General features: G+C 31.5%; 1 protein-coding gene across 1 annotated transcript; it reads right to left on the bottom strand.

The window, feature by feature from the left end:
* Positions 1-4,640: 4,640 nt before the first annotated feature.
* LOC145318360 (ATP-sensitive inward rectifier potassium channel 1-like) lies at positions 4,641-58,692 on the bottom strand. The gene is made up of 15 exons (XM_080159660.1): positions 58,519-58,692; positions 48,770-48,901; positions 39,244-39,315; positions 38,937-38,985; positions 38,000-38,086; positions 24,231-24,289; positions 18,761-18,867; positions 17,562-17,662; positions 13,424-13,482; positions 12,533-12,639; positions 11,565-11,686; positions 8,240-8,300; positions 7,613-7,710; positions 7,003-7,138; positions 4,641-5,401 (listed from the first exon to the last, which is right to left on the bottom strand). Exons 1-15 carry the CDS (start codon positions 58,529-58,531, stop codon positions 5,297-5,299), a joined length of 1,308 nt encoding a protein of 435 aa, XP_080015786.1. The 5' UTR covers positions 58,532-58,692; the 3' UTR covers positions 4,641-5,296.
* Between the last annotated feature and the right edge of the window lie 13,397 nt (positions 58,693-72,089).

Here is a 72,089-nt window from a genome sequence, read left to right on the forward strand (position 1 = left end):
AAACGGTGGAATTCTTAGCTATTATTCTTGCTATTAGAAAAACATGTACATTTCTTAATACAACTTTTAGGTGTTCCTCATTCAAATTTTAGAAAAAACAAGGATGACAACATCCATAAAAGCGAAGCACTGAAACGGTAGGACAAACGGACACTAACACTTGTATAGTGTCAGAACTGCTTCGCTTATAATACTGTACTTTGTTGTCCCAGAAATCAGTATACCAAAAATCAGATCATTCGAATTATTAGATGGCATAAAAATTTGTTGTTAAAAAAGTAAAAAAATCAACATGTTTAAAATGGACTTACGGACATTCTGGTAATGATTATAGAGTTGCTACGCTTTCTAAATCGTACCTAACTACTACAGGAATCACCATGCAAAGTTTGAAACCAATAAGACAATTCTAACATGCCTAAATTAGCGAAAAAAGCTATCCGTTACGAACGGACGGACGGACCGACCCTAATTATGTAAAAGCTTCGCTTTTAAAAATATTACTACTATTTATTTTCAGGGAGTAAGGGAGGGGACAATGGGCAGTTAATTCAATTTTATAGTTGTGACCCTTTAAAAGGACTCTCCACAGAAAAATCAACTTTAGATTTTTGAAAATCTAACCTGAAATTATTATTCTCTGTTCAATTTTAGGCATTTTTTGTTTTTGTGGCATCGCGATCGAAGCCCTTTGAAATTTTTCACCTCCTTTAAGTGAATCCTCCCGCCATTTAATTTGTGCTTCTTTAGTGATTTTTAGCTTCTATTTTTGCCGCCGTTGCCGCATTCATCGCCCTTCTCCGCCGCTACTCCGCTGTACGTCGCTTTTTAATACATGCTCCCCTCTCCCTTGTTCAGAAATTAAATGGAGGCTGGGAATGTTGTGTATAGCTACGTACGCAATGTATAGCGGAGTAGCGGCGGAGAAGGGCGATGAATGCGGCAACTGCGACAAAAGATGGTTATATTTGGCGGAGGCGAACACAAAATGGAGGCGGCAGGATTGTCCAGTCAAGGAAGAGGATAAATCGTAGAGCGGCCGGTTGCAATGGAGCAAATGTTCTTTAGCGGCGAACACATATTGAGTGGAGGAAAGTGTAGTATATATTGTTATAGCGGCAGTACAAATAGGCGGCGGACAAAATTTTCAAAGGGCTTCGATCGCGATGCCACAAAAACAAAAAATGCCTAAAATTGAACAGAGAATAATAGTTTCAGGTTAGATTTTCAAAAATCCAAAGTTGATTTTTCTGTGGAGAGTCCTTTTAAGGTTGAAAACCCAGATATTTCCAGATAAAACAAGTATTTGCAATATAGCAACCTTTAGTGGAAATTTTTGACTTTTTGAATTGTTTTTAATTCGAAATGCACCATCCTTAAACTGATGCTTTACTACAAGCCATTGATTCTAGAGATCAAAACCCATGTTTACAATTCATTTCCATAATTATTATTATTTAAACTTCGGAAAATTAAGGAAACTGACCATTTTACTTTTACAACTTCTTTTACCCAAATTTTTTTATTGTATTTATTAAAAAGCTTAGACATGAAAAAGCCTTTAAATAATTATATTACAAAACTTACTAAAACAATTATCTTCCTACAGAACTTTTAACTCAAGTTATTTCATTTAACGAAATAAAAATGAGATACCTTGCGTCAAAATTTCATACTACATAAATAAAATAGTTGAGAACATATGTACATCTTAATTTTAAAGATCTTAAGGTTTAAGTAACATATCTTAGGATAACTGGTAGCTGCGCTCCTAGCATCCAGGACAGAAAAATAAAATAACACCATCTTGGGATTTTAATGATAAACAAACCTTGAACAACTCAGGACTTCGTGAATTTTCCCTAAAATTTTGAAATTAATCGGATCATTAATTACAGAAATATTAAGCTATAGACAAAAATCTTTTGCCTTTACATTAAATCAATAAGAAACATCTAACATCTAACATGTCTAAAGTAACGAAAAGAGCTAACCGTTACGGACGTACAAATGTGCGGGACCTAATTATAGGAAGGCTTTGCTCATAATAACTAATAATCTTAATATAATTTCTTTCTACAACGCACTAATCGGAATGAATTAACATTAAACAAGAATTAGATATAAAAAATGTAATGATTCAATTTACAAAATAATTTTCAAAATCAAAATATTCTGTCTGCTTGTTATTGTTTATCTTTTTGTTGACGCGCTAGTTTGCCGCGAGATTATGCATGATTTTGCGTGACGTCATTCATAATTGGTCCCCAAGATTGGTTAGAAACTGCTAAATTCTTGCATGTTCCCTTTAAGCCAGTCCCCAAAGTCTAAGACTCCTAAAAATTGAATATTCGATCCATTGTCCCCTCCCTTACTCCCTGATTTATTTTATAATAAAATATGACCTACAAAATTTTTTATTGATAGCAGTTTAACCTTAGCAAAATGATCGATATTCAATTATTTTTATTTGTTAATGTTAAATTCAAAGTATGTTAATAGCTTCATAAAAATTAAAATTCAACAAGGATGACAACATCCATAAAAGCTAAGCTCTAAAGCGGTAGGACAAAAGAAAAATAACGCTTGTGGAGTATCCGAACTGAATAATCAGAATAAAAATACTTACATTTTTGGGACTGGATTATAGAGATGCTTCGCTTTTAACATTGTACTTTATTATCCTAGGGATCAGTATTCACAAAATCAGAGCAATCGAATAATTCAATTATATAAAAATTTGTTGTAAAAATGAACGTAGGGACATTCTAGTAACGATTATAGATCGTACCTAAATACTACAGGAACCACCATGCAAAGTTTGGAATCGGTAGGACAATTATAACCAGTTTAAATTAACAAAAAGAGCTAACCGTCCGTGACGTGCGGACGGACGCATGGACCGACCCTAATTATAGAAAAACTTCGCTTTAAAAAATTCAAATAAGCGATTAAATTTTTTTATAGCTAAACTTAAAAAAAATAACAATTTTTTTTCTAAAATAGATATTAAATAGTTTTATTTTTTAAACAGCTTTAAGCAAGTAAAGCCTTAAAGAGTATTTTATATCTGTCTTTGATCTCTGAGATGTTGGTGTGACTGCCCAATCATCAATTATTCAAACCCCCCTCTTCAAAACTTTGGCTACAAGGAGTTTTCTTGGAAAAATTTATTTTATTCAGAGTGAACCACCTCCCATATCCAACCTCTCTGGTTAGGTAATGCTGGATGATAAGCAGCAATAGGTAAGTCAATACTACTTTAAATTGGAGATTTCGTACGTTAGTATCAATATTCGGAATGACATTGCTAATTTAGGCCTCGTTTATCATCTGTATGTCGGTAACAGTCCCTTAAAATAGGTCCTCTCTCACATGAAGATTTGTTTTCATTTCCTTCTTTTCAAAAGCGAAGGTTTCTATAATTAGGGTTGGTCCGTCCGTCCGTCCGTCCGTACGTCACAGACAGATAGCTCTTTTCGTTTATTTACATAGGATAAAATTGTCCTATCGATTCCAAACTTTGCATGGTTTATTGATTCCTGTAGTAGTTGGGTACGATTTAGAAAGCGTAGCAACTCTATAACCATTTCCAGAACATGTTGATTTTTAACTTTTAACAACAAATAATTATGTAATAAAATTATCCGATTAATCTGATTTTGAAATACTGATTCCTAACAAAGTATAATGTAATAAGTGGAGCATCTCTATAATCAAGTCCTCAAAATGTAAGTATGTCCTTAAACAATATCCTGTATTTACGTAGTTTTACAACAAATTTACTTACAATTTGTTTCTACTTTTGTACATATTCTGATTATTCATTCTGATACACTTCAAGTATTAATGTTCGTTTGTCTTACCGTTTCAGAGCGCTTCGCCTTTGTCCTTGTGTTTACCTTGTCTTTGCTTTTTCAACTATTGCTCGCATAAGTACTTATTTCAATAGGAAGAGAAACGGTTTTTAAAAGTGCTTCGTGCACTCGTGTAAAGGGATTTAACAGTTTACTTAAGGAATAAGATTAAATGAATACATTGATTAAATACAAACAATTATTTTTATGACAAATGAATCTCACAAAAAGCATAACAAATTTTCCAAACTTGTTTTAACACCGGTTTTGTATTGAATAAGATTCAAAAACATTTTTTGTGCCTTTAATTTTAAAAATATTTTACAAATCTTATATATGCAACTTTTTAGTTCCACCAGCCCTACTTAAAGTTATATAAGATGATTTATATGATTACCCTCTCATTGGAATCTAGAACTTTATACCTCTAAATTCAAGATATTTACTTTTCAGCCCACAGACGCACTGAATACAGCACATAAAGATCGGGTTTATCATTAAAGTTTTATTACACACTATGTAGTAAAATGTAAAATTCAATCAAACAATGATACATGAACGACTAATAAACAAGGATGACAACATCCAAAAATGCAAATCAGACGATGGGAAAACGTTTATAGAGTCAAAACTTAGTTAGCAGTATATTAATTCTTATCAAAAAATAATATCAAAATATTGTACCCTGTTGTCCTATAAATCAATCTAATAGGATGATTTAGAGGACTGACGTAGGTACAGAAAGACCCTAGCTTGAGGAAAAGCTTCGCCTTTTATCATGTATTTTGAGCTTCATTCAAATTTTATTATAATATAACGGAGGATTGAAAACAAACATACATGAATGATTATTTATAAATTTAAAAGTCAAAAAAATAATGAAGATTTTATTATCAATTACATATTTTAATGTAAAATATAAGTACATATTCTTTAGATTTTAATATCATTAAAAAAACTTACTATCTAAATTTTTGGCTTTACAATGCATTGTCTATCATAAAAAAATCTTTTGTTAAATTTTTTTGAGAAATGTTGAATTATTATCAAATATAATTTTTTATTGTGTTTTGATACAAATATTAACCATTTTGTATTATTTATTTTTATATTTTTTCCAAACAAAAAATATTAAAATTTTTAAAAATTTATAGAGAACTGTTGAATTATTATCAAATACGTTTTGTTTTGTGTTTTGATACAAATATTAGCCATTTTTTATGTGTTTATGTCCAAACAAAAAATATTTAAAAATTTAAAATTAATATAGCGTTTGATTATATTGGTCTAGCTGTTTGAAAGTTTTAGGGTACAGTCTTTAAATTTTTTTTCATTTGTGCAGCTTTTTAAGCTCCAATATTCAGTTCGTAAAAAGGGAGTTAGAATTCAGAGAGAAAGGGGAAAATAACAATAGAAAATCCCTCACTTCCTCAATTATTTTATTGAGCTCTTCTGTTTTCTTCATCTATTTGTTTAGCTGAAAGTCTAGGGGTGCAGTCTGTAATTGTTGTGTCTATCTTACTGTGATCAATCAGGTAGACACCCTGTAATATATTTATAGATTATTAGATAGAACAACAAAATATGAAATAGTTGTGTCTATTTTACTATGAATAGTTAGGTAAAAAAAACCTTTACTTTCAAAATAAAGGTGGGTGTGGCATTTTTTCTCTCTTAATGTTCAACACTGCTACCTCTACCCAATTTACTCTGACCTAACCTAAAGCTCCACAAGGCCCTAGGGAAACCGTCGAAAATTGCAGCACTAGCTGCGCTAACTTAAAATGTGCGGCTACCGAGTCCTAATTTACATAAAAGATTTATAGAAAATACAAAATAGATACGTCTGTTTAGCTATTCTATACATCAATACCACTAACTGCAACAAGCATGTCAATTAATACAGTGTTTTTTTTTATGAGAACTTTTTTTAAAGCAATTTTACCCTACTTATAGTTATCAGAATTTAATGATTAACGGCTTATTTTCTTTGTTTTTTATAACCATTTATAGGACATCAAAAAAATTCCGTTTTTAATCAAAAAAAGTACAATAAAATCAAAAATTCAAAACTTAGGTGTCAACATCTGAAAAAGGTTTTAGCGCATTTTTCTAAAGCTCAAATCTTCTACCCTTTGCAAGAAAAAAATTGGATTTTCAGAAATTAAAAGTTTTTTGCAAAGGGTAGAAGATTTAAGAATGAGAAAAATTTTAGATGTTGACACCAAGGTTTTGAATTTTTGATTTTACTGTACTTTTTTAATAAAAACTGAAATATTTTTTTGATGTTCTATAAATGGTTATAAAAATCGAAGAAAATAAGCCATTAATCATTAAATTCTGATAACTAAAAGTAGGGTAAAATTGCTTTAAAAAAAACACACTGTAGTAATACAAGTAACAAAAATAATGAATACAAAGTAGCGCAGCTTTAAAATATATAACAAATCATTAAGGACACAGTCGTGCTCTCCCTAAAAGTGCCTGTCACAAACTGAACATCCTACATTAGTTTTAAAATAAATCAAATATTTATTATTTTTTCCTATGCCTAACACCTGCGCGGGGCTCCAACTTTGTGGGGCCTTTACCTGAGGTGTAGACAATTGTATTCATTGGAGAAAGAAAAAAAATAGAGTACTCTGAATTATTTAATAGTAGTTTACTTTTTAGTGAAGCTGTTCTAATTATAATTAATAATGTTTTTTATATAGTTTTTAATATATAAAACTCAATTATTCCATTTGAGAACCACCTAAAATCTTTTAAACAAGGTAATTGCTGAGAGGGGGGTTTTGTTTTCTTCAAAAACTCTATTACTACTAAAGATGGTCGTACTTGTACTATGTTTTTACCTAAAGGATTTCCTTATTAACAAATCTGTTTTCCTAACAACAACAGACACAATTAATTATTTTTTTGTATAATTGGGTCTATGCATCTTTTATGAATAATAATGAAAAAATAAATACACTGATTTAATTACACATTATAATTGTGTTATTTGTTTAAGCATTTTTGTCAGTTTGGATAAAAACAAGACCGATATTGGTCATTCCACGCCTAGAAAGCTTAAATTATGTATATTCTTATATGTCTTAAGTATTTACCTACTAAACCTTTTTGATTTAATGACAATACCCACCTCTTTATTAGCATATGAAACACAATTAGTAAAACTGTGTCCCCAAAGTATTTCTTGAGGAATGTAGGACGTTCTAACTTGTGTTGTATTACCAGAGGGCTCCACCACACCCTCTAGGGTTACAAGGATCTCAAATCTGAAATAATCAAAATTATTATTTTAGGTTAGGTTAGGTTATATTGGGTTAGGTGATTGCCCCACAGGGTTAGGAAATTGGCCCCGCAGTGTTAGAGCCTCCCGCAGGGGCTAGAAATAGGAGAAAAGCTACTGTGAAAAATACGAAGAATCGCCCCATAAGGAGCGATGTTACGAAAGGGACTAAACAAACTTTGGAGAAAAAAAACTTTTGATTTTGGGTCTTACAAAATAAGCTTCAGTTCTGGCTCTTCATAGCTGGACTGAATTTGAATTTTAGTTTTGTGAACATTGTATCAAATAATAGCTATTTTTATAAAAGTCAATAATAAATAAATGGATCATGGAAGGAAAACCCTCATAAACCACTACCCAAAAACTTCAAAAAACAAACAAATACACAACATTTTACATTCGTAATAAAAATGGGGTAGATCATCTTTCATAGATCTTTCCCACTCAAATATCTTCTTACTTGCTTGTAATCAACTCTGCTGGTGTTAATTCATATAGAGGACTTGTTTCATCTATACAATGGGATACCAGAAGTGGCAGAAACATGTGTCCAAAATCCTACAATATTAAGTTCCAAACATACAATTACAATGAGATTTCTTCATAAGATTATTAAAATGTGATAAAGAAATGATGATAAAAAATATCTGACTCCTTAAACAAATACCCTCTACCTAACCTAATTATAAATTTCTTACTTTTGTATATAATCTATTTTGTTTTAGAAATAATAATATAGAAATAGTTAAAAATATTTTTCGGAAACTTCAAAGTGAAGGAGATCTATATCGGTTTCGAAGTTACTTCAATTGCCTGCAGACAGCCTGGCATCCTGTTACTTTATATATGGAGACGATTTCCATAACCCGTTAATTTTTAATGCTTTTCAATAAACTTTTTGCGGCTTCTGTGTTGAGTTGTTTTCCTTGCAAATATTCAAACCCACTGGGTTGCTACTTACTTGTACAAACCTAACAAATTCGAATCAAAATTTTTAGCTGCTTGTTATCAAAAAATGAATTTGTACTCATTTATAAATTAGTCCATGCTATAAGAACAAAAATAATCCATCCAATATAATTATTACCGTTGGTTCTTGCTCTTCTTCACTCAGTTGAGTACTCAAAGACATCTCAGTAGGAAAATTTCTAAATTTAGATAATTTTTTAACGCTATGTTAAGTCAAAAAGACAATGATAATAATTAAATGATGAATGTATTTTTCAAAAGAGGTTTTTAAATTTTTTTACTGTTTTGTTTTAAAAAGAGGGTCCTAAGGGTGTATAAGGTTCCCTACTCTCCATCTCTAATCAGCTTGTTCATTTGCCAAGTTATTAGAGTGAAAGGAAGTTATACACTTTTTTGAATTTTTAAATGGCAAACATTTGGTGAAAAAATCTAGGTTAATCCAGATACCTTTTTAAAGGTGTCAAAAAAATACATATTTTTTATGGCTTGTTTGCTCAAATCACAAAATGACTTTGATATTAAGCTTATTGAGCCATTGGCGGTGAACGCCTAAAAAAGTTTGTTAATTATTTGTGATGTTTTTTTATTGATTACTTTATTTTAATTGTTTATATTTTTTTATTAGTTTATACTTTCCTAAACCTTTGTTTTAAATTATTAAAGTTTGTAATAGTAAAACTGGCGCACAAAGTTTGAACAATGTAGGAAATGATGGAATAAAAACTCTTGCAACTCCACAAATCTGGAACGAAAAGTTTGAAACAAGGTACGCTTGCTGCCAAGAAGTCGCAATTATCTGCGGCCTGGTAGCTTTTAACATGCTACTTGCTAGGTTGACATAGTAGATTATATTTGCCATATGCGATTAACAAGTGTTAATGGTATTTGCCGAGCAGAGTATAGCTTTTTCACAATTAGAATTATGGCCCAGCATTACAGAACGACAAACAGGCAGATACAAAATCATATAGAGTTTTCTCTACACTCAAATCATACTACTAATTTTTGAAAAATAAGAAACGCTCTTTCATGGCAGCTGAAAATCATTTTGTATGCGGACACAAAGCCCTGCATTGAAGTATTCATTTTGTGACTTTGCTTATCGCAACATGCATTTACTCTATCTAGCCAGAGATCTTAAAGGACAATCTTTAATTTTATTTTATCTATAATCTATTTCATTCATTCAACTTACAAGTATTATTAATTGTGGTCTACAATTGTACAACAAAAACAAAATTCTAAGTGTGTACTTTTATATGTTTTTTTTTTGTTTCAAATTTAAGGATTTTTTTACATAATAGTCCTAAAATTGCGTAAAGAGTTTGATAAAATCCACTTAAAATCTACTGTAATTTTATTACAAATAAAAGTTTATTTTGAATTGTCCACTATATAAAGTGTATGTATGCACATAGACTTTAACATTTACAGCATCAAAGATACTCTATAAATTTTTGTCTTTTTAAGTTTTTCTGTAATGTTAGAATTGGCCTAATAATTCTCTTTCCTTCCCTTCCGCAAAATTAATTTCTTTTTAATTCCTTCCCAATCCCTTTAATTATTTTTCCTTTTACTTTATTATCCCTTTACTGTCCTTCTACTTAAAAACCATATAAAATTTTTCTCTACCCATTTTTTCCATTTCTTTTATTAAATTTTTTCCTTTTCTTTTCGCTGTCCTTTCTGTTGTTTTCTTTTCATTTTTTGTCTTTCTGTTTTCTCTTTTTTTCACCTTATCTTGATTTTTTAATTGTTAATTTAACAGCTTCGCTAGAATAGGATGAAATGTTCCTTGTTAATTTACATAACATTCTTACATAAGATATGCTTCTAACAAACATAAATTAGATGAATATTTTTTATTAGATGTAAATAAGATTAGCTTTCATGAAACTGATACCTTTTTAAAATGAAAAAAGATTATTATTATTCTTTCATGAACAGACATACAAACCATATAGAACGTATAATAAAAACTTTTTTTCTGACACGTATAAGTGATAAAAAGTCGAAAATACTAAGATAACTGCGAAGATACGAAAACATTTTATTTAGACAGACATATATCCTACTACTTTATAGAGACAGAGAACTATTTGTACATATTATACAAGGGTAAACATACAGACAAACATATTGAAGATCAATGTTTTGGAGATCTCTAGTTCCATGCAAATGACAAGATTTTTTTTAATTTTCAGATTTTAATTTAATAAAGCAACAATAAAATAATCAGACAAACCCAAACATCAATCCATAAGATAATATAAATTAGATTTATGTGCACACATAATGGAAAAATGCTGAGAAAAGGATGCACAAATCACTCACATGTGTAGAGTATTACGGGCCTCATTGGACCAACACACAGCTTTAGCTTTTGTTTAGCTTCGCTCTAACAAAGTACATTACATTACTTGTGTTTAATATGTTACACTAAACAATGCACTTATGAAATGCACAAAAACTTATGTAAAACTTTTTAATTATTAGAAAAACAGTTTTGATTACATTTTCCTGATATAAAATTCTAATGTTAAATTTAATTAAACATAAAAATTTAAGCATTTTTTTAAACTACAGGATCAAATGTTTGTCTACCATTAAGGTCTGATTTATAAAAGTATAAATGTTATTTCCTTTTTTATTATAATACTATATCCTTCTTTTACTTATAATATAAAATGTAATAATATCAATACCTTTTCTACCTTATTATACCCATAAAATTGATCTCAATCGACCATGGCACATTTATAGATTTCATATTAAAACTTTTCCATTTTTTTGACGTTCTACAACACTTTCTTCAGTAGTCCTTTATACTTTGGAACTATCATAGTATGATAAGTAATACTTACTGATTAATATTTGTTGGATTAAAACCTGTTAGTTTTGTAAATTTTCATTTTGAACTCAGTGGAAAGCTGTCTATAATACGATGCGATAATTCTAATATTCTTCAAGTTATGAAATTTTCTCATCATAATTTGTTTCGTACTTTCAATTTTAGATTAAAATCAATCGTTGCAAAGTTTTTAGACATTTATATTCAAAATTAACTAATCAAGATGTAATCAAAAATATTTAAAACGAATAAGTGAATGCGTGTTTGGGTAGAAGTATAATTTACAGTCAAATTTTCCCCTCAACCTTGCTAAAATAAGAGAATAGTTATTTATCGCATCGTATTATAGAAAGCTTTTTAACAGATAGTAAAATAAAAATTATGAGATTGATTATAGTTTGGTTAGCCACGAGGGGCCAAAGGCCCATGTAAACAAAACTTGAATTAATTTTATGATTTTCATTTTATTATTAGTAGAAAATTTCTATAATATAATACAATACATGATTTTTCAGGTTGGCTCAGAACTGGTTCTTATTCAGCGGATATTGATATGTTTCTAAGCATCCAAAATTTCACAACATTTACTAACCTCAGAGTAACACCTTCCTTTGTAGTGATATTATTCAACAAAATTGCACGGAAATGTGCCTCCAAAATTTGAGAGTTTCGAATGTTGGCGATTCTGAACATCAACCTCAGTTTTCCATTGACCTACACAAATACAGGGATATCATATGGAAGAAATCGTATCATAAACAGCTTTCCGCGGATATAGAATATAATTAATTATAAGATTAAAACCAGTTTTTTTAGCCCCGAGGTGCCGAAGGCACGGGCAAAGAAAACTGGTTTTAATCTTATGATTGTAAATTTTTATTCGTAGAAAGCTGGATACAGTACGATGCTAGACATAGTTTTTTCGTATGGATGAGAACCGGTTCCTATCCACCGGATTCGTATGAATACGAGAAAACAAATTATCAATATTCATCTCCTCTGTGAAATCATTTCTAGTAACATTTACATTATGTCAATAATATGTCAGCAATTATCACTTTTATCTATAAGCCATATTGTGGAGAAAATAAATCAAATGTTAATGGCTGAAACTACTGCAATGTCAAATTGTCGACATGAATCATAGAAATTGAGAATTTATGATCAAACTGTTAATATAGGCAAGTTTTGTTATTATTTTTTTTCAAACTAGGAATGTTGAAATTAAGAAATACAAATATTTCTAGCCAATTAATCCCATGAAATCTTAAGTCAAAACTTAAATTAAATATAAGTATAAATAATTCTTTAATGGTACTTACTATTTCTGGATGTCGCAACTGTACATGGTAATAAATTGCACTTGTAGGGTAATGCTTTTATCAATAAGTTACTATTATTTTTACGCGTCTCAATGAACTAGTTAGGTTAATATGATATTTAAAGCCTTTGATTTGAGTCGAATTTCAAAGCTATTGTTTTCTTCACAAATAGAAAACGCCTTAAAATGTTTGCAGACTTTTTTTTAGATATGCTTTGACAAGTTTTAATATTCTTTACCTGAGAAATAACTGCATTAGAAGAGAAGCTGATGGTCTTTGCTCTCTTTTTAGGACGGGCTAGCTTAGCAAATACAATTCCGGCTATGCAGGCTTGTATCAAAACTCCTAGGAATAAAATTGAATTCTTAGGACAAGCTAGTTTCATCTCTACAAGCTTGGATTTAAACACATAGGAAAAAATAATTTAGGAATGGATTACTCCAGTATTTCAAGACTTCAAAACAGTCTACAAAAACAAGGATGACAACATCCATATGTAGCGAAGCTCAGAAATTATTAAACAACATCTGGAAAAAATGATCTATAGAGTATGTCATATATGTAGAATATTGACTTAATTAATCCCTAAAATTTTCAGCCGTTTTTCTTAAACAGGAGTCAAATAAAAATCACACAATCTTGAAAAACTAGGAATCGATCTAGCAACCAACCAATAGGAATATCTTAATTAAACTTGATGGAAATATGTAGACTGTAAACTTATTCAATCTCTGAAAATTTCAGCCGTCTATTTTGAATAAGTTTTGAAAAAATCAAGAAAAACCTAAAATCTAGGAATTGATCTTGCACCCCAATTGATAAACAAATCTTAATGAAAATTAGTAAAAATATGTATAATGTGAATTTATTTAATCACTAAAAATTTCAGTTGTCTGTCTTGAAAAGATAACGAGAAAATTACAAAAATGTAAAAATATAGTAATCGATCTAGCACCCCAATTAACAGACAGTTGGACAAAACAATGTATATTTATAGGAATCTGCACTAAAAATTTCAGCTGTCTATCTTTTATAGGAGCTGAGAAAATCACGTTTCCCCCAATTTATTAGTTACGGACAGACGGACATTTGGAATTATAGAGTAGCTCTACTAATAATTATACATTACCTACGATGGATTGAATACACTGCAAGATGATTGTATCTGCACATTTATGACTGCTGCCTCTAAAATACGTAATTTAAATTAATAACTAAAATTGTAGGCTGAAAATCATTACTTTTCTATAAATCTCGAAAGAACTTGAACGAAGCTTGATTAGACGTACATATAAAAGCATACATTAAAACTAAAACCAGAATACATGCAAATATGTGACTTACAATTTTGATTTTCACACAAACAACTTAACATAACTTAAATAACTTCTTTAATTTTTATAACTTTTACTACCTATTATTGACCTTTTAATGTAATGCTAACAATGGAATATAGGCTATCAAATATTTTTATGTCAATCTTTTAAACAGAAGTAAATTTTCATATTCTTCATAAATTTAAGATTTTTGCAAATTCTCAGATTAAGGAAATTCTAAATTAAAAAAGCTTCAATGCATGAGAAATGAAATCATAAAAGAACATAAAGACTAGTTATAAGTTGGGCTAAGTTTAGTTATAATCTAATTGAATCTTGGACACATTTCATACAACTTTCAATGTGACTACACTTCCGTAAGTTAAGGACACTTGTAAAAAGCAAAATCATTGTTACATTGGCAAACTAAACGTAAAGGCTTCTGTTGAAAAAGGCTTATATTTTCAGATAATTTAATTTGGGACACCTACCCTAACCGAACGATGGTGATGCTTTTTTATATAACCAAAGTAGTTAAATCCCTCCAACCAAAACCAAAAGAAATGAAACAAATACAACTTTAACAAAAGGTTTTGACTTTATAACTTAAATTTCCTCAATTGTTTCTGGGTCTAAAAAGCTGTGCTTCCTAAATCTTATATTTTTCCATTTTCAAAGGCATCAGATGGTATTATTGATAATATATAAAAATGGACTAAAAGGATAAAACACTAAAGTTTGTTCTTAATGGGGAGACTTTTGTGATTATCTTTATTGTTTCAGAGATGAGAACATGGAGAACTACAAAAGTCAGGCCTTGCAAGGGCGTGCTCCGAAGAGTTAAATAAATATATAAAACTAGCGGCCGCGCCCTTAGCATCTAAGTGCCTCTTTATTAATGAAGGGCAGACAAATAACTAAATTAACTTTTCCGAGCGACTAAAATCTTAAAATAAAATAGCCATAAACCCCCACAGGACCCATGAAAAGTTTTATAATTAAGATTAAGATCTTAATCTTAAGCTAGGGACATAAAAAAAACCTTACTACCTTATAATAAAGGATTATAAAAAATAGAAAAATTGTCATATGAACTAAAATGGCGTGTACTACCTCTTTAATCCCCAAATCTACTTGCTCCCTGCATTTACAAAGAACAAAAGAGCATTTCATATCTTTGGGAGAGTCATGTTATGGATATTGTTCTGTTTAATTCATCTTTGGATTTAATTAGTTATGCAATATAATCCTTCTAGCGGTTAAGCCCCTAGAGGACTCTACACTTGAGAGAATTGGGGGGAAGGGTCAACCCTTCACATAAAAATTAGTTTTAAAATTAAGCATAAAAAATAATTCTTGGGGGGTTATTATTTTCATATTTATAATTGTAAGGAGTGTAGCTACTCGATTAGCTTAAATTAACATTATTCAATTGTTGATTCAAAATTTTATCCGGATTCCTTTCAATTCTGTTTAATTAAAAGATACTTGTTAAGCTTTTATATTAGGGCGGGGACAATAGACTGAAAAATGTTAATTAGTTCATATGATAACTGAATCTTGATTAAGGGAAGAATAGGTTGCGCTAAAAATCGGTAAAGGTTGTGAGTTTTAAGTTAAAAACAGTAGTAGAACGATAAAAACTTCTGTTAACTTTAAAAATTTGTTTTGTCTATAATTCTTTTCAATAATAAATAAACATTTTTATTTATATTTAGTTCATATGATAACTGAATCTTGATTAAGGGAGGAGTAGGTTGCGCTAAAAATCGGTAAAGGTTGTGAGTTTTAAGTTAAAAACAGTAGTAGAACGATAAAAACTTATGTTAACTTAAAAAATTTGTTTTGTCTATAATTCTTTTCAATAATAAATAGACATATTTAGTGAATCGTTAATACTCACACTTTTATGGAATTTAAACGCAACCTATTCCTCCTTTTGTAGTGTACTAAGTAACAGTGCTTAAACTTTTACCCAAATTATTATAAATCTACACAAATGGTAGTTTTGTTTACAAAATCAATTTTTTGTCTTCTTATTTCTATATATTTTTGAAACTTAGATGCACCATCCAAAACTTTCGATGGCAAATTCAGAACTCTAATCATTTAAAATATAATATAGCTATCTTATTAACTGTTGCGAATTGATTTGCAGATATCATTCACTTCATTAATGTATTCACTTCTCATGTGAAATATGCTGATCTTGTTTGGGCATAAACTATTCGCTTTTTACAATCAAACACCTCTATAAAGTCAAACTGTACATATTAATACAAATATAATTTAAAATAACAAAATTTCCTGATTATTTTAAATTATATTTTTTACAGTTTGTTGAGGTTAAAGAAAACCTCTTAAGGAATACACTCTTTATGTGTGCTTTTCACATTAGCTTTATATATCCAACAAAGAAAAAGTAAAAAAGGATATAAAGTTAATATTTAGAGTGTTCCAGAATTTAAAGATTAAAAATATATAAACTCCAAATCTATCTTGTTCCCCCTCAAAAAATAAAAAATAAAAATATGTGATATCTTACTTTATAATGCTTTAGTTGTTTTTTTATTGTACTTTTAGTTAAACGATTTATATTCAAACATTTATTGGTTTAGATTTAAACTATATATTCTTAAGGCGAGATGAAAAAAAACGAAGCATATAATATAACTAAAAAGAGGTGTTAAATTCGCCAAAATTAACAGCTTCAATTAAATCGATTGCTTTGTATATTACATATATCAAGCATTTACGCAGTGAAATTGATGTAAAGGCCTATATTCAATTCTTTACACAGAAAAATATAGAACTTTGCAAAAAGAAATATATTTAAAACAAATTTTAAAAAATGATTAATGAATTATACTTTTTTGAAAATATATTTCAAATTTTTCTATGAGAAAAAAGCCATATGAAGATTGATAAAATTTTTTTTCTTCTTAAATTATAAATGAAAAGACAATCATATAATATGTTATTTCAGATTGCAAAGGGTTTAAACAACCTGAATTGTGCATGAACAATTTAAATTTGCTGTGCACACCCCTGTAAAGATGAAGGTTACACTTTTTCTAAGATAAGTTTAGGATATCATCAGAACTTCTAAAGTTTTGCATTAAAATAACATTTTTTCAAAGTGAAACACAAATAACTTTTTCTACCCACCCACCCTGCGTTTTGTTCAAAAGCAACTAGCTGTAACCAATAAATTCTCAAAATTACTTTTTAAAAAATTTGGGAGTTAATAACAAAGTATAAACCATGATATTTTTGAAGAAAATGTTATCCTTTTAAAATACGTATTATATTTGGCTTAGTTATATGTTATTGAAATGCCGTACCATTAAATGCTTTTCTTGACCTTACTTAGAATAACCTAACCTTACAAAAGCAACCATTTTAATAGTGTGGGGTCCTTAGGGAGGTAGGTTGAGTTTGCATTACATGTAAATCAGGGAATTTTTCAAGTTTTGCATTTAGGTATGTTTCACAACTTAGCTTAGGCAAAACATCATATTTATTATATAAGATATGTTTTATATTTATCCAAGTTAATTGGTTTGCAAGTTAAATTATATTTATAATACAAAACTTAATTTACACATTAGAAAATAGATAAATTTAAAAGCAAAAACAAAAGTAAGCCAGTAACACCAAAATTTAAAATTTTGATTTAGCTCATTTACATTTCTTTAATAAAGCTTTTTATACGGCCTATAAAAGATATCGTCATACTGGCATACCATTGGTCAATTAAAATGTATACTGGCCTGTCATTTGTAATTCAATCTGTGTATTTGCCTATCATTTGTCATTTGTGTTATATGACGTCATTTTTAAAGAGCATTATCCTTTTCTGAATCATGTTTCCCTTGTTTTCACCAAGGGGACTATTCATTATTATCACTTTAATAATGAAATGCTATAAAATCTACAGGTCAAATATACCTAAGGCCATAACCAATGGTATGTTGAGTTTCCACTGAGTATAGGAATGTTGAGCTGAAGTCATAAATATTGTAAACACAAGGCGTCCAATTACTCCCCTCCTAAAATATTAGAAGTATGCATTATTTTTGAATAATTAATATTTAAGTATTGCACACATTATTTTTAAACTTCATCTGATATAATCTATGATTTTTTTATGATTTTTAAGGAGAAATTTTCCACATACCTTGTGCGACAACTAAATTGTACAATTACGAACAAGATTCCAAAGGTTAATCATCTCTAGGTATATTCCAGAACATATAATTTTTGCTAGAATCCAACGCAGATAAGCTTATCTGTGTCTATAAAAGATTCATATCCCCTATAGGTCCTTTAGGTCCCTTTGTACCCAGAAAATTAAGAGTCAGGTTCCTACACATACAACCTGCTTGTGCAGAATCTTCTCTAGATATTCGAAATTCCAGAAAATATGAGAGACATACGAACATATGAAGAGTGCCAGATTCAAGCACAAATAAACTTTCTTTGTAAATCTTAGGTGCCTCATCTTCAGGTATCTATATGTCCAGAGAATATAGTAAAGTGCCAGATCCCAGCACAGATGAACTTATCCATACCTGTGTGAAGTATGTCAGCTAGCTACAAGTCTTTCTTTGTAAAAAAACCTAAAGTACCAATTACAGGGGAGGTAAGGTTACCTGTGCCTCTAGAAGGGGTGCATCTCCTACAGGTCTCCGTGAGCCCAGAACATAAAGTGCCAGATTACAGGAGAGATAATCTTACCTTTGCCCCTGGAAGGTGTATCTTCTCTAGGTCTCCATGTGCACAGAATATAAAATACCAGATTCCAGGTGAGGTAATCTTACCTTTGCTCTGAAAGATCCATCCCTTCCAGGTCTCTGTGAGTCCAGTGCCAGATTCCAGGAGACGTAAGCTTACTATATCTGTGCCTCTGGAAGGTGCATCTTCTCCAGGTCTTCTTGGGCCCAGAACATAAAGTACCAGATTTCAGAAGAGGTAATCTTACCTGTGACTCTGGAAAATGCATCTCCTCCAGGTCTCCGTAAGCCCAGAACATAAAGTGCCAGATTCCGGGAGAGATAATCTTACCTGTGCCTCTGGAAGGTGCATTTCGTCCAGGTCTCCTTGAGTCCAGAGCATAAAATACCAGATACCAGGAGAGATAATCTTACCTGTGCCTCTGGAAGGTGCATCTCCTCAAGGTCTCCGTGAGCCCAGAACATAAAGTGCCAGATTCCAGCAAAGATCAGCCAGGATATTAGGAAACTTGAACTAAAACCTAAATAAATAACTTTAAACAACAATTGAAATATTTTTTAAACATTAAATAACGGTTAAAATATTTCTATTTAAATCAATATTTTGTGGGTTATTTCTGTTCTGTTGATAATTCCTAATAGGATATGTAATGTGGGGTAGTGAGGTTAATGAACTAAATTAATATGTACAGTTGAGATTAATCGATCCCTGGTATAATCAAAATCTAAGTCCTCCATTATCATGGACTGGTTTTCAAACTTTGAGATAAACATTTTCTATAATAAACCACGTCAGTATCCTTGACTTTCTTTCAGTTTAACGCAGTTTGGTACCCTATGTTCAGAAATAGTCTTTCTATAACGTTTACGGTGTTTTACTTATTTTTGATGTTTGTTCTAAAGTGCTCTCAATTTAAAAAAAGAATTATTTTTATATAATTACTAATAGTGGAAGTTAAAGTCGTCATAAAGTATATATCTCTACCTCCTCATAATAAGAAAAGATTTTGATGTAAGTAATGAAGAAGATATTAGATAAAACTTAATTATTATTGGGAAAAATCATCCTTGTTTCACAATACAATATGTGCACAAAATCTTCCCCTCCCCCTCCACACAGAAAGTTATATAAATATAGTGACAGTTATACAAGATATTTGATAATGATGACCATTGGTGATATTTGCAATACAAGCAAGAATAAAGGAATATGTATTTTGACAGAGAATCGAATCGTTACTGAAGAGGCAATACACAACGTGTGACCAACCATTTGATTGTTCTGCCTTTGTCCAAAAGTGCCAGTGTTGTATTCATTTTGTTTTGGATACATACCTTGTTTTCTGAATGAAACAAACAATAATGACCTTTATAACTATGCATAAAAAAATTGAGTTTAGAACTTGGTATCCTCAGCTGCACTCAGCTTCGCAGCAAATATAAGCCACCCATAAGCCTTAGTAGCTGACAACCTCATACATTCGAGAAAAAGCTACCAAATAAGCCATATTCGCACTCATAAACTTTTGGTCTAAATCAGTCATAAACCAAACATACTAAATAATGTTGTTTTATCCATACATTACAATAATATTAGTTACCAAACACAAGATTTACTATCAGATCATTTCTTTCTACCTATAAAATATCTATATTATTTCTAGCTATCAGAGTACCATTGCAAGTAGACCATTTTTTATAATCAATCTTTTTTTCTTTCTGATGAGATCAAATGTTTACCGGCAGTGTACGCTATTTATAAAGTAGGATATTCAAAATATAATTACCAGGAACATTTCTTTAGATTAAGGCACAAAATACTACACTTTCATTTCAAATCATTTTCTAGGGAGGTGTGTCTAACTAGCATAAGATGATTACCTACATTTTAAACTTTGATATTTTCTGTATATATTTGATGTAAGAAATTTTATCTCTCCATCATACTAGTGTACAGTAGGGAATTCAAAACTATTTCTAGTAATAAGAGTGAAATGATATTATTCCAAACCATAAACAAAATTGTGACATTGTGGATATTCAGGGTATTAAAAAACCAATTGGTTTACCTTTTTTTAATATAAACCATACAGTTTTGGTCCAAAACTAATAAAAAAATAATATAATTCATGCCCAAGCAATGACAATGAGAAAACAATATTGAATTTTGAATCTACTCACCCTTCCAGAGCACTAGAGCTTATGACCTAGCTGAAAGTGAATATTTTTTTTACAAATTAAGACAAATTTGTCTTTTTTAAAAAGAACAAACCGTCTTAAGTAATTGGAATCTTGTAGATAGACCCCATAATGTTTGGAGTTTCTGATGTGGCTTATCTCATGGTGGTTCAAATTGTGTTTTTTTAACACCCTTTAGAGCAGTTTGACTTTGAAATCACGTTTGACTAGCTCTCGTTTATGTGATCCAGGGATATAAAGAAAACGTTTTTATAAAACGTCTACTCTTCTTATAATATTCAAAGGGCCCCATATGTCTTACTTCAAATAAACTCTTTTAGCACCAACTTAAGCTATGTTAAATCATTAAAATGAGATAATTCGCTTTAGAATCTATTATAATTCTAACATCCCCACTGATGATAGGTCAAATCAAAGATATTTATGTCCCTTTGGGAACAATAAATGTTTCTTTTCTTACAGCAGAATTCTAATATTTGCTAAGACTAGATTTTATTTTGCAGATAAAATAACTTTTTAAGGGATACAGGGATAGTAATTAAAAATAATTTTCTATCATTGCCAAGCACAATTAGGTCCTTCAGCAAAGAAGATGAAATTAAAAGGTTTAGATAAAAGTCATGCTTAAAACTTTTATTTTGCATATTAAAGATCAGGGATAAGGGATGGGAAACGTAGGAAAATATTATTTCAGGCCTATTTCAAGCCTAGGCCTAATAAACCAGTTTTGGGATGGCGCAGTAGTTCGTTATAAATGCTAATGAAAAAGCTGTGTGTGTGTGTGTAGATAAAGTATAGAATCAAATTCAGGTATCTAGTTTAAAGTAGAAAACATAACTTTTTATAAACCTATATATTAATGGCTTTTGTTAAAATGAAGTTTTTTCTCTCCCAAAATTTTTTTATCTTTACTTTAGTAATTTGAACTGTCAGAAAGCTATCATTGGGTTTCCCTCAGACAGATTTTAGTTTGTATTATTTGCATTTTTATTAATGAGTAAAAATTTTATTTGAAAATGTCATTGCTAATTAAAATTCAAAATAAATAAATTAATATGCACTTGGGTAACATTCTATCAAGTTCTTTGGATACTATTATGTAATGATGATAGATTTGTACTGTGTTGTATTGTACAAATATTAGGGTTAAGGTGTTGTATCAATTCTGTATTAAATTTTTAAAATTCAAAATACAACATCTAATTTATGAACTACCAAATGAAAATTCGTAGATACCTTCTTTCCAAAAAATAATCCCTTTATTTATGATTTTTCTATATGGCCCTTTTTTAATGTTTAACTCTAAGCAGATTTAATAATTAAGCTAATGTGATCTAACACCATTTATATTTATTTTTTAGTAGCAGACAAATCATTATTTTTTCTAGAATTGTCTGCTTCTAAAATTTCCGCCAATTGGTGATTGGTTGATACAAAACAGGCCGATTCTTATTGGTTTAGAGCGATAGCTACTTGGGAGCGTCCGCCAGTTTGATAGGAATTTGTAAAAGTTGCAATATCCTTGTAGAATCTAGGCCGGGACCTAATTAATGGCCAGGTTTCCTATCCCTTATCCCTGCTTAAAGATTCGTGGTTTTTAGTAGCGAAGCTACTCTATAATTTGAAATGTCCGTCTGTCCGTATGTCCGTATGTCCGTAAGTCCGTATGTCCGTATGTCCGTCTTAGTTTGGGGGAAACGTGATTTTCTCGGCTCCTATAAATGATAAAAAGCTGAAATTTTTTGACAACATTCCCATTATTAAAGAGCACAATAAACTATAAAACATCAATGGTAGTAGGACCGCTTTTTAGCAGGTTTTAGGCTATTTTTGTATTTTTCACATTTTTCTCCATATCTTTGGTGTTTATGGTCCGATTTCCAAAATTTTTTCAGTTATAGTATCAAAATAAAATTTCCTGTCGTTTTAAGAAAACAACTATGACGGTCAGACTGCCTTTAAGCAGGTTTTAGGCTATTTTTGTATTTTTTACATTTTTCTCCGTAACTTTGGTATTTACGGCCCAATTTCTAAAGTTTTTTAGTTATAGATATCAAAATTAAATTTCCTGTCGTTTCAAGAAAACATCAATGGCGGTCACACTGCCTTTTTGCAGGTTTTTGGCTATTTTTATATTTTTCACATTTTTCCTCATATCTTTGGTGTTTATGGTCCGTTTTTTTTATTTTTGTAGTTAAAAATATCAAAATTAAATTTCCCGTTATTTTGAGCATCCAGTATGTAATTTACTTTGACCGTTTGTCTGTTAGTCAAATTAAAAACAAATGTTGAAAAGGTTTCGTGATTTTTTCCTAATATACATGCTTTTGACAACTAATATCTAAATTCTTATTTAATTGTTTGTGCTTCGCTACTTATGGATGTTGTCATCCTTGTTTAATGATGAATAAATCTTTCATTAATCTCCTACAAATTCTATGTAATCTGTTTACTGTGGTGTAAATAATCTTTTGTGTATGTATCTATCCCTGTATCTCTGGGTGTATATATTTGATGAAAAGATAATATAATAATATTAAAAGAATTATAAAAAGATTATCTTTTTAGTAAATATTACAATATTAAAGGGTATATAAAAATATAGTCAATAATCAAAATTATATCAAAACTTACATTGTAAATAAAAGTTGTTATAGGTTGTTATATAGATGTATAATTTGTAAATGCTGCTTAGGATCTCAAAAATGGTTATTAACAGGTTAATACAAAACTTTAAACAAAAATAGGTAATTATGGAGAGATTAAATCTGCCTTTTTAATTAAAAAAAATGGGACGGTTAATGACAGACTGACCGACACAGAGGATTTGAAGCGTAGCTACTGTAAAAAAATCAGAACCTTACGAGATAAGACAATTTGATGAACATCCCTAACAATGAAAATAAAAATTTTATCCTCTGTAAATTAAAATCAGCAATTGAAAAGTTTGGAACCAATTGTTCACATTACTTAAATGTTTTAAACCAACTAATAAGATTAAAACAAGGTTAAAAGACTTTGGAACAGTCCTTCAGTCCAGTATCCTATCCCTCCTTGTAATAATTAAAATTGGGGGAGGGTTGTTTTATCTTTCATTGTCCTTTCCTATGAATCCCAATATGTTTTACCTGAATACTGACACTGCACCATGGAAAGTATGAATATGTTTCACACACACATGCATGCACAATTTTTTAGAATTTGTTTTCTTTGCAAAATGAAATTTTACGACGAATTTCTTGTGTACTTTTCCTTCCTGGATGAGTACGTAACAAGAAGGATTTTGTCCGGTGAAAGCGCAGCAAAGTAATCCGTGTTAAGAAAAGTTAAATAACATAAATTTTTCTTGATTTTGTATTTCACTTTGGGTATTATTTTCAGCAAAGTTTTGGTTTTATAAGAAGGAGCGCTATGCTAACAAAGAAAAATTGATAGGTTTATTCTTGGGTGTATTGTCTGATTTCTACATTTATACGAAATAAAAAATAACGAAACCGTTTAATTATTACTAATATATGAATACATACACGATGTAATAATAGCATTGAAGGGTTTGAATCACAAGAACTTCATTTGTGCATGGCAATACATTTTTATATAGATTCATAAATTGTGCCTTTGGCAGCTGGTAAATAATCAAAGAAAAGACATATTGAGTAGCTACGCTTACAAAAATGTAAATTACCTAGAAAGATATATCTCCATTTCAAATCTACACAGGTTGTGAAAATATCATCAAGAAATCTAAAAAAAAACACTTGATAATTTTAATTATATTATCATATTTCATTTGAGCAGTACTTTGTAGACCACAGTTCAGAACATGCGACACCGCATTTAAAAATTGGTAAAAATATGGCATGGCTGAGTCATTAGATTTTAAACGGCTGCTACTAATTGGTTTACTAGCGCCTGCTAGGTTGGCTGCAGATTGACCAAAATTTATTAATTCAAATAGGGCTAAACTCATTTTAGTCGACAAATCTTTATTTATAGTGGCAGTACATAAAACATTTTGCCATCAACTTACTCGCGAGGCACATATACCTTTTTTATTTGACTAATTACATTTTTTCATGTATCTTATAACTCTGGTTATAAATCTATTTATCCTATCCTGAAATTTTGTTTAAATCTAAAACAAACTATCTAAAATGTAAATGTCTCTATCTAAAATGTTAAAATGATGCTAAATTACTTTACATATATGTAAATGTAAATTCTTTGATTTGTAAATTCTTTGTATTCAAAGTTCAACTAAATGTATCTAATTGTTGGGACACAATGATACAAATTGGACAAAAAGAAAAAAAATGACAGTTTTAAAAATGGAGATTATATTTTTTAACCAGATATATCAAATAGGTGAAGCGATTGATCAATTTAAGAAAAGAAACAATTAAATGCTCTGGGGAGCTTATTTTTAAATGATACATATGATGACTGTGCTGATACTAGTTTTGCTGACACACTTTGCTTAATCAAAATAAAAAAAAGTGTACATGATATTTATTTATCTATTGGTATATTAAAGTAATATATATAGAGTGATAAATATCTGTGTAACCCTTTCCCTTTTTCAAGGGCCTTGTACCCTCTTTGGGTTGGGTCTTTGGTATCAGCTGAATCTTTCAAAAATGTAAATACAGCCGGGTGCTGGCAAAAGAACATAAAGCAAATTGTAAACTAATGTGAACTCAAGGATGCCCAAGCTTTTTACTTTGAATGAAGGGTTCCATACGTTCAAGGGGGTAATCTAACATATTTTTAAAAAACTTTTGGGGTTTAAAATAAGAGGTTACAAAGTCTAAAGGGGTAAACACCCCTTTACATTTTTACTTGGACATCTATGTATGAGCTATAATGATTTCTGCATTTTTATCTAGTTAAATTCGTTTTGCATTGTCTAAATACTTTTCATTTGTTAACAAATATTTTGAAAAATATCTATCGATCTCATAAAGCTGACATAAAATAACCCAATTACTTAAAATAAGGACATAGTTAATTTGCCATCACCTCGAGGAGAGCCTAACCCTTTATGGAAAAAAAATTGAAAACAATGTAAATTCAGGCAAAAAATAAATCTGGGAACATCTGCAATATATTAGTTTAATATTTGTTGTTAGATGTCACTAAAAACTTGATAATTATGATTTGCAAGAAAGTATTCACATCATTAGGAAATATGTCTTGTTAATCACAAATAACTAGGTTTAAAAATGCAGTAGTGTAAATCGGAAAAGATTATTATGAACATAATTTTATAGTCAGAAGTCTAGTTGTGAGAAATTGTTAGGGCCAGTTTTAAAAACTTAACATAAGTTTAGACAGAAATGACAATTTTTCATGAAAATTGTCTCTTTCTTTTTCCCAAAGCAAAAGAAAGCATTAAACAGCTGGATATAGAAAGCAAAATTGGGTATAGTCCTTTCCATGACATCGCTCCATATGGGGCGATGATTTTCTATAGCTCCTTCAAGGAGCTATAGCATAGCCTCTTATCATATGGAGCGATGTGATAGCCCCTTTTAAGGAGCGTTCATATCGCCTCTTATGATAAGAGGCTATGCTATAGCTCCTTCATGGCCTCTTAATAGCTCCTTTGAAGGGGCGTTCATATCGCCTCTTATGATAAGAGGCTATGCTATAGCCCCATGATGGCTCCTTTATAGCCTCTCCATCGCCCCTCCGTAGTCCCTTACCTTAATTTATATAACAACCCACTTGATGGCCCCTACATCGCTCCTCCATCGCCCCTTCTCCAAATTTATATTACATTGTACTTTGATGGCCCCTACATCGCTCCTACATCGCCCCTTCATCGCTCCTACATCGCTCCTTCATCGCTCCTTCTCCAAATTTATATTAAATTGTACTGTGATGGCCCCTACATCGCTCCTACATCGCTCCTTCTCCAAATTAATATTAAATTGTACTGTGATGGCCCCTACATCGCTCCTACATCGCTCCTTCATCGCTCCTACATCGCCCCTTCATCGCTCCTTCTCCAAATTTATATTAAATTGCAACTTGATGGCCCCTACATCGCTGCTACATCGCTCCTTCATCGCTCCTACATCGCCCCTCCATCGCTCCTACATCGCTCCTTCTCCAAATTTATATTAAATTGTACTGTGATGGCCCCTACATCGCTCCTACATCGCTCCTTCATCGCTCCTACATCGCCCCTTCATCGCTCCTTCTCCAAATTTATATTAAATTGTACTGTGATGGCCCCTACATCGCTCCTACATCGCTCCTTCTCCAAATTAATATTAAATTGTACTGTGATGGCCCCTACATCGCTCCTACATCGCTCCTTCATCGCTCCTACATCTCCCCTTCATCGCTCCTTCTCCAAATTTATATTAAATTGCAACTTGATGGCCCCTACATCGCTGCTACATCGCTCCTTCATCGCTCCTACATCGCCCCTCCATCGCTCCTACATCGCTCCTTCTCCAAATTTATATTAAATTGTACTGTGATGGCCCCTACATCGCTCCTACATCGCTCCTTCATCGCTCCTACATCGCCCCTTCATCGCTCCTTCTCCAAATTTATATTACATTGTACTTTGATGGCCCCTACATCGCCCCTCCATCGCTCCTACATCGCCCCTCCATCGCTCCTTCATCGCTCCTTCTCCAAATTTATATTACATTGTACTTTGATGGTCCCTACATCGCCCCTCCATCGCTCCTACATCGCCCCTCCATCGCTCCTACATCGCTCCTTCATCGCTCCTTTTCCAAATTTATATTAAATTGTACTGTGATGGCCCCTACATCGCTCCTACATCGCTCCTTCATCGCTCCTACATCGCCCCTTCATCGCTCCTTCTCCAAATTTATATTACATTGCAACTTGATGGCCCCTACATCGCTCCTACATCGCTCCTCCATCGCTCCTTCATCGCTCCTACATCGCCCCTTCATCGCTCCTTCTCCAAATTTATATTACATTGCAACTTGATGGCCCCTACAGCGCTCCTCCATCGCCCCTTAATAGCCCCTTACCTTAATTTATATAACAAAGCTCCTATATGGCCTCTCTATCGCCCCTTAATAGCCACTTAATTTAATTATATAACATTGCCCCTACATAGCCTCTCCATCGCCCCTTAATAGCCCCTTACCTAAATTTATATAACAAAGCTCCTATATAGCCTCTCCATCGCCCCTTAATAGCCCCTTACCTTAATTATGTAACATAGCCCCTACATAGCCTCTCAATCGCCCCTTAATAGCCTCTTACCTTAATTTATATAACATAGCCCCTATATAGCCTCTCCATCGCCCCTTAATAGCCCCTTACCCTAATCTATATAACATAGCTCCTGCAAAGCCTCTCCATCGCCCCTTAATAGCCCCTTACCTTAATCTATATAACAAAGCTCCTACATAGCCTCTCCATCGCCCCATAATAGCCTCTTACCTTAATTATGTAACATAGCCCCTACATAGCCTCTCCATCGCCCCTTAATATCCCCTTACCTTAATTATATAACATAGCTCCTACATAGCCTCCCCATCGCCCCTTAATAGCCCCTTACCCGAATTTATATAACATAGCCCCTAAATAGCCTCTCCATCGCCCCTTAATAGCCCCTTACCTTAATTTATATAAAATAGCCCCTACATAGCCTCTCCATCGCCCCTTAATAGTCCTTTACCTTAATTTATATAAAATAGCCCCTATATAGCCTCTCCATCGCCCCTTAATAGCCAATTTATATAACATAGCCGCTACATAGCCTCTCCATCGCCCCTTAATAGCTCCTTACCTTAATTTATATAACATAGCCTCTCCATCGCCCCTTAATAGCCCTCCATCGCCACTTAAAAGCCCCTTACCTTAATTTATATAACATAGCCTCTACATAGCCTCTCCATCGCCCCTTAATAGCCCCTTATATCCTCCTTCAAAACAGTTATACACCTTCCCAGGATCTATTGGAAGCTACCCTATAAAGGAGAACCATATCGGTTCTGCAGTTAGCGATCTTCTTTGATACATACAGACAATGATCCAGTTACTTTTTATAAGGATTAAAAATAAAATGGCCTAAAGCCATCTCATTACCCATAGGAAGCTTCACTGCAAAGGAGAACCATGTCGGTTTAGTGGTTAGCAAGGTACAGACAGACATACATACAGACAAAGATCCTGTTACTTTATTATAAGGATTAAAATAAAATAGTTATTAACCTCCCCAGGACCTATGAGAAGCTACCCTATTAAGGAGAACGATCTCAGGACCTATAGGAATCTTCACTGTAAAGGAGAACCATATTGGTTCAGCGGTTAGCAAGATCCTTCGGTACAGACAGACATTCATACATACAGACAAAGACTCTGTTAATTTATTTTAAGAAATACAGATAAAATTGTTATAAACCTTTCCAGGCCTAAAACCATCTCAGGACCTAATTTCTGCCGTTGACAACTCGAGTTAAGTTACTATATTATTTTTACAATGTTTAACTTATCTGTTATTATTTGCTGACGAAAAGTTTGGGCAAAAAAAAAGATTTATTCTTCAATGAAATATCTCTCCAGTATAATTTTGGCAAGTGCTAATTTATTAAGAATAAAGTTTGCCACAAATTTACCAAAAAATCTCATTGTCATTTCGCCAGGGAGGATTGGGATAGTTCCCAAAGTGTTATAAGTTGGCTTATCCAAGAGTGCTGTCTAGTCTCCAAAGTTTTATAATACCGTTTTCTTATTCGTTAGATTAACAACCTTGGGGACTTTTTATTGTTTTGTGATTGTTTAGTTCATTAAGTTGAGTGTCTAAATGTTTCAACCACTAATTCTAAACTAAAGAAGGGGTAATTTTGTGAATCATCAATGGGAATAATTAATATATAAACATACATATATATACAGTGTTTTTTTTATGAGAACATTTTTGAAAGCAATTTTACCCTACTTATAGTTATCAGAATTTAATGATTAATGGCTTATTGTCTTCGTTTTTTATGACCATTAACAGAAAAGCAAAAAAATATTTCAGTTTTTATTTAAAAAGTTCAGTAAATTCAAAATTTCAAAACATGGGTGTCAACATCTAAAATAGTTATTTCTCGCATCGTATTATAAACGGCTTTCCGCGGATATAGAAAGTACAATTATGAGATTAAAACTAGTTTTTTTAGCCCCGAGGTGCCGAAGGCACCGGCTAAAAAAACTGGGTTTAATCTTATGATTGTACATATCTATATTCGTAGAAAGCTGGATATAATACGATGCTAGACATAGTTTTTTCATATGGATGAGAACCGGTTCCTATCCACCGGATTCAAATGAATACGCGAAATGGTTTTAGCGCATTTTTCTTATGCTCAAATCTTCTACCCTTTCCAAGAATGGAGGGAGTACATTGGGGGGCCAGTATTCCCTCCCTGGTTGAGATATGGCCTTCAAATTTCAAAATTTTCTAGTACATGTCACAAATAGTATCTATATAAATTTTTAGCTCTATATCTCAACTTTGAAGCGTTTTGCAGCCATTCTTGCAAAGGTAGATTATAAGAAAAATGCACTAAAACCATTTTTAGATGTTGACACCTAAGTTTTAAATTTTTTAATTTACTGTACTTTTTGAATAAAAACTGAAATATTTTTTGCTTTTCTATTAAAGGTTATAAAAAAAGAAGAGAATAAGCCATTAATCATTAAATTCTGATAACTATAAGTAAGGTAAAATTGCTTTCAAAAAAGTTCTCATAAAAAAACACACTGTATATATGTATATATATCATTTTATCGACAATCGTCTTATCCCTGTAGATCTCTGATTATCAGAGCATTTTTGAAATATTTGCTGCTTATTTTTTGGCTGCCTTTGGCAAAATAATTTTTTTTCATAAAAAATGTATACAAAATTATCGTATTAATTTGGTAAATATATCATTGCACTTGAATTATTTTTAAGTCACTAACGGCTAATCCCATAGATGACCCTAGGAGTACTTTAATGAATAGATGTGGTGGAGAGGGGGGGGGGGGAGGGGGAAGGTTAAGAATTTAAGGGAAGTGATACCTTCCGGGGGCTGAAAGTGTTGGTCCCCTCCCCAAAATGAAAACTTTTCCTGCGAGTAAAATAAGCTTCAATGTAAAGGAGAAGCATATCGGTTCAGTTGATACTGATAAACATCCTGTTACTTTAATGTAAATATTAGTTTAAGGATAGTCTGTATAATCTCAGGGAGAAAGGAAACATTAGGCAATTTTTACAATAGTCTCCAAAGTTTTATAATGAAGTTTTCTTATTCGTTGGCTCAAAACTTTGGGGACTTTTGTCATATTTTGGTTGTAGTGTTGCAATTTTGTGTATCGTTATTAGGGATGGATAAAAATTTATCGGCCATTGTCTTATTCCTTTAGATCCTTGGTATAATCAACTGAATAACAGTTCCAACAACAAAAATTAAGATATTGCTTCGCTTTTTATGGACAAATATCCTGTTATTTTATTATAAGGAAAAAAAATAAACTATCTTAAAATCATCTCAGGACTCAGCGGTTAGCAAGATCCTACGGTATAGACAGACAGACATACATCATATCGGTTTAGCAGCAAACGAGATCCTTTGCTACAGACAAAAAAAACTTTGTATATCGACTAGCGGCTACGCCCCCAGCATCTATTGGCTCTGTATTCAAAGGGGAATGAATAAAAGCCTAAAACCTTCCCAGGACTTAAAATAGAATAGCCTAAAACCATCCCTCGACTTAAAATAAAATAGCCTAAAGCCATTACAAGACAAATATTAAGCTTACCTGAAATAGAAAGCCCAATCTGTTTAGTAGTTATTGAGATCTTAAGTTTCAGAACAGAAAGCCTTACTAACGTGGACAAATGCAGGATATTTCGGACAAATGTCGGAGTGGACATTATATAAGTAAAACGCAGAAGTGTCTATAATATCTTAAAAATTTGGTTTCAACAACATTTGTTTAGTTATCTCTACACAGGTTAGGTTAGGTTAAGATATAAATATACAAATAAGCCCCCTGCAGGGGTTAGGCATATAAAAAAACATATTTGACAGTTGTAAACAATGTGAGAAAAAAATATGTTTTAGTTTAATAAAATGTTCTATCTGTTTCAAACCTTTGCCTTTCGATAGAACTTACCTACTTTGGAAAACTGTCAGACTGATTTTAAAATTTCAGTCTGTGAGAAAAGATATTAAAGATTTTTTTTTGTTTTGAAAGATTTTTATCTTATAAATAAAATAAAAGACACTCCTGCGTTTTACATAAGCAATGTCCACTCCGACGATTGTCCCATTCCTAGGTTTGTCCACTCCAACGTTTGTTTATGTTTTACTACTTTATATAATAGGATAATATGTATTCTTCTTTTATATTTCTCTTTTCTTATTCACTTGCAGCTGCGCTCTTTTTAATGTAAGGAGGCAGAAAAATAGCCTAAACCAATTAGGGGCTTAAATCTGAAAATGAAAAAGCAAAAAACCATCCCATGACCTATGTGAAGCTTCCCTTAAATGGAGAATTTAGTCAGTTTATGAAATTTTTAAGCTTCAGACCAAAAAAAATACTTTTTTTGTTAAAAGAGAAACTTTTCTACAATTAGGGTTAGTCCTTTCGTCATTGCTCTTCTCATTAAGTTAAGCATGTGGTTTTCTCTGCTATTGTTAAAGATAGACTGTTGAGATTTTTAGTGAATATTCCCATGACATATGTATATCCAGTCTATAAATTATTTTGTCTGTCTCTCAATTATGCTTCAAAAGACTTAGGTTTCGTGATAATCTTTGAGTAATAGCATATTCTCTTAAAGTCTGCTCTATAACTTACTTTGTCTGTTTGTCCATTATATGATCCTTATTCAATATTCTATTTAACTAAAAAATTTCATTCTCTTAGTTTATTTTTTTTCTTTATTTCATTATGTTATTATATTATTTATATTTATTTTATTAATTCATTATATTTTCATTATAATTTTCCTTTTTAAATGCGAAACTTTTCTATAGTAAGGTTTGGTTTGTCCGTACGTCCAAACGGTTAGACGACATTTTCTTTAATTTAGACATGTTATAAATATCCTATCGATTTCAAACTTTGCAGAATGATTTCTATAACAGTTGGGTACAATACTATATTCATTACTAGAAAGTATGTACGTCCATTTTTTTGTATAATATCATTGTCCCATTCATCTGGGTTTTGGAGTAATGTTTCTTAGGACAACAAGGTTTAGTATTATAATCAAATACTAAAAATAAAATTATGCCCCTAGCCTCTAGGGGCTTTGCCCCAAGAGGTGATAAAAATTTTTTTTGGCGAAATTCGTAATAGGACCAAGAAAATCTTCAGCAAAAAAAAAAATGGGGGGGGGGTTTGTTTTTGGGGGGGTTGGGGGTATCCCACCCCCCAAGAAAATAGCCTAAAACCACCACAGGACCAGTAGGTATATTCCCTGAATAGTAGAATATAATCGGTTCAGTGGTTACCGAGATCTTAAGGGACTGACAGACGGACAGACAGACGGACAGACAGACAGACGGATGGACAGACATTCTACTTTGTATTATAGATTTACGCTAATTTTAACAAAATTTATGTTTGACCTCCTGATTTTAGAGCTATGCTTTTGTGAATGTTGTTATCCTTGTTATCTTGCTTTTTTTTCCTTTTTCATAACCTATTATATAAAGTAGTAATCTTTTTTTGTCTGTAGAAAAGCTAACCGCTGAACCTATATGGTTCGCCTTTACAGTGAAGCTTCTTTTAAGTTCATAGAGGGTTTATAATTATTTCGAGGGAGGGTATCTCCACCCTCCCAGAAAATTCACCCCAAGAAAAATATTACCCCATCCCCTCAAAAAATCTTTTTAACTTTTTAAAAGCAAAGCTTTTCTATATTAAGGATCAGTCCGTACGTCCGTAACGGTTAGCTATTTTCGTTAATTTAGGCATGTGATTCCTGTAGTAGAAAGGTACGATTTAGAAAGTCTATAATCATTATCAGAATATCCGTACGTCCATTTTAAGCATACTAATTATTAACTTACAACAAATTTTTATGTATCAAAATTATCCGATTAATCTGATTTCTGGGATACTGATTCCTAGGACAACAAAATAGAATGTTATAAGCGAATCATATCTATAATCAAGTCCAAAAAATGTGAGTACGTCCTTAAGCATTTTCCTGCATGTAAGCAATTTCTCAATAAATTTACTTACAATTTTGTTTCGAATTTTAAATTTATGTTCTGACTATTCAGTTCTGACACTCTACATTATTAATGTTCATTAAACTTTTTTCTACCGTTTCAGAGCTTTGCTTTTATAAATGTTGTCATCCTTGTCATCCTTTTAAAACTTAAATTTAAAACTGTAGAGGGTCACATTCCTTCCTTACCTTAATGCCCTACCTTCTATAATGAAGGGGCAATGCAATTACAGAGGCTGTACAGGAGCCATAAAGGGCCTATGTTATATAAATTAAGGTAAGGGGCGATGAAGAGGCTATGAAGGGGCTATGTTATATAAATTAAGGTAAGAGGCTATTAAGGGGCGATGGAGAGGCTATGTAGGGGATATGTTATATAATTAAGGTAAGGGGCTATTAAGGGGCGATGGAGATGCTTTGTAGGGCCTATGTTATATAAATTAAGGTAAGAGGCTATTAAGGGGCGATGGAGAGGCTATGTAGGGGCTATGTTATATAAATTAGGGTAAGGGGCTATTAAGGGGCGATGGAGAGGCTATGTAGGGGCTATGTTATATATATTAAGGTAAGGATTATATAAATTAAGGTAAGAGGCTATTAAGGGGCGATGGAGAGGCTATGTAGGGGCTATGCTATATAAATTAAGGTAAGGGGCTATTAAGGGGCGATGGAGAGGCTATGTAGGGCTATGTTATATAAATTAAGGTAAGGGGCTATTAAGGGGCGATGGAGAGGCTATGTAGAGGCTATGTTATATAAATTAAGGTAAGGGGCTATTAAGGGGCGATGGAGGGGCTATGTAGGGGCTAAGTTATATAAATTAAGGTAAGGAGCTATTAAGGGGCGATGGAGAGGCTATGTAGGGGCTATGTTATATAAATTAAGGTAAGGGGCGATGGAGAGGCTATGTAGGGGCTATGCTATATAAATTAAGGTAAGGGGCTATTAAGGGGCGATGGAGAGGCTATGTAGGGCTATGTTATATAAATTAAGGTAAGGGGCTATTAAGGGGCGATGGAGAGGCTATGTAGGGGCTATGTTATATAAATTAAGGTAAGGGGCTATTAAGGGGCGATGGAGAGGCTATGTAGGGGCTATGTTATATAAATTAAGGTAAGGAGCTATTAAGGGGCGATGGAGAGGCTATGTAGGGGCTATGTTATATAAATTAAGGTAAGGGGCGATGGAGAGGCTATGTAGGGGCTATGTTATATAAATTAAGGTAATGGGCTTTTAAGGGGCGATGGAGAGGCTATGTAGGGGCTATGCTAGATAAATTAAGGTAAGGGGCTATTAAGGGGCGATGGAGTGGCTATGTAGGGCTATGTTATATAAATTAAGGTAAGGGGCTATTAAGGGGCGATGGAGAGGCTATGTAGGGGCTATGCTATATAAATTAAGGTAAGGGGCTATTAAGGGGCGATGGAGAGGCTATGTAGGGCTATGTTATATAAATTAAGGTAAGGGGCTATTAAGGGGCGATGGAGAGGCTATGTAGAGGCTATGTTATATAAATTAAGGTAAGGGGCTATTAAGGGGCGATGGAGAGGCTAAGTAGGGGCTATGTTATATAAATTAAGGTAAGGAGCTATTAAGGGGCGATGGAGAGGCTACGTAGGGGCTATGTTATATAAATTAAGGTAAGGGGCGATGGAGAGGCTATGTAGGGGCTATGTTATATAAATTAAGGTAATGGGCTTTTAAGGGGCGATGGAGAGGCTATGTAGGGGCAATGTTATATAAATTAAGGTAAGGGACTATTAAGGGGAGATGGAGAGGCTATGTAGGAGCTTTGTTATATAAATAAAGGTAAGGGGCTATTAGGGGCGATGGAGAGGCTATGTAGGGGCTTTTTTATATAAATTAAGGTAAGGGGCTATTAAGGGGCGATGGAGAGGCTATGTAGGGGCTATGTTATATAAATTAAGGTAAGGAGCTATTAAGGGGCGATGGAGAGGCTATGTAGGGGCTATGTTATATAAATTAAGGTAAGGGGCGATGGAGAGGCTATGTAGGGGCTATGTTATATAAATTAAGGTAATGGGCTTTTAAGGGGCGATGGAGAGGCTATGTAGGGGCTATGCTATATAAATTAAGGTAAGGGGCTATTAAGGGGCGATGGAGAGGCTATGTAGGGCTATGTTATATAAATTAAGGTAAGGGGCTATTAAGGGGCGATGGAGAGGCTATGTAGGGGCTATGCTATATAAATTAAGGTAAGGGGCTATTAAGGGGCGATGGAGAGGCTATGTAGGGCTATGTTATATAAATTAAGGTAAGGGGCTATTAAGGGGCGATGGAGAGGCTATGTTATATAAATTAAGGTAAGGGGCTATTAAGGGGCGATGGAGAGGCTAAGTAGGGGCTATGTTATATAAATTAAGGTAAGGAGCTATTAAGGGGCGATGGAGAGGCTATGTAGGGGCTATGTTATATAAATTAAGGTAAGGGGCGATGGAGAGGCTATGTAGGGGCTATGTTATATAAATTAAGGTAATGGGCTTTTAAGGGGCGATGGAGAGGCTATGTAGGGGCTATGTTATATAAATTAAGGTAAGGGACTATTAAGGGGAGATGGAGAGGCTATGTAGGAGCTTTGTTATATAAATAAAGGTAAGGGGCTATTAGGGGCGATGGAGAGGCTATGTAGGGGCTTTTTTATATAAATTAAGGTAAGGGGCTATTAAGGGGCGATGGAGAGGCTATGTAGGGGCTATGTTATATAAATTAAGGTAAGGAGCTATTAAGGGGCGATGGAGAGGCTATGTAGGGGCTTTTTTTATATAAATTAAGGTAAGGGGCTATTAAGGGGCGATGGGGCGATGGAGGAGCGATGGAGGAGAGATGTAGGGGCCATCAAAGTACAATGTAATATAAATTTGTGGAAGGAGCGATGAAGGGGCGATGTAGGAGCGATGGAGGAGCGATGTAGCAGCGATGTAGGGGCCATCAAGTTGCAATGTTATATAAATTTGGAGAAGGAGCGATGAAGGGGCGATGTAGGAGCGATGTAGGAGCGATGTAGGAGCGATGTAGGGGTCATCAAGTTGCAATGTAATATAAATTTGGAGAAGGAGCGATGAAGGGGCGATGGAGGAGCGATGTAGGAGCGATGTAGGGGCCATCAAGTTGCAATGTAATATAAATTTGGAGAAGGAGCAATGAAGGGGCGATGTAGGAGCGATGAAGGAGCGATGTAGGAGCGATGTAGGGGCCATCACAGTACAATTTAATATAAATTTGGAGAAGGAGCGATGAAGGGGCGATGTAGGAGCGATGAAGGAGCGATGTAGCAGCAATGTAGGGGCCATCAAGTTGCAATGTAATATAAATTTGTAGAAGGAGCAATGAAGGGGCGATGTAGGAGCGATGTAGGGGCGATGTAGGAGCGATGTAGGGGCCATCACAGTACAATTTAATATAAATTTGGAGAAGGAGCGATGAAGGAGCGATGTAGGAGCGATGAAGGAGCGATGTAGGAGCGATGTAGGGGCCATCACAGTACAATGTAATATAAATTTGAAGAAGGAGCGATGAAGGGGCAATGTAGGAGCGATGGAGGGGCGATGTAGGAGCGATGGAGGGGCGATGTAGGGGCCATCAAAGTACAATGTAATATAAATTTGGAGAAGGAGCGATGGAGGAGCGATGAAGGGGCGATGTAGGAGCGATGTAGGGGCCATCAAGGGACTAAGATATATAAAATCGTGAAGGGGCCATGAAGAGGCGATATTTTATTAAATAGCCCCTTGGGATAAGAGGACATATCATCTCCTCTTTAGAAGGGGCGATAAAGGAGCGATAAAGGATCATTTAATCGCCTCTTAGGGCAAGGGGCTATTAAATCGCTCCTTTCAAGGAGTCATAACATCGCCTCTTGTTATATGGGGCTATTAAATCGCCCCTTTCAAGGAGCCATTACATCGCCCCTTGTCATAAGAGGCGATCAATTAAAATCATCGCCCCATATGGAGCGATGTCATGGAAAGGACTATACCCGCAAAATTTAATGAAATTCTTTTTCGTCTGAAGAATTTTAGGTTCTTGCAATTAAGAAGCATTTAGTAATCTGTTTATACATCTATACTGTAAATCTATTATTGGTATAAAAGGAATTTGTCTGCAGATAGGAAAATGTAAAGTTTAATGCCCTGGCCAACAAAAACTGAATTTAATTTTTTTTTGTAGAAATATCTTTAAAACATACCTTGTAAGCTTTGCATAATCTTTACCTGGATTTTTTCTCAGCCAGTCCATAGTGTAGAATCCTTAGGGAGCCATCCTTCTCAATTAAACGTCTCTCATTTCCCTTTCTCTTCCTTAACACGATGATAATTATATGTATTAGAGTGGTGAAGTAAGGGTATAGAGGTGGACCAATCCAGGATTTTTAATTCAAGTAACAAATCAGGCCAAAACTCTAACTGCAAAATTTAACTTTTGACTTATATATTATGGACAGTCAGTTGAAAACTATGTTTAGATTTTTATTTCCGTGTCAAAATTATAAAAAAAATTGGGAATTGCCATACTTTTATTGTAATTTTAAAATAGCCCTATGTTGATATAAATGGCAGTTCAACCTATTTTCATTAATACGTAAAATTGTGGAGATATCAAAGAACGATAAACAAGTAGATAGTACCAGCGAATTATTTTTAAACTTGTAATTGTTCTCTGTATCATTCTTGTTCATTATAATTAAACATTCAAATAAAAGCTATTTACTGTCAATTTCTCTGACTTTTAATTTGTTTTATTTCAAGATATTTTTCAACAGTTCATAATTTAGAAGTAAATTTCAGGACTCGACAGCCGGCTGTAAGACTTCGTCACCTCGGGGCTAAAAAAAATAGTTTTAATCTCATAATTGTACATTCTATATCCGCGGAAAGCCGTTTATAATACGATGCGAGAAATAACTATTCTCGTATTCATTCGAATCCGGTGGATAGGAACCGGTTCTCATCCATACGAAAAAACTATGTCTAGCATCGTATTATATCCAGCTTTCTACGAATATAAAAATGTACAATCATAAAATTAAAACCAGTTTTTTTAACCTTGCCTTCGGCACCTCGGGGCTAAAAAAACTGGTTTTAATCTTATAATTGTACATTCTATATCCGCGGAAAGCTGTTTATAATACGATGCGAGAAATTTTGTTACCTTAGATCAGCAACAGCATCTATTGAACCAAGCGAAACTGATCTTGACTCTATAAAGAAAGACTATTTAGGGAAATTTACAAAAAGTTGTTTTTATAATTGGAACTATGAGAAATTTTTCATGCCCTTTTCCTATCATATTATATGTAATACTGTTTGTCCGTTAACGTCTCTCTAACCAATTAAACGATTAAGTTTTTCCTTTTACATCTATGCTATGGATGCAGCTGCTCATGAACTGTTATATTTGTCCTTCCGTAAATATAATTAAAATTAAAACGTCATATTTAATGATTTGTTTACAGTACCTGTTGTAACTGGCTTTATTTTTCCTCGGTTTAGTTTTAATATTCTTGTAATTGTTTCTTTACTTAGCAAACCTAAAATATAAGATTTATTTTTTTTGGGTGGGGGGTTAGGGAAAACCCATATTTTTGGTGTGAAATGTAAAAATTACAGGATTAGGTAACAAGGGCTAATCATGGCGCGAAGCGAAAAATTTTATGAAGCGGAATTCAATGGTTTAGGTGGGATTGTGTAATACTGCCCCCCAAATTACATTTTTTTGGAGAGAGGGTAAATATCTGATTTATATTCAAAATATTTTATTTGATGTCCCTGACTTCTAGAGGTAAATCTATGTTTTGATGTAAAGAAATGAGCAGAAATAGTAAACAATATTGTAAAATCTTTCTCTTTAAAACTGAACTTCTCTAATAAAAAAAAATATTTAGCTTCTTTTCAGGACAAGGAAGAAATAAAATGAAAATTGAGACATATAAAGAGTAATAAGAACACAATTTAATCTATAAAAGAGACACCTACAAGTAATATTCCATATACATTGACACAAATATTCTTTCAAAGTGTATTTTTAATCAGGAATGCAGGGATATAAAAGTATATTTTTTCACCAAGAAATTTTTTTTTATATTATCATATTTTTAAAAAATAATTTCTATTAATATTTGCAGTTATTATATGAATAAGGGGCTGTAGAAATGTTTTTCCTTACAAGAATAGCGTTATACGATAGATCTCTTACCATAAAGGTACCACAAGCAAAGAAACTAAATAATCTCTTTGTTTCTGATTTGTAAGTATTCTTATAGTGTAGATGACATTGTCTAGACATTTCTTCCCCCTCCTTACTTGGACTATTTTCTCTCGCCATTTCTTCCCCTAGAAAATAGTTTTGCTTATTTTGCACAAGCATAAACATGCTTGCAACTATTTTTATGCAATATCCGATTTCACTAACATGGATTTTAAAATCCCCCCCTACCCCTACTCTTTTAGACATTAGCTTGTTAACATGGCCAGCCCATCTTACATCTTACTCAAATTTTCAGTATTGAAAAAAAAAATTCTAAGAGGATAATACCGGAGGTTTTAATAAATATTACTAAACTAGAGATAAAAAATGATGTTTTGTTTCTGAGACTAAAATATAGAATAAGAAAGTAAACACTTAGTTAATTAGATACTCCATACCACAAAAAATACAAAATACTTGTTTTTCCTCTTAAATTCTTTATTTAAAAAAAACAGTATTAGTCAATATCAATCATTATGGGTTTCTTCTATAAAACGCATTTTCCAAAATAAATTTTAAAAATGGTAATTTTTGACACAATAATGACATAAAAATTTTTATTATGGACAAAATTTTACTAAAAAAATTATTACAACAATCAACATTCCAATGTTTGTATAGCAGATTAATTTTATATTTCTATTCTAAAATATCTATACATCATAATGACGTAAATAGGTATCATCCAACACATAAAGATTAAATCCCCATATATTATATTTTCATATATAGAAATAATATGGATACATTTGACACGAGTAGACACATAACCATAGATATCAGGAATAAGGTATAACCAACAAGCAAAATAAATCTAAAATAATATTTGGGGGGCAAATGGAGAGGTCGTCAATTTTACGATGTGTTGCCCCCCAACGACAGCTGAAAAACACGTGTAGGTTTCGTGATTTTCTTCCGAATTAATTTCGTTATTGGTATGAGCTGCATAGATATATATAGAATTATGAATATTGTTATTTATCCTAAGAATAAATGACTAATGTTATTACTATTACTCCCAGACAAACCAATTATAGAGAAGCTATGCTTTTATAACAAACACAAAATTAGGTAGATAATCTAAACTAAATCAGAATTAAAATTCTAAATTAGCTGTATGTTTTTATGTCCATTAATTTCTTTAATTTGCTTTGAACTTTGGTATATTGCTTGGCCCAAAGCAGGTTTTAGTCTATGTAGCAGCAGAGTGGCCAAACCCTTTATAATTCAGGCCCTAGGGAAACACATTTCCCTCCCAAATTTATTTTTGCTTTACATATAAAATAATTTTAATAACATTTCTTGGAATAAGTTTATAAGTTTTATCTCTCCTGTTGATAATTCTGCACATATTTTTTTTGCAGTACTAGGAATAACCATTTACCTGTAAATTAAACTATAGTTATCAATGGACATAGACAGAAGATATAAATTTTCAAACATGACATTCTCCGCTGAATTCTTTCTCAACTGGCAGCCAGCAAAAGTTTCTCTCTTATTGAATAAAATTTTCCTAATAAATCTGTCGATACTCAATGTTTATTGAAAAATTTGTGACGTGCCGTGTCACGGTGTCACATTATAGCTTCACAATTGAAATTTATTTCCTTTTATTTATAAATTTCTTCAGAGATGATTTTATTTTCAGAGAAAAATATTAAACACACTTTTTAGTAGCAAAGATACTATATAAATAGGGTATGTCATTGTCCATACGTTCGTCAATCACTCCGTCAAACTGGTAAATACAAATATGATGACATTATCTTCCCTTAACATATTGTTTTGAATTAAATCAGTCAACAAAGATAAATGTCACAATTAGCACAGAAAAAATATTAAATTTGGGATAATTTTAAAGTATATAAAATAGCTAGGGCTAGGAATAAAAAATCATTTGCACAGAGTTAATTTTATTGTATTTTTTTCTTGCAAAAATTCAATTCCCAACTACTTATCCCTATTACAGCATATGCATCAGACTGTAAAACTATAAATGTTACTCCAATAGATCTATATAGGAAAATATTGAAAAGAGCACATTTTAACGGCAGATAGGATCATCAAATCCAAATGCAATAATCCGTATGACAAAAAAGCATCATATCCAAAATAAACATTGAGATCCACCTTACAATTTTCTACTAACCTTTTGAACCAATTCGAGCGGGATGAGAGCTTTATGTTGGTGTACTACAGATAGCAATTGTAAAATTAGGAGGGTGGGTATATTCCCATAGTTAAACAACCCCCGTTACATAATCAACATACTCAAAAGTCAATCAAGTGTTCTTTTTTGAAAACCCCTTAAATTTAAGGGATATTTGACATTTTTTAGCTTGACACCCCCTTGGCTGTTTTAGGAGGTGTAGATGGGTGGATACATACGAATGTGTACAGACACCCCCGCCCCCCCCCCCCCAACTTATATTAGGTTCTTAATTTTGAAACTTTGAAGGTTGGTAAAAGTTGGTATATAACTTCTTAAGAAATGGATCATGTTAGTTTTTGTAACTGAATCGATTACTCTAATTTTTACCTCTATTGTTCTGATACTGAATGTAATTTGGATTGTGATACACCTGATGATATCAATTCAATTGTCTCAGACACATCATATCATATGTGAAAGTGTTCAAATATATTTTACCATGATTATGTACATATGTATATGTGCAAGGGAGTGTAAGCCATGGTTGTAGGGAGTGGGAGGGGGTGTTTAACTCCCCTATAATCTATATTCTTAAAGGGGTATTGTTAACAAGATATTAAAAAATCACCGAGCCAATTATTTGATATTTTCTAGAAATCTTACTATGGTTTTGCGAAGTTCTAAGCTATTATGTTGGTATATGGGTCAAATTGTACCTAGAATAAAATTTACGTTGACCCTGCCAGCTCCCTCCCCCAAATTACACTTGTCTAAATGTGATTTCACAAATGTCAAATAATAGACATACTATATCTAGATTACGCTTCTGAGTAATCGAGTATGAAAGTCATGAATTTATAATATGAAAAGCGGAAGTGAAGTCACTCCAATATTAACAGGTGGAATAAGTCATCCCTAACTACTAGGGAGTGAGAGGACATTGGATTGTAAATGACACTGGTACCCAAAGTTTTATAACCACGTTATCTTATATGTTGGCTAAACCTTTGGGTACGGATGTCGTCAACCTGATTTATATAAAATCTATCTTTAATTAATTTCATAATAAAAATGACTAAGAAATTAGATAAAATATAAAATGATTATAGGGGTAGGTAGGTTGACGTTTGAAAAAAGTAGATTAACAAAGGAGAAAAGGGAAATGATAAGAAATTTATTAATACAAAAAGTGTTTTTCTTATGAAGCTATGTATGATCATAACTAAGAAAATAATGCCAATGAATATGCAAATAATATTTATAGAAATTTTTTTGTGGGAGGGGGGGGGGTAGGTTTTACCCACAATATATCACCCCAAAACACCCCTGCAACCTGCCATGAAATAACATCGTTTTTTTGGAAATGCAATTAAGCATTATTGCAAAAACACCATAAAAATTGTCGTCCAGCCAAATTAAGTTTTATTTGGTCTTTCAGGCGTGAAAAAAATCCGTCAAGCTATGTGTCTTGTTTTATTTTTATATGCAAGGATTATTTTACATTAAGATTATAAAAATATACAATTCTTTCTCTAAATTGCCAAACACATGTTCAAGAGTTTAAAAAAAGGTAGAACAATCAGTCGAGCCGTTAATGAGATTTGACTGGACACACGTGTCACATACATTCAAACATCCAGCTACTTTAGTATATTTGAAAATTTTAGTAAACAAAGTTAAAGCTTATTTTCAAAAAAAAGTTTACTTTATGAAATGTTCTAATTTCAAACCATTTTAGTACAATCTGTAGTTATAAGCTTTATAATTGTTATATAATTGCAAAGATCATTTATTAAATCTAGTAACTAGATTGATGACTGTACGAAAATAATTAAAGTTTATTTTTCATGATTTTATAATTTATAGCAAATCTGCTATAAAAGTCAACCGTATCGGTATTGACACCATTATTAGATCCTTGATATTCTAGAGTATTATTGGCCCTAATATGCAGCTTATAATGCATTGCAGACGTTTAATAGCTAGCAGCGTTAGTTAGCAGTTCACAGATATGTATATGGAGATTGTGATCGAATTTACATTTTATCATGAACTGCACCAGACCCAATATTGAAATTTGGTGACAAACTTTGCTTGTAAAAATTTAAATTTTCTTAAAATTGTTATAATTCTATGCCTTTTAAGCTAAGCAAAGACACATTTTAATGGCAAAAACTGATTTTATGGTTGATTTACTTCCTTTTTCTAACAAAAAGAATAAATACAAAAACCAAAGTCAAGTACTTTAGAAACCCTATATAAACATATTTTTTTTAGATGTTTCAGAGATAATATAAGTGAGCCATGTTGACTACCATTCCCTTCCCCGTTGAAGAGGAGTTACTTTTCTTTAAAGGCTTTATATTATTTGGGGTTGTGATATAAGTGCCAACCTATACAGACTAAAAACTCTCCTGAGAATGAGATTTATACCTGTAAAATATGGGGAAGCCATCAAGCCATTCCTACATCCCTGATTAAAGCTACAACAGTACTACACAGTATACAGGTGGTCAAGTTAAAAGCATAATTATAGGGATAAGACAATGAACAATAAATGAATTTTGTCGGACAAGGAAAAAAAATTTCGCCTTAGGTAGATTGAAAATGTTATTGAAGATTATTTTGTATATTATTTTATTTTACTACTCTTCTGAATATTGAACACGATTTTTTTCCAGCTATAAAAGGCAGAAATGCATTTATAAAATGATGGAAAGGAAACATTTCCTTCATAATCCTTCGCTTAAAATTAGGTTTAAAATATATTTATTAGATAACTATATAAAACTATAAAAACTGAAATCTGTTTTATTTTCTAGTAACTACAATTTTCTTTAGAATCCCTTATCACTACATTTTTGTTTTGGAGGGTAATTAACTCGCAATTTATGATTTGATGTTCCAGGCTTTAATTACAATTTTGACGCACTTTTTCCGACAGTAAAAGATGGTTTTATGTGTAATTTTTACATGATTTATTATCTTGGTGATCTTTAATTGTATAACATTGTGTTAAGACTGTCATGGTTGTGTGGATAATTATCCGCTTGCCTATTTGTTACTTAAGAACTCTAGAACGGCTGGATCCATGAATCTTTATTACCCAAAAACGAAAAAAAAGTGGCAAAGAAGTTTTACTACGATAAACTAAAATTTTTATATTAATCCATAGATTTACATGTATATAAAGTTAATACAATTTTTAGGGGGTAATAATTTTTGCCTTTCCTTCCTCAACATATAGAAACGTCTCTAGATATAAATAATTAATTCTTTTCTGGGAGAGATTTCTCTTGGGAGGGTTTAAATATCCTCCCCCAAAATAATTATAAACCTTCCCTAGACCTATAAGTAGCTTCACTGTAAAGAAGAACCATACCAGTTCAGTGGTTAGTGAATAATAGGATTATTTATCTCTTTCAAGTCTTAACAAGCCTGTTAGATAACTTTTCTCACAAACGATGATTTCCCATTTTTTAAAAATATAAATCAATAGTTGTGTAAAATTTTAAACCACTAGTTTTTATTGTCATTTGAGTTATATTTAATTGATTTGGATGTTCGGTTGTTTATTTTTGCAAATTTCACCTCTTACAAAAAATATCCATTTCAAAGATCTTAAGCATGAAATTATTATATTATTTCATGTCAATGTCTTTTAGCAGCTTTGTGGAAACAATATTTCAGTTTTCATGGTTTCATGAGTTGAATAATCGAAACATGAGATTTTTTCCTGTACTTTTGGTAACACTGTAAACAATATTCGTTTTCGACTGTTCTCTTTTCAGGTTTAAAAGTTTATAATCTCTTTAAAAAATTCAAATTCTTATGTTGAATTATTTGGGTAAAGTCCCTTTCGTGGCAACGCCTCTTAAGTATTTTCACAGTGGCTTTTTATAGGTTATTTAAGGTAAAGGTTAGGGTAAAGTTTAGATTGCCCCGCAGGGTTAGAGCCACAGCCGGGGCTAGAAAAAGGGGAAAAGCTACCACGAAAGGGACAATACTCGAATATTTAAACGTAAAATTTAAAATTAGTTCTCTACTAACACATTAAAAACTATTTGAAGGCATAAAAATAATATTCTAATAGAAAATCTTAATACAATTTTTTTTACAGTGTAAACTATATTTGAATGAAAATTTACAGTTTTATTAGTTTAATTCATTAGATGTAACGCTTCAATTGGCATCTACTAAAATAGAGCTTTATGATCAAGAATTCTTAGGAATCTTTAAATATTTATGCTGTGCGCATACACTGTAAAAAAAATTATAAACAAATATTTGTTACATCTTTTACCTAGAATTCATCCAAACATATGGATATAAAAACTTTTCCCCCTATATGTAAACCATAATTCCAAAGTCAATTTAAGTAAATATGCCCCTTGGTTAAAGGAATCTACAATAATCTAATGTTTATCTTTCAATATATCAGTTGAATCCCATTTTAATTAAACGACTCTATCATACAGACAGGCTAAGTTCTTGGTAAGCTGTTCATTGTAAAAATGTACAATTATGCAAAATCTATAATAAGAAGGATAAGATCATCCATAAAAGTGAAATCCTAAAGTAAAATAAAAAGGTAGGAGAAACGAACATCAACACTTGTAGATATAGTGTCAGAACAATGATTTAAATAATAATCTAAATTATAAATATATAAATTTATTCGCTTTCTGAAACGTACCTTACTGTTACCCGAATCATTAATCAAAGGTTAAATTCTAAGAAGCCTAAATTGAGTTTTTAACTTTAAGAGTTAACCATTACAGACGTTCGGACGGAAGGACCGACTCTAATGATAAAAAAGCTTTGCTTTTAAACATTATATAAATAGCATATTCATACGATGAAAGCAAACTTTTTTTTTAATGTTGGTCTGTTACTGCATTATGATAAACTTTAAATATAAATCATTAAATCAAAGTTGAACAGTTGAGCGGGTGCTTCCTTTAAAAGATATTGAAGTGATGACTCTTCCTCTCTTTAAAGTTATTTTTATATTTTCTTTTATAAGTATTATTATGTGGTGGGGGGGGGGGGGGAATTCGATCTCCCCCATATTCAATTTTTAGTTAAAAAGAATGGGGATAATTTTTTTCTAGGGGCGATTTATCTCAGAAGGATGGTGGTATCCTCCCCAAAAATAGTTATACGTCTTTCTACGACCTATGAGAAGGTACATTCCAAGTGAGAATAATTTCGGTTCAGTGGTTAGCTTTCACAAAAGGATTGTAAAATTTTAATTACAGCGAAGATATTATATATAGTTGTCTGTTAAATATCTTAGTTATTTTAATATTTTACACTTTTCAAATAAAACTTTGAAGATTAAAAAAATATTTTATCGCCTTTCTTATTTCGTTGCTAATACTACAATTCTTAAAGATGAGTTTTGTTAAACGAGAACACAAATATTTTCATTATCCCGACTATTGTAGCTGTTAAAACTGTGCAGATACTTTTTATTGGAAACCTTAAATAATATATAATCAACAAATTTTAAAAAGTTTTCCTTCCATTGCTAAAGAATGTTACAAAATAAAATGGGTAAAGTAAATGGGGTTTTCCCATTAGTGGCCGGTTAAGCACCAATTAAAATTCAATAAATGTACCAAAATTTTAGAACCAACCAATGAGATGAAACGGTTTTAATTTTGGGTACAAGTGTAATTTACAGTCCAGTGTCCTCTACTTTCCTGCGGGTTTACCGATTCTGTTTTGAGAAAACCTAACTTAGGCGGTGTGCATTATGCCCGTTTGAATTTAGATATCCGAGTTATTAATAATAGGCATATCTCACATTATAACAAAAACTTGGACAAAGTCATATATAGTTATAAATCTAGAGTAATGGATAGAAAGATATTTATGTGAAATACAATGATTGTCCAGTATGAAACAAAATGTGAAATGTCTAAGTTCTGATGATTAAAGTCAGGAACTGCGACAATATTTTACAAAGAAATATCAAATATGTCGATAAAAACAGCAAATTTCATTAGATCATAGCCAATGGTTTATAGAATAATATTGCGTTTAGTGAGGATTTACAGAAAATATATTATCAGAATGCTCATTGTCACCTAAATTATTCCTTCTATTTGTTATTATAATATAAAAATAACTTCATTTGCAGTTTTGACTTTTTACTATGTATAATAATCCTAATAAAATTCCGTATTCAAGTGATTTATGTATTTTACATTCTTAATAAAATATTCAGTAACACAGTTCCCTAGTTGTCGAGTTGGTATCAACTAAAGTTGAGCCCTTAAAATATCATAACTGCCTCTAAGATTGCTACCAACTAGAAGCCTGCAAAAGGAGGCAGGTATATTCACGCCCTTAGAAAAATTTAGGTGGGTGTATAATTATATGTTCGTTTACATGTCTACTCCTACACTGCCCAATAAAAGGGTATACATACACTCCCAGCAACAAGCAACTAAATGTGCCTCCCTCACCCCTCTTAAAATTAAAAAGTTAAAGTTTGCCCATTTTCGCTAAGGAGATTGATCCACCTTAATGGTACCAACCTCTGATAATGTAACATGATGCATTAGATAAGAACTACCTGAGTTTTTAAAGCTCAATCCTCTATGTTTGCTGGTTCCATCCTGGAGGTCGTCTGGTGTCGTGGCCGTTGACTCCATGTTAATGGCCTCTGCGTCGGCATCGAGGATTTGAACCTTGGAATCTCCGTGCACTGAAAACATGAAAAAAATGTAAAGCTGAATAAATACATTTTAAAAGATTTAAAATCACACATAAAAAAACGCATTCGTTTATACAAAAAATTACGTTTACTGCTATGTCAAAAAAGTGACAAAGTTATAAAAAAGGAGAGACCAAATTCGGCCTTCAATACAGTAACATAAAAAAATCAAATTCCAAAGTTTATAATAGCTTCATTTGGTTTATCTCAACATCAAAATTTCTTATTAACAAAAAATATTGGCATATATAAGGTAATAACAATTTGCAATAGTGAAATTTTAATTTTTAACTGGCTACACCCTACAGTAAATTTGATGCAAAAATTGGCAAAAATGAATGATTTTTTTTATATATGTATGCAATTGTCATCATTTAAACTACAGCTGACAGAAAACCAAAAAATATATGTTTGAGCAAAAAACAAAAATCACATGGTATTGACTGATTTTATGATATCAAATGTAAAAACTGAAATATTTTTTTGCTCGATTCTTTCAAACGAATATGTTTGTTTTGAAAAAAAAAACATTTTTCTCCAAAAATAAAGATATATTTAGTGTAATAATATGAGTCAAATCCATTACAATATAGAAGCTGTGCTATATATGCATAATTTTCTCTGTTTCCTAGTCCTGAAAGTAGATGTCGATATAACACTTAAACAATTATTTGCAAAAAAAAACTGCAAAATAAATAAATTTTAAACCAGTATCAGGGAGGGAATAGTCAATGGTTTCATTAAATATATGGATAAAATTTGAGTATTTTGAATAGGAAAGGAAATTTTTTTCCTTATGCCAATAATAAAATGGATTGGCATAAAGTGGTACATGTCGACTATATGAACATTGAATAAAAATAAGCTTGTTGATGAATTACCAGCACACAAATTGAGTTTGACAGACATTCAACTAATTTTGGGAGCTATAATTCTAATCTAACTAAGTCAAAGTAAATAAAAAAATATGTATTTTATTTTATGTTTTGTAAATGTTTGATAATTGTTTAATATAAAATCGGAATGAATTCATTGGAAAGAAAATAAACAGAATGTCTGTTCTTTTTACTTGCCAGTAAATCATACTGCAACAATAATAAAACCATCCAAAGTAAAGGGACTATGTATTTTATCGGAAGATCTAGATTGTATTATTTCTTTTTCACAATCACATTCCCCCTACTTTTTTTGGCGGGGGTTGGTCATATTTTTCTTTTTAGAAGGGTGTTGTGTTATTACCCCCAAGAAAATAGCTTAAAACCACAGCAGGACCAGTATGTTTATTCCCTGATAAGCATACCCTTAATGGTTTAGCGTAACCAAACATACATTCGACGTTCTACTTTGTATTATATATTAGAAACATCAGAAACAGTGAACTCAGGAGGAGCTTGACTATTAAAGAAAATCCATTGTAATATTTTTTATTTCAACTGTAAACGTTACAATGCGCTCTAACATACACAAACAAATACACAATTTTACTATTCAACATTCAAACAGAACATAAGAAATGCACAACATAAAAATCAAGGACAATTATATCAATAAATATAAAAGCAATTACAATTCAGGATTTTTTTTATGAAGATAAACATTAAACTTTTAAATCTAAAATAAAAAAAATTACACCATGGCAATGTTAAATCTTTTTGACAATTTAAAGCACAGTAATATGGATTCATGGAATGATGAAAAACGTATTTATTTTTGGGTTTATGAGCAGATGTTGAGAAGGTGTAGCTAAGTAAATTTTACTTGTTTATAAAAATCTATTCAATTTATCTTTTAAATAAATCTACCATTTAAAAAAAATGATTTTAGTTTTTTTCTCTTTATTACTTGGACATAAAGACATTTAATCATGGCTAAGTTATATAGTGGCTGCGCTTTAAAAAATAATAGGATAAGAATTTCTTGATAGATACATCTGAATATGAAATGTAAAAAGTTGAATTTTCTCCCTTTGCGCTCTTTTTTTCTCTTTCTGCCTTTTATTACGGGATAAAAGGATATTCAAAATATTTTTTTGGGTGAAAATTTGTATACATCATACTTTGGCCACTGGGGCTTTGGTTTATTTTCTAAACAGTCAAATATTTTTAATTTCTTCCTAATTCTGTCCAAAAAAAATTTAATATTTTAAAAGTGAAGACGGATAATATTTAGAATTTTTATTCAGTGAAGCAACCATTCTAGCGATGCAATTTTTTCATCCTATTCCCAATTCTATATCTATTTCATTAAGTCCAAATCGATCCTAAACCAAGAAATTATGTTGTTCTTTTTTTTGTAAAGCAACATTTTAAGCCTTATTAAGATTTTGTCGTAAGCACCTTTAAACCTTTTGAAATCCTGAATTTGTTTTAGAGCGCTTCGAGCCATGGTCTAAAGCCCTTCTTTTATTTTTGCAAATCAGGTAAATTTTGATCACACCAAAAATGTGTTTTTTTTTCACTTTAAAAACATTTATTTATTTTATTCTGTGAGTTTTCACCCCCACCCCTTCCCAATTATGTTTATATAACCCCCAGGTTAATTTGTTTTAAGTGATTAAACAAAATTAAACCTGAAAAAGCTTGGACGTCTTTTTTTCCCTGGACCTGCCTTTCAATAGAAATGTAAATGGAATTTGTTTGATGTGTAGAAAGAAACACACACCAATATTTTATACATGGATATGGCACCACAAGAAAGAAACACACACTAATATTTTATACATGGATATGGCACCACAAGAAAGAAACACACACCAATATTTTATACATGGATATGGCACCACAAGAAAGAAACACAAACCAATATTTTATACATGGATATGGCACCACAAGAAAGAAACACACACTAATATTTTATACATGGATATGGCACCACAAGAAAGAAACACACACTAATATTTTATACATGGATATGGCACCACAAGAAAGAAACACACACTAATATTTTATACATGGATATGGCACCACAAGAAAGAAACACACACTAATATTTTATACATGGATATGGCACCACAAGAAAGAAACACACACCAATATTTTATACTTGGATATGGCACCACAAGAAAGAAACACACACTAATATTTTATACATGGATATGGCACCACAAGAAAGAAACACACACCAATATTTTATACATGGATATGGCACCACAAGAAAGAAACACACACCAATATTTTATACATGGATAGGGCACCACAAGAAAGAAACACACACCAATATTTTATACATGGATATGGCACCACAAGAAAGAAACACACACCAATATTTTATACATGGATATGGCACCACAAGAAAGAAACACACACTAATATTTTATACATGGATATGGCACCACAAGAAAGAAACACACACCAATATTTTATACATGGATATGGCACCACAAGAAAGAAACACACACCAATATCTTATACTTGGATATGGCACCACAAGAAAGAAACACACACCAATATTTTATACATGGATATGGCACCACAAGAAAGAAACACACACCAATATTTTATACATGGATATGGCACCACAAGAAAGAAACACAAACCAATATTTTATACATGGATATGGCACCACAAGAAAGAAACACACACTAATATTTTATACATGGATATGGCACCACAAGAAAGAAACACACACTAATATTTTATACATGGATATGGCACCACAAGAAAGAAACACACACTAATATTTTATACATGGATATGGCACCACAAGAAAGAAACACACACTAATATTTTATACATGGATATGGCACCACAAGAAAGAAACACACACCAATATTTTATACTTGGATATGGCACCACAAGAAAGAAACACACACTAATATTTTATACATGGATATGGCACCACAAGAAAGAAACACACACCAATATTTTATACATGGATATGGCACCACAAGAAAGAAACACACACCAATATTTTATACATGGATAGGGCACCACAAGAAAGAAACACACACCAATATTTTATACATGGATATGGCACCACAAGAAAGAAACACACACCAATATTTTATACATGGATATGGCACCACAAGAAAGAAACACACACTAATATTTTATACATGGATATGGCACCACAAGAAAGAAACACACACCAATATTTTATACATGGATATGGCACCACAAGAAAGAAACACACACCAATATCTTATAATTGGATATGGCACCACAAGAAAGAAACACACACCAATATTTTATACATGGATATGGCACCACAAGAAAGAAACACACACCAATATTTTATACATGGATATGGCACCACAAGAAAGAAACACACACCAATATTTTATACATGGATATGGCACCACAAGAAAGAAACACACACCAATATCTTATACTTGGATATGGCACCACAAGAAAGAAACACACACCAATATTTTATACATGGATATGGCACCACAAGAAAGAAACACACACCAATATTTTATACATGGATATGGCACCACAAGAAAGAAACACACACTAATATTTTATACATGGATATGGCACCACAAGAAAGAAACACACACCAATATCTTATACTTGGATATGGCACCACAAGAAAGAAACACACACCAATATTTTATACATGGATATGGCACCACAAGAAAGAAACACACACCAATATCTTATACTTGGATATGGCACCACAAGAAAGAAACACACACCAATATTTTATACATGGATATGGCACCACAAGAAAGAAACACACACCAATATTTTATACATGGATATGGCACCACAAGAAAGAAACACACACCAATATCTTATACTTGGATATGGCACCACAAGAAAGAAACACACACCAATATTTTATACATGGATATGGCACCACAAGAAAGAAACACACACCAATATTTTATACATGGATATGGCACCACAAGAAAGAAACACACACCAATATTTTATACATGGATATGGCACCACAAGAAAGAAACACACACCAATATCTTATACTTGGATATGGCACCACAAGAAAGAAACACACACCAATATTTTATACATGGATATGGCACCACAAGAAAGAAACACACACCAATATTTTATACATGGATATGGCACCACAAGAAAGAAACACACACCAATATCTTATACTTGGATATGGCACCACAAGAAAGAAACACACACCAATATTTTATACATGGATATGGCACCACAAGAAAGAAACACACACCAATATTTTATACATGGATATGGCACCACAAGAAAGAAACACACACCAATATCTTATACTTGGATATGGCACCACAAGAAAGAAACACACACCAATATTTTATACATGGATATGGCACCACAAGAAAGAAACACACACCAATATTTTATACATGGATATGGCACCACAAGAAAGAAACACACACCAATATTTTATACATGGATATGGCACCACAAGAAAGAAACACACACCAATATTTTATACATGGATATGGCACCACAAGAAAGAAACACACACCAATATTTTATACATAGATATGGCACCACAAGAAAGAAACACACACTAATATTTTATACATGGATATGGCACCACAAGAAAGAAACACACACCAATATTTTATACATAGATATGGCACCACAAGAAAGAAACACACACTAATATTTTATACATGGATATGGCACCACAAGAAAGAAACACACACCAATATTTTATACATAGATATGGCACCACAAGAAAGAAACACACACCAATATTTTATACATGGATATGGCACCACAAGAAAGAAACACACACCAATATTTTATACATGGATATGGCACCACAAGAAAGAAACACACACCAATATTTTATACATAGATATGGCACCACAAGAAAGAAACACACACCAATATTTTAAATATTTATTATGAATATGTGATAATGAATCATAATTAAATTATTTTTGTAAGCGAAGCTATCATTTACATCATGTTAAGCGTCTGTAAGTACCGTCGTAAAACTTTTTAGAATTAGAATATAACTTTCAAGAAATATAATTTTCCAAAATATCTTAGACTGACATGTTTGAATACAAGATAAATAACTAATTAAAATTATGAAATATTCTTGAAAACAAAATATATAATTATTAATCTAGAAATAAAACTGGGCTTTTTAAAAATAAATTTGTATTAGGCATTTTCTAAGTGTTTTCTGAAATAGGCGTTTTTTAAGTATAGCCCAAACATTAACATTTATTGAAAAGAAAATTTTATTTCAGTTTGCAGCAATTATAAATGGTGTGAAGAAAACCTCCTATTGGAAGAAATGTTCCTTGTTTTAAAAATAAAACATAAAATTATATTGCATGACAAATCTTTAAATAAAAACAAAGAAACCCACTAAATTTTGAATTTTTCATTAAGTTTATGGTTTTTAATTTTAATTTTTACAGTTGTAAAAAAAGCATAGATTATAAAATAAAAAATAGTAATAAAATTATAGAAAGGTAAAAAATATTTCATATGAAGAAATTAACAAAGAGCCTTTTTAGATGCTAAAAATAACTTAAGTAAGACAGAGATTTAAGTCTTATGTTAAAGGCCAAGCTGTCGCCAATATATATTAAAATAAAGTGATTTGTATTTGCTTGTTAATGTTATAGTATTCGTAGACTTCTGATACTTTCTGATGATGATTATAATATGACGGTGCAAGGTTTCAAAAGAAAATGGACGATTAATTGGTGTACATCTTCAGTTAGGATAAACAAAATTACCCCTTTTGAAGATCAAAATTGTTCGTTGAAACGTTTGATACTACTAGTTATGAACTAGTCATCTTTTGTCATTTGATGCTTGCTTTCTTCCTGTGGAGGCCCTCTTAAAGCCATAATGACCACTTTGCAGGGAAAATTTTCTCCTTTAATATTTATAATAAAATCTTGTAATTTGAATTCATGTTCAATTTTGCTGCCAACAAATTAGATTATACTTTTCTTTTCAACAAGGATGATCAACTACAAAGTAAGAATATCTAAAGCAGTAATCTAGGTTGAAATGTGTACGCTTTCGAGATTTTAAAAAAAGACCTTAAGGTTCAGAGTAAAGTTATAGATAGCACCAATATTAATAATTGATTTTTCGGGGCAACATATCGTAGTAATGATGATTTTTATATCTGCCTCCCAAATATTATTTCAGATTTATTTCGCTTGTTAATTTACCTTATTCTTGCCATGGAAAAGTCACAATCATAAAAGCAACAATAAACGTTTTACTATCCTTGTTTGGGACAAACTCGGACACGCTACTAAGCTGATAACAAGTAAATTTTTTACACTTTATGACAGTTTTATAAACTATATTGTAAGGCAGCTTTGCTTCTACGAAGAAAGATATGGATCAAGGATTTTTCCAAAGAATTTGAGGAAAAATTACAATAATTTTACCCAGGCTAAGAATAATATTTTATTTCTCAGACCAAATTTTTAAAGGGCTGTTAAATTTTACTTTGTGTTGCATATAAAACGTTATTTTAAAATTTATTTGTACTCAAAGTTTAACTCAAAGGTTTTTTGTTTGTTTTTTTGTCTGTTTAGATGCTATTTGATTATAAGCTTTAGGTAGATGTATAGCTATTTAAAAAAAAAAAATTCTCTATACTTTCAAAGGGGTTGTGCTTTTTAAAACGTAACAACTTCCTTGGCTGTTAATGGGAGCTGTAGAAGGCTGTCAAGGGGAGTGGATCCCTCGGTGCATGTATCCGCCCCCCCCCCTCCTTAATTGTTCTAGGGAGGTGGATTGATTCTTCTAGTTTTACACCTTTGGATGTTGTCATCCATGTTATCAATAATTTGTAAATAAAGATATTTAGAATCCAATATCAATAATATTTTTGTCTACAACAATTTATTTCCTTAGATTTAAAGTATTAATCAGAATTGGTTTTTTTGGGGAAAAAACACAGGAAAAATAATATTTTTTTTGTATAAAGATTATTTTAAAATCTTATTTGTCAAAAACCAAAAACATATACAACAGTCTTTAATAAGTGCCAATCTTAAAAAAACTTTAAAGGTTTTCTTTTAAGGTTTGCTTCAATGAAAAAAAATGTTAGCAAAATTATGAACATTTCAAGGAAACGATCCAACAGTTTTATTTTAGAAAACACTCGCATAGCATTTTATTCATTTTTACTGATCAAGGTTGTTCAAAGATCAAACAAACAATTGGCAGATGTGTCCAATTAAAATAGCAAACAAGGTTATTGTCAAAATAGCAATTAAAACTCTAGTAACGGTTCCCTCTGGCATAAATGGGCCTCTGTATTCGCTAGGAGATGGTTGAGGCAGTAATTAAACTAAAATAAACAATCCTAGGAATAATTTAAAGCCGACCCTAGGAGAGAACTTATTCGGATAAGTGATTAGCGAGATCGTAACGGCCAAACAAAAACCAAAAAATATAGAATAGGGTTTCTAAATTATACTTAGAACCCTTGATAAACCAAAACAACCCTCCATTTTTGGCTTATAAGCAAAAGGCAAACTTTACGATAAATTAAAAAGATACTAAATTTAAGATCAAGCCCAGTGTTTTAATTAAACCTGTAGAAGACCTATTCGTATTCGTTGGCCAATATTCTAGATAGCTTAATGGACTTTCACACACCTCTTTAATACAGGATATAAAACCAAACAAAAATATGAAAAAGTAAAATGTTTTGACTGTAAAATGTATGAAATTTGCTTAACTGCCTTCACACCCAATTGATATGGAAACTATTTGTTGACTAAATTTAGATTCAGATATTAAAAGATTGCTTATAACAAACAATGTGTCATGTTAATTTGACATATCTTCATATGCTATTAAAAAGTATAGAATTTGCATGCATATCAAGTTTATTTGGTCTATTGTATTTTTATCTTATCGTGTCAATCTTTTGAGGCTCAAAATAAGTATTTCAAAATAAATTTGTAAACTGGATTATTATGTATGATGACATTCTTGTTTTCAATTGATTTGAAATGTCAATTAAATTTCTAAAATTAAATTCATCAAATTGTGAAAATGTGTACTTTAGTGTGCAAATTTAGTTATATCTTGTACAGCATAAACTGTAATATATAGTACCTGTATAAAGATATGGGCATAAAGCTAACGCTGTGTAATTTTTTAAGTTTTAAAAGCGAAGCTTTTCTATATTTATAGGGTCGGTCCTTCCGTCCGTACGTCAGTCCGAGACAGATAGCTTTTTTGTTAAATCATGTTAGAATTGTCCTATCGATTTCAGACTTTGTATGATGATTCCTGTAGTAGTAAGGTACGATTTAGAAAGTGTAGCAACTCTATAATCGTTACCAGAATGTCCATACGTCCATTTTAAACATGTTGATTTTTTTACTCTTTTAACAACAATTTTTTATGTGGTAAAATCATCCGATTGATCTGATTTTTAGATTACTGATTCGTATTAGAATAAGGTACAATATTTTGAGCGAATCATTTCTATAATCAAGTCCGAAAATGTCAGTATGTCCTCAAACAGAATTCTGTATTTAAGAAGTTTTGTAACAAATTTACGTCTAATTTTGTCAAAACTTATATATTCACATTTTGTATATTTAGTTCTGGCACTCTACAAGAGTTAATGTTTGTCTGTCATACCGTTTCAGAGCTTCGCTTTTATGCGTGTTGTCATCCTTGTTTAATTGCAATTACCTGATTGTGACATTTTTAAAATCACTTAAATTCACTAATTTAAAAAAACCTTAAAAACAAACAAAAAATAAAAGGAAAAAAAATTCAAATTAATAGATGAATTTATAAAATTACTATTAATATGGCACTCTTTACATACAACTGACAATTGTTGACTTTACAAAAAATGGTTTCAACTAAAAACATGTAACATGCACACGCACAGTGTAAAAATGCGACTTTAGAGAGGAGGAAAAGCGCTTATGGTAGGAAAACGCATGAAAGCAATGAAATTAATCACTCATGCACGAATAAACAAGTGCGTGCTGACCATCCATAGCGTAACTGTCGTTATTAATTTTAGATTAGTAATTAATCGTTTTGGTATTCCGTGTAAATATTTTAATCATTTGATGCTTTATTCGGAAGAGATAAAACGAAACTTGCAAAAACTAGTAGAGTAATAAACGCATCGTACTATAGACAGCTTTCAGCAGGGAATATAATTAAGATGAAAAGGGAATAATTTTGAATCTACGGTATTACCTTATGAATGGATCATTATATTAATTATCCATTCTTAAGTACTGCACTATAAAGAAGATTTAGATTATGATGTAGAGCAAATTTTAGAGTATTTGCTCTTTTGAAAAAAATAGTTGTTTCTCCTATGTTTAATGTTTATGTCCCCTCCCAAAGTGCTACACAGTATATGCGTTTATGAATAATCGAGATAGTAATTATAGAGAATTTATATTCTGATCTATATTTAGGCTTTTTTTTGGTGTGATTATTAATCTAAAATTTGCTTTAATTTCAGTTGGATATATATCAACAGGCCATGAACTGTAAAGAAAAAATTGTATTCATCCCAATTCAAAACTGAAATATAAATAACTAGTGGCTGCGCCCATAGCATATAGGTGCTCTATTTTTGAAGGGATATGCATGGAAAGGCAGAAAAATAGCCTAAAACAATACCCGGAATTATTTATAAAAATAAAATAGCCTAAAACCATTTCAGGACCTATAAGCAGCTTCAATGTAAAGAATAACAATATCTTATGAGCGGTTAGCGAGATCTTTCGCTACAGACAAAAAAAAGCTTACTACTTTAAATAATAAGATATACAATTGTTTTCCATTAAAGTATCTAGGATCTGCAGATTATTAAACCATTTAAGTAACTTAATGCCTGTCTGTCTTTGTGTATCGAAATATAACGCTAACCACTGAACCAATATGGTTCTCATTTAGAATGCAACTTCTCATTGGTCCTGGGTAGGCTTGTAACAATGTTGGGGGATGGTGATACCTCCAAGAGAAATTTTACCCTTTACTCCAATTATGTTTACTTTTTCTTTTTAGAACCAATATTGTAACTTGAAACTGGAGTTGTCGACTTACAACCCCCATTGCACCTAGAAGCCTCTAGAAGTGCAGCGACTAGTATAATATATATGGTTCTATAAGTATTATCTCTCTTTTATTACTTTTTACAGAGCCGAAAGTTTTATAAACCTAATTTCAAACATGCATATGTTGGAAAAGTGCGCGGCGAAAAATCAATTGAAAAAATGTATATTAACTAACTGCCCAGTGATATGTGGCATGTTTTGTGTGTTGGCTTAATGAATTGAATTGAATTCATAAAAATTTTCATATATTAGTTTCTACGGATTAATAGGCTTTAAACATGAGTGTCTGATTTTTTTTTGTTTAAAACACATCAGTTAAAAACAAACAGCGTGAAATTCATATGGTTTTTGCTTATTCTTACAAAAATCATTTGTTTTCCACCTTTCAAATTAAGAATTATGTACAGATCCAAAGATACATGGATACGTAAAAAAGAAAAAAAAGTAACACCAAGAAACTTTTTTGTGCCAACAGCTTATATCTATTATATAAAGCAGTACGTTTATTTTTAATTTTTAGCTTAAGATTTCGATAACTACTGAACCAATCGGAAGCTCTTTATAGTCCCTATAAAAAATTACGTCATACAATACAAATGACCGATGATAGGCCAATACACAGATTTTAATTGACCAAAGGTAGGCCAGCATGACGTCATTTTTATAGGCACTGTATAAAGCTTCAATTCAAATCACTGAGTTCTCAATTCAAGCTTAACATTAGTCCCGAGATGGTTTTAGGCTATTTTCTCCCCTTTCCTACCCTTTCTACTACAGAGCCCCTAGATACTTGGTGCGCAGCTGCTAGAACATTAAAAAGTAACAATTTCTCTTATGTTCTTTAGTATTTAAAAACAACCAACATAAATATAAAAATAACTTCTATTAACTTTTCCATATATCCTAATATTAGAAATGCTATTTCCCCAAAAAATATGACAATAAAACTTTAAATAAATGTGTACATTAATAACAGAATTTACGTACTTATTTTTAATTTTACGGTTTAATGCTATTAAGCATTTTTATCAGTAGACACTAGCATAAAAACGTTGACAAATTTTAAGTTAGAATTTGTATTGAAAATTGCAAGAATTTTTATTTATCAGTAGGAAACGGCTGTTATTATAACTATCCTACTAGCGGATACGCCTTAGAGGTCTCTAGTGGCACTTTAAATGTTTTTTTTTAAAAAAATAATACGATACCTATCTATGATGCTTTCAAGTCTCTACGATACCTTGCTATGTTGCGTATAAGTAAAAAAATTAGTTTTTTTAATTCCCTTGGGAGGGTGATGGTACTTTCCCCCAAAATAGATATACACCTTCTCGGGATCTATGAGAAGCTACCCTGTAAAGGAGAATCATATCGATTCTTCGGTGCAAACATACATACAGACAAACACACAAACAGACATCCTGTTACTTTAGTATAAGGATTATAGAAAGTAAAAGTTTGAAGCTTAATATTTCAATAACTAATAAACTGATTGGTTTCTCCTTTTTAGGGAAGCTTCAGAGAGGTCCCGGGATGGTTTTAGGTTGTTCGATTTTTGATTTAAGCTTTAGTATGATTTTATGCCTTTTTCTTAATTACCCCATTGATTAAAGAGCCTTTAGACGGTAGGGGCACAACAGCTAGAAATGTTCAAGAATATTAAGCCATGCAAAATTGTAACCAGTAGTTCTATAAATTATACGATAGATATATATCTATTTCAAATTTAGTTAAAGCAATCAATTTTTCATTATCTTGTTAAATCAAAATATTGCAAATAAGCAATTTTTAAAAAATCAAACCATTAATTTTGATTTAGTTTTTAGACAAATTGTATTTTAATGAGTCTAAAGATAAAAAAGTATTATGCAATAAAATCGCAGCTTGAATTGTTCAAACTTCAATGATTTCACTTTTTTTTAAATGCACAAAAATTCCTTAAATCTCATTCTTTTTTTATTTTTCAAATTGAGACAGACTAATTAGGATTTAGAAAATATTCTTTTTCATAAGCAATATTTTGTTTTATCATTATTTTTAAAAGATACTTTCAAGATATCATCGTTTATCAAAAAATTTTGTGAATGTTGATTATTAAAAATCTAAGGTGAATTTAATTTAATTTTTGTTAATCAAAACAGCCATACAAAGCCACATGTAATTGTTGATGTACATCACATATGATGATTAACATAGTTTTTAGACACTGCTAGTTTTAACCAGCAAATTAAGATTTACTTAAATTTTCCAAAGATTTAAACCTACAAATGCAGCTTTTACCAACAACAAAATTAATTCGGGAAAAAACTCACGAAACCTAAACGTATTTTCAGCTGTCGTATGGGGGCAACGCATAGTAGAATTGACCATCTCTCCATCTGCCACCAAATATTACTTTAGATTTATTTCGCTTGTTGGTTATACCTTACCTGTAACAAATGAGATAACGTGTTTGTTAAACTGTTTTTAACCTATTTTTAAAACGTACATAAAAAATATACTATGACACCAGTAGAATGAGACTGCAGAGCCTAAATTTGAATTAAGTCCCGAATAAACTTTTTTTGGGGAATTTAAATATTAATTTTTACTGTTGCCGTGATCATTTTGACCGAAGCAAAAGGTCTTTTTTTTATTTGGGTAAAATTCGTAGCTTTTAGAGTTTTTGTTGCTTCATAAATATTGTATTCTGGTATAGAGTAAAATTAGGCCTTATGATTTTACTATAAAAATTCACTAAAAAAGTTAATTCTTTATAATATATCAACGAATTAACATTAACATGTTTGTGTTCTCTCACTTATTTTAAAAACATAAAAAATGGCTGTAAAGGGTTAAATGACAACAAATGTTTATGCAATACAACAAATTTATTTTTGTCACATATACAAATGTGTTATAAAATAAGATTATTCAAACTTATCTTTTAAAATAATTTTAAAAGGTATGTATCTTTTATGTGTATGGTTTTCATTCTTTTCATTTTAATTAAATAAAAAATATTTAACTACATTGGAAATATGTCACTTTGTGAAAACACTCTTTTTTAGAATTGTAAAGAATTATATAAAACAAGACTTCTTATTGGTTAGATTTCAGAATTATTTGTTTTATTGTAAATGTTAGATTTTTCAATGAAATTAGTTGTTTTAGAAAAAAAATTATTTCCAATGAACAGAGTAATGTTTTTTTATTGTATCAATATAAAGTGAATTATATAAAAATGTTCTGTAAGCCACAATATTACCCGAAGTAAAAAAAGAGCTTTTGCTTCGGTCAAAATGATTACAGCAACACTAAAAATTAATTTTTAAATCCCCCCAAAAAAATTTATTGGGGACTTAATTCAAAATTTGGGCTCTGCAGTCTGATTCTATAGGTGTCCTAGTATATTTTTGACCCCCCATTCAAAAATAGGTTAAAAACAGTTTAAGCTTTGGTCACGAGCATAAGGAAAAAGGATAAGAGGATGAATACTCACCCCCTTTTCATGGTAAAATACTACTTCCCCATCCCTAAATTTCTAAAGAGAATTTAGCAGACGAAAATCAAAAGCCGCCCAGGGCTTTTTGTATGTCAATCATAAATAATAATGTGAATAAAAAGAAAAGCGATATTTAACAAACAGCCGTGGGCGGTCAGAATCAGCTGAATGTTTATTATGAAAAAAATTTCCCCTTTTAAGAAATGAAAGGATTCATCTTTCATGAACAATTTTTGTTAAATAAAAATAAATTCTTTGTGATTTTTAATTAAAACATTAAAACGACAATATCTAAAAGTAAAAAGTAAAACAAATATTTTTTTAGATTTTGTTATTTTAGTATTTTTTTACAGGGAGTAAGGGAGGGGACAATGGATCGAATATTCAATTTTTAGGAGTCTCAGACTTTGGGGACTGGCTTAAAGGGAACATGCAAGAATTTAGCAGTTTCTAACCAATCTTGGGGACCAATTATGAATGACGTCACGCAAAATCATGCATAATCTCGCGGCAAACTAGCGCGTCAACAAAAAGATAAACAATAACAAGCAGACAGAATATTTTGATTTTGAAAATTATTTTGTAAATTGAATCATTACATTTTTATATCTAATTCTTGTTTAATGTTAATTCATTCCGATTAGTGCGTTGTAGAAAGAAATTATATTAAGATTATTAGTTATTATGAGCAAAGCCTTCCTATAATTAGGTCCCGCACATTTGTACGTCCGTAACGGTTAGCTCTTTTCGTTACTTTAGACATGTTAGATGTTTCTTATTGATTTAATGTAAAGGCAAAAGTTTTTTGTCTTTAGCTTAATATTTCTGTAATTAATGATCCGATTAATTTCAAAATTTTAGGGAAAATTCACGAAGTCCTGAGTTGTTCAAGGTTTGTTTATCATTAAAATCTCAAGATGGTGTTATTTTATTTTTCTGTCCTGGATGCTAGGAGCGCAGCTACCAGTTATCCTAAGATATGTTACTTAAACCTTAAGATCTTTAAAATTAAGATGTACTTATGTTCTCAACTATTTTATTTATGTAGTATGAAATTTTGGCGCAAGGTATCTCATTTTTATTTCGTTAAATGAAATAACTTGAGTTAAAAGTTCTGTAGGAAGGTAATTGTTTTAGTAAGTTTTGTAATATAATTATTTAAAGGCTTTTTCATGTCTAAGCTTTTTAATAAATACAATAAAAAAATTTGGGTAAAAGATGTTGTAAAAGTAAAATGGTATGTTTCCTTAATTTTCCGAAGTTCAAATAATAACAATTATGAAAATGAATTGTAAACAAGGGTTTTGATCTCTAGAATCAAAGGCTTGTAGTAAAGCATCAGTTTAAGGATGGTGCATTTCGAATTAAAAACAATTCAAAAAGTCAAAAATTTCCACTAAAGGTTGCTATATTGCAAATACTTGTTTTATCCGGAAATATCTGGGTTTTCAACCTTAAAGGGTTACAACTATAAAATTGAATTAACTGCCCATTGTCCCCTCCCTTACTCCCTGATTTTTTTATATTTAATAACAAAATTTTCTTTTTATTTTTAATATTTAAATATTTTTGAAAATTCGATTATTTGTTATCTTATAAACTTTGGGAACTTTTATTAAATTTGGATAGTTGATTCATATCAGCAGTGTCCAAACTTTTTAACCAGTAATCTAAACATAAAGAAGGGGAAATTTTTTAAATCAAAATTTTGGATAAATATCAATTTATCCTCCATGTGTTATACATTTGGGTCCCTGGAATATACATTTAATATATGTTTTACATAAATTAAAGTTTGTTAAACAGTAGGGTAGTTGAAATGTAAATGATAAATAGAGTGGAAATTATAAAAAAAAATTGTAAATTTTCTAAAATAAGTTATTCACTTGAAACTTTTCTCTCAAAATACACCAAATAATTTGGATCAAAATAAGTTTATTAGATAGAAAGCTGAAACTTTTAAAATGATTCTGTTGAATAATAAGTATCTACTCTATAACACTAGGTCATTTCGCTTTGTAATGCTACAAGCGGACTCTAGGGGCACTTGAGACAGGGATAATTGAATTGGATAATCCAATTTCTTAATTTCGATTTTTAAAGAAAAAGTAAAAAAAAAATTCGGGGGGGGGAATTTTTTTTTTTTTTTTTGGGGGGGGAGGGGTGTCCCCCCATTTTTAATTTTAGTTAAAAAAATTTAATTTAAAACTTTTTTTTCGGGGGGATAATTTTTTCTTGTGGCGATTTCTTTTGAGAGGGTGGTGGTACCCTTCCCCAAAATAGTTATAAATCTTACCGGGACCTATAAGAAGCTACCCTGTTAAGGAGAACCCGATCGGTTCAGCAGTTATCGAGATCCTTCGTTACAAACAGACAAAACTGACAGTCAGACATCGTTCTACTTTGTATTGTAGATAGGAATCTAAAATTTCAATAGGTAAGATATGGTTTTCTCCTTCTCTATTTAAGATAGAGCACTGATATTTTTAATGCAGATTTTTCTGACCAATGCAAATCCACACTAAATACTTGGTCTGTCGGTCTGTCTTTACTATCTAAAATGCATCAAAGTATGATTTTTCTCAGCTGCTATTAAATATAAACTGCTAAAATTTGATGTGATGACTCGCACGACCATTGACCATTTGTACTACAAGTTCTTAAGACTTTCAGTATTTCTGTTAAACTGTGTTTATGTTGACCTTTGAGATAAATTAGTTATACCTACAGCTTTAGATAGATACATACCTACATATTGGTAATTACTGAAACATATTTTACTTGAATATAGATTTAAAAATCCTATAACTAAATCAATAAAATTTTAATGTAGATTCTCTGTTCTAGTAAACCCTTTATAATATTAAGTCCTTACTATCATATGTTAATACATTAAGTTGAATCAAAGTTTGTAGCTTAGATTTCACAATTTTTATACAAACTTGTGTGATAATGAGTAAAGTTCATGATATCCCCGTTTTTAAAATTGACCAAAGACTTTAGACCTCTTTAATTCAGATTATAATTTATATACCCAAGCAAAATTTAATCATTCCAATGAAATACTTAAAAGGTGATTAAATTACTTGATTCATATGTTGGCCACGTCAATTAATCTCTTGTTAAAACCCGACGAATGATTAAACAAACATAATATGATATAAATTGGGCTAGTACCTAAAGTCTTTGAAATTTGTCAATAAATTGTCCCCTCCCTTCCTCCCTGTGTACTTCTACTTGGTAAACAATAAGAAATAATACATTCTTATCCCCGGAAAAATCAGCTTTGATTAGACGAACACAATCTCTACTAGATCAGAAATGTGGAAGATTGTAAAACTACTAAAATATAGGATCTTTCTAAACTAATTACATAGACATAAATTGCGACTTACTTAGAGTTAATAATGTTAAAAATGTTCAAGATTCTAATGACTTGAATCTTTGCCTCCAAGAGCGGAGTTTGTGATACCCTCACAATTATTGTTTTTGTTGAATATTACTTATTTTTTACTAATTCAAGCATTGATTTGCTGCTAAAAATTTATTTTGTCATTTGCAATAATTCAATTTAAGCCATGATCTATATTATTCCAATTGATTAAAAACTTCTATATCCAAGGGACCAAAAGGATGACAATGGTCTATAAATCAATGTGCAAGCCGAATAATGATACACAAAATTACCCTTTCTGTAGATTACATTGAATTGTTGAAATGTTAAGACACTTAACTTAATAAAATGCTAAAACAAGATTCAATAAAAGTCCCAAAAGTTGTTAAGCCAAAGAATACAAATAAGTTATTGTAAAGCTTTTGAGACTAGTAAAACTATCAGCCGAATGTTTTCTCCCTCCCTGTATTTATCCAATTAACCCTTAACGGTCGGGGGGGGGGGGGGGGGGGCGTTGAACGCCCCCCCCTCTGGTTTTTTCTATCTCATTTTCTGTGTGTGAAAGATAAAGAGCCCAAACTGCTTGACTTTTTAAGTATGGGTATGACACATAACTGAGAGTTGGAATTTTTTGAAAATCTCCATCCTGGCGGGCACAGGATGCCAGCGAACCTGGCAGGGTCATCCAGGTAAAGAACAAAAATATTTTTTTGACTTAAACAAAGCATTTTATCTTACCAAATTACTAAAATATCCTTTAGTAGTACATCCTCATCTTAAATACAGGTGTTTAAGTCAATTTCAGGTTCCAGGTATGATCTTCAGGTCCTGATCCTCCAGGTCTCCAGAAATCTTTTAAAGGCTCCTCCTGTGGCCGCAATTTTTGACTTAGAGACTTCAAATTTTAAACTTAAGCTTTTCTTACATGTCTTAATAATATAAAGTAGTAAGCGTTTTTTGTCTGTCCCGAAGGATCTCGCTAACCGCTGAACCGATATTGTTCTCCTTTACAGAGCAGCTTTTTATAGGTCCTGGGAAGGTTTTAAACTATTTTTTGGGAGGGTGTCTTCACCCCCCTCCCCCCACAAAATTTTTTTTTACTTTTTTAAAACTCAAACTTAAAATGGGATGATGTCGACTTTTCCCCCTCCTACCTTAAGTGCCCCTAGAGGCTTCTAGGGGCGTATCCACTAGTGTCTTAATAACGTATTAAAATTTCATAAAGATCCGCCGCCGTTTTCCCGCTGCCAAATACAGCTGCGGCCGCTGAAATTTATGTTTGATATTTCAAATATAAAATTTACATAAAAATAAATATTTTCTGCAAAAAAATTGTTCTTCTAGCTTCAAAAATAAAAAAAATTACAGCCGTTTGAAATTTTTAAGTAAAAAAGGACCTAAAAACAAAGGTTGTTAAATAAAAGGGTGAAGGAAGCGAAAATTGACTTAGACTTATAAAAGGTCGGAAATTCATCATAACACAGGGGACTTGCACAAAATTTTTTAGCCCTCTAGCTCTTATAGGAACTGAGATAATATGGGGGGGCGTTGAACGCCCCCCCCCCTCCCCCCGACTGATTAAGGTGCGGCAAGGGGCCCGACTGTTAAGGGTTAAAGTTATCTATCACTTTACTGCTGATATAACTATTCTTATTATGATTTGCAATAATTTGATTATATGTCCATTTACAGTTAGCATTAATGTATTGGTGTATTTTGGTGCTTTTATAGGTTTGGGTTTTAGACAGCAATATTTTGGTGGCATCTTCTTTTAAGCTTCTTAGCAGTATTTTTTAAATGTTTTGGATAATTTTTGTTCTTTTGCAAGAATGAAATGATACTGCTTTTTCGATGAATAATCATTTTAATACTTTTCCTTTACAATTCATGGAGCTTCTAATATTTTATTTATCATGTGTCTATTTAAACTTTTGTGCTTTTTTAAATATGGTTTTCACACAAACTACCATCATAGCACTCGTATGAAGGGGCATCTAAAATACTATAATTATTGAAGGATGTCCTAAAGATTAATTAGAAATAGATGTGATATGTAAAAATTGTATATCATTAATGAAGAAACCTATGCAATTACCTGCTACTTTTATTTTAACATTTTTAGTAATTTTGATAAGATTATTTCCACACTCTGCAATCTTATATGATTACATATAATATATTTTTATTATAGAATAATAACCTATTTTATATTGTTTTCTTTCTATATACCTAATTTTTTACAATCTTTTATTCATGTTCATTTACCCATGATGAACTATTTGAAACATCACTGATCTTACATCAAATATAAAATTTCAGAAAATCACGGAACCTTTCAGATGTTTCTTATTTTTTACTGTATATATTTTTGCAAAATGACAGACAGACCAACGGACCGAGTAAACCATATCGGGGTTGCTCATTGGTTTAGGAAATCATCGCACAAATAACGAAACGTCTTAAATAGCAGACGAGAAAATCATATTTCCTACAAAGTGTTATGGACTGACTTAGGGATAACAACGAACCGAATGACAAAGTCATTTACAGAGTAGATTCGATGCTAAAGTGGATTTATTGTAGCTTTGCTGCGAAAATGTATGCCTGTTCTTGGGCCAACTTTGAAGAGTGAATTTTTAGTGCATGATTGATGGATAGAAATGCAACCTTAATAATTAGAATTATAAGTTTAAACTATAATAAATCATAAAAAGCACATTTATGATCTATGTTAGACTAGTTTTAGTATGGTTAGAAATTAAATGACTCTAGTGACAACAGCTTCTAATGTTTTATCAGATGTTATGGTTAACGTTAGTAGCCGTGCCTTCACGAGAACATGTTTTGCCAACCTATTTACCACAGATGGTGGTTTAAACCGCCAATCTTTAATAGATCCTAATAGGAGAAAGTAGAGGTATAATAAGATTTTCTGACCACATACTATAATATAAAGGACATTCATTTTCGAACGATGGTTGAAGGCCTAAAGCTTGGTCATAAAAAATATGTTTGATGTATGACTCTATAAGGTTTGTGTATAATACATTTAAAACTACCTAATACTTGAATAAGGCCTCCATCAACCCCTTTGAACAGAATTTAATAAATTTAGTTACTTAATATACACTTGTTAAAAATTCTCCTTGGCATTGGTCAAAGTCAAATATCATAAATTAAAGCTATAAATAAATGAGAGACAAGTAAGAAAGGTATATTTTATGTACTTCAAAACATATATTTTTTATAGTACTTTATTTGCTTAATAATGATTTTATATGATGTAAATTAGAATATATGTATATTGCTACCGGCTTCAATCATTTATTTATTATGAACATTGATATTATTGACTTTAATAAAACAATAGAAAAGTTTAAACATTTAAAAGATTCTCTAAAACAAATTTGAATGTTTAAATTATGAAATTTATAAAATCTGAATCATGGAAAATATAATTTACAAATGACTGCTATCTCTAAAGTTATGTTGATCAAATTATGCAAATTTTGCAGGGGTGAATGGCTAAGCAAAGAAAAAAATATTGGGTATAGTCCCTTTCGTGGCAAGGGGCGTTTCTTTGTTTTTTTTCACAGTAGCTTTTCTCCAATTTCTAGCCCTTGCTTAATATTAATATTAAGCATTTTACAATGAAGTTATATTCAATGTCTTAGCAAACGTTGATTAGTTGTCATACAGATAGAAACACGAGTAGCAGCATTTTTATGTATTTTAGAATTAAACAAATTTTGAATCAATTATCGGAGCTTTCCTTTATAGTGCCTGTTGAGCTCTGCAACCCCATCCTTTCTTATTTTTAAAATGTATGGAAAATAAGGAAGAATGATTTGGTTTTTACTCTATGACTGCTTGGGCATACCCTGACGCAATACCAAATATAACACAATGAAACCTGACAAACAAACTAAAATTTACCCCTCCCCTTATTTTTAATATTTTTAAATAAGGGAGGGGGGATTTTGTGCACAACAAGATCCCATGAGGGAAAACCCCGAATTATTTACCTTTCCCTGTGTAGCTGAAATTCTGAATGCCTCGCCATAAGAATTAAAATATCTCACATTAGTCTCTCTCTGCAATTTCTTTTGAGCAAAAAAATTAAAGCAAATGAGTTTTTAAATGCAGCAACATAAATTATTTTTTTTTCTGGATGTGTATAAAAAGACAAGATTTTTTATAATCAAAACTACTCTTCAAGTATGTCTGTATGTATACCACAATATAAATAAACAAAACATATTTTACATTTTCCACAAATTAAATGCTTACTGCCTTCTAATTTTCCCTGATTTATTATTCAGGGAAGCTTGAGTTTGTTTGTATTAAAATCATCAGAATCTTTGGAAACATATCATGCTAAACTAAAGTTTAAATAATTTTGCATGGCAACTAAAAAAAATCCATATCATTCTCCAAATTGTCCCACGGCCAAATCCTATTTTTTCTTATTATTAAGGAATGATTGAAACACTTGGAGGCAACAAGGTTTCTCTGTTTGTGCTCTATCCTTCTCCAATTAAAAATAATTGCCTTTTTTAAAAAGCCAACCATAGTTCATAAAAAATCAATTATTATTGTCTAGGTCATGGTAATAATTAATCATGAGACTATAAATCAAAACTTTACCGTGGTATATTTCCAACCTGGGATAGAGGGAATGATAATGTTTTGTCCTCTTTGGGTCACTAGCACATAGTAACTATTTATTTAGGTTTACATAACCAAATGAAATAATAATTAATTTTAGAGAAAAAAAAATTATTTGCTTCCCACTAATTTATGTGATAATTTAAAACCAAAATCATAAAGTTCAAAAAAATTTAATTTCATTCATTGACATATCAATTTATTCCTGTTTATTTGACTGTGAATGTGGAAGAAAGCATATTGCAAAATTAATACCTTTACATTTATCACAAGTTTTTGCGGAAATAAAACAACCTTTAGATAGACAGAGACCTGTTTTTTGTTGTCAATAAATCATATAATTGTAGTACATCAAACATAAAAAACATGCTTTAAATTTTTTATGATTAATTTTAGAATATATCGATTACGTCTATTAAACATTGAAGCTATGTACTAAACTTGTGACAGGCAAACATAAACTAGTCATGAGAAAACTTTGCTATTAATGTTGCAAGTTTATCATATTATGAAAACAAGTAAGTTTTTTTTGTCTTTACACTAAGATCTTGCCATCCACCAAATCGATTAAGTTCTCCATTTTAGGAAAGCTTCTCATAACTAGGAATGGTATTAGGTAGGTTAATTC

Source organism: Acartia tonsa, chromosome 1, assembly GCF_053477335.1.
Source record: "Acartia tonsa isolate MP-2025a chromosome 1, ASM5347733v1, whole genome shotgun sequence".
NCBI classification, from domain to species: Eukaryota; Metazoa; Arthropoda; class Copepoda; order Calanoida; family Acartiidae; genus Acartia; species Acartia tonsa.

Coding starts and splice junctions, on each gene's coding strand:
- LOC145318360 (XM_080159660.1), bottom strand. Junction 38,087..38,936: donor GATGCTGTTGCTGATCTAAG/GTAACAAAATTT, acceptor CATCGTGTTAAG/GAAGAGAAAGGGAAATGAGA. Junction 7,139..7,612: donor GCAGAGTTGATTACAAGCAA/GTAAGAAGATAT, acceptor TGATTATTTCAG/ATTTGAGATCCTTGTAACCC.